At 36.6% G+C, this 72,089-nt stretch overlaps 2 protein-coding genes across 2 annotated transcripts in view; both read left to right on the top strand.

Moving 5' to 3' along the window:
• LOC128200783 (uncharacterized) overlaps positions 1-570 on the top strand; it is a 1,854-nt gene extending 1,284 nt beyond the window's left edge. Inside the window, exon 2 of the mRNA XM_052895311.1 lies at positions 1-570. This exon is cut by the window's left edge and continues 220 nt beyond it. Within this exon, the coding sequence (XP_052751271.1) occupies positions 1-376 (376 nt within the window). The 3' untranslated portion in view covers positions 377-570.
• Positions 571-31,536: 30,966 nt separating this feature from the next.
• On the top strand, positions 31,537-37,488 carry LOC113514333 (homeobox protein bagpipe). The gene is made up of 2 exons (XM_026898392.3): positions 31,537-31,953; positions 36,131-37,488. Exons 1-2 carry the CDS (start codon positions 31,608-31,610, stop codon positions 37,054-37,056), a joined length of 1,272 nt encoding a protein of 423 aa, XP_026754193.2. The 5' UTR covers positions 31,537-31,607; the 3' UTR covers positions 37,057-37,488.
• Positions 37,489-72,089: the final 34,601 nt, after the last annotated feature.

Raw genomic sequence — 72,089 nt, 5'->3', positions numbered from 1 at the left:
AATCAAGTCCCCTGAAGTTTCGACGTCGACGGATGCTAAACCAAGCAAAAATAGCGGCCGAAAACTTTATAAGCATGGACACACTGAAGTGAATGTAGCGAATTATGATACATATGATGCTGAACTTAATTTAGAGAAAAACTTTAATAGCAACGTTGAAATGACATCTAGTATATATTTTGATGATAGTATAAATTATGATGACAACATCGAAGATAAGTATTGTAGTAAATTAGGTATTAATGAAAGTGGAGAAAGTCCTGGTATACAATATGCACAAAATAAGAATATCTATACCTCAAACATTGATGGTACATTAAAAGAAATTTATAATGAAGAAAACAAGAAATATTTCCCTATAAACTACGTTTGTTGATAGGTTCTAGTTTAGTTTTCTACTGTCAGACTGATTACCAAAGAGTATTATAGTGTTACTTTGTTACTATTATTATTAATATTTGTAATTCGGGCATGACTATGCAATGCTAAAACTCTTAGATACCTATAGCTAAATGTGCCAAAGTATTATAAATTTTTATTATTGTTTTGTAAATAAATATAAATATATAACAGACGTATAATTTTATACACCACCTTTTTTAATATAATTAGCAATATAAGGGCAATACGTACTTTTTAGAATGGTAAACAAGCTGGAAGTGTTATCTGATGAATACTGTCAGTGATCACTTATAAACCTTTATATGTTGCCATTCTTGAGGACTAAGGGATTACGTTGCTCATCGGAAATACGAGTAGAACAGGGGTATCTATTTGATGAATAGGTTTTGATGATATACGCTGACGGGGCGACAGTAAATTATAATAGATGAGGTCTAAGTTAGGACAGTTAGTCCATTATGACGATTCCGTGATACTAACAATCACACCCGGTCTAGAGAAGAGGTTTTTTTTTATGTCTATATAATTTTTTCCTATTAATATAATGCCACATCGCCCATTTTATTTTTGTGGCATTTACAATTTTTATTTTTTTTTTTCCTCTGTACTGTACTCCTTTTATTCACCTACAAAAAAACTATACAGTCTTCCTTTGAACTGAATGTATGTATGTCTGTGGGACTTAGAAAGTATATATTCAACGTTATCATAGGGGTTTAATAAAAATAAATATCTACCTGCATAACTCTTGATTAACAATATATTTATAAAGTGTGTGGAACATGGAGGAAAAGGATTTAAATGTCACGTTCAAATAAATTCTATACTAACTGAGATAAAGATTAGTATAAATGGTACAAAGAAAAAGTTTTGAGAACTAAAACTCTAAAATAACAGATAGAAATAAAACAAGTAACTTGGACAGTGTCTATCAAGTTGTTCAGTACAAATTAAATATGACAAATAATATAAAATTGCTTTTATATATATTATTCAATTGTCATTTTTGTCACCTTCTTCGAAAACTTTTAATAATTTGCACAAACACTTGTATTTAGTTTTTAATATGATTGTTCATCTATAATACTTATGAATATAATTAATATAAATTAAATTACTTTATTGTGTACTTAATATATTACACTTCCTTCTGCGTGTTTTATTTTTTGTTCAATTTGTAAAGACAAGTATTATCTCAAATTGCTACCATACCGCGCAGCAAGTGAGACTGTAGAGAACAGTTCAGTGTTATGAAGTCGCGTTTTGGACGCAGCGTTTATTTCTGGCGTTTCAACGAATTATTTTAGTAGTTCATAGTACAATTAAGGAATATTTTTATGCTATACTAGAACCGGGAAATAATTAATGATTCACCTGACGAAAAGTTGTAAATATACATACCATTATGGATACCACAGAATACCTCCGAAAATACCTCTCATGCGTTTTCCTAAGAACTAATGCATAAGGCATTAGTTAGCCTCCTATTTTCGTAGATTTTTAAGAATTTCAGCTCTTATATGTTACCTTTCATCATTTCTTCTTTATTTAAACCTCAGAATAAGCATCACATTTGTCTCCTATCGACATCTATATTGATGTTATTGCACCAAAAAAGACTTGTAGCAAAACCAGTTATTTTAATTTAAAAACTTAACTACTTAACCGATTTTAATAAAACTTCTATGAGACAAATCTGTAACTATATTCTTTCAGATAAAAAAATAATTTTTCAAATCGGTTTTTCAAAACAACTGACGGAGTTATGAGGTAACAAACATAATAAAAATATACAACAGAATTGAGAACCTCCTTGTTGAAGTCGGTTAATAAAACGCCGGTCTGTGGCGGATCATCCCCTAGACGTCCCTTGCAGCCGCCGGCGCCAGCGAGATAAGATATTGATCCATGTAACACGTGTCCCATATATGGTACACGGTGTACATGGCCCCAGAACAGAGCTATGGGAACCGACCAACCACCTGTGGTTAAAAGCTTTTATGTTCTTTTATGAGCTAAGCGTGCCCGATTTATATGCTTTTTTTTTTCCTTCTCTAACAGCCATAAAATTATCTTTAAAATGTGTATTTTAAATGCGTTTTAAAAAAGTGCTCACCGGTTGGTTTTAATCAACATAACCACGTTGCTTAATCAAGCGACGGAGTAAGATCAGCGCTTGAATGGATTGTCTTTTTTAGTGCTTTATCTTACAATAAAGACCGTATTTAAGCACAGCGTAGTAATTCACTAGTTAAAGTTATAATTTTATTGTAATAAATCTCTTAAATATCAATATTTCTCGTAAAAATATTCAAAATTGAAAAAGTCAGTCTCTCTCTAATCAAGTCAAATTTATATATAATAAGTAGATAATAATCATTCTGCTTCAGACGGATTATTCCTACAAGTATGTTTAAATACCTATATTAATGTTATGTCTCAAGTGAAAGATTGGCCACACGTAGGTAAATACTATATAATACCCCTGTCTTTTCACATACATATGGGCCATTAACTGACCACTGCTGGTAATAAGCCTCTCCCTACGGGGAGCTTTGGAAATAGTTGCCACGCTTGGCAGGCGGGTTGGTAACTCCAGTCAGTACCTTAATATGTTTACTATCATTGATTACGTTAAATGTTGTTTTTTTAAGATTATGTTTATTTAATATACACGTAACTGCTGCAGTAACCACTTATCATCAGGTAGGTCGGAGGCTCATTTGCTACCTAAGTAGTTCAAAGTGATGGGATTTGTAACACTCTCTAATATTCCTTGCTTTGCAAGCGTCTGTAAATCGGCTTATACGATGATCGTTCACCATTTAGTGGGTCTTTTTTTTATGGGTGATAATGGAATGGTAACCCCACCCGCGCTATTGGTATACACCGGCGGGGCACCAGTGAGGGATGATAGATGAGGATGAAGCAGGTAAGTTAGCTCATCGTGACGAATTCAACGAGAATTGTTCACGATGGTTTCCAGGGGGAACAACGTGGAGGTCGACCTGATAGGGCATATTGCTAGCAATGTCGAACTCCATTGCTAACAATCCCTTCCCCCCCCCCCCATTTAGTGAGTCATATACTTATTTAATATCTCATTTCAGAAAAGATTTCTTTAGGGTCACATTATGTAAACTGTGGTAGCAGTAACCGCTACGATTAGAATGGAATCATCATGAAGCAATTTGCATAATAGTGTTTCATTTTGAAAGTTGAAATACGGCAGTGAAATTACAGGATACGGAGGTATACCACCGTATTCCTCAGAATTGGCAGCGCGTTAAGAGAACCGCGGGCGTTTTTTTTTTTTAATGGTTGATCCCGCCTGCGCTATCGGTATACACTGGCGGGGCACCAGTGAGGGATGATAGGTGAGAATGAATCAGGTATGCACATATTATCATTTCATTATCATCTATTAAAAACAAAGTCCTCAGGCGATAACACCTGAGTCCTCAGGAATGGCAACGCATGGGGGGTATCATGGACGAAACAGTATACTCTGTTATGTCCATGGTACTGCTCATGTCTATAGGCGACGGTTACCACTTTCCATCAGGTAGACCGTCAACTTGTTTGCCATTCTAAGTTGTATAAAAAAAAACCTATCAGATGGACCGTAAGCTGGTTTACTATAATAAGTTGCAAAAAATTCAGATGTGTGCTTAAATGTTTGGTACATTGTAATAGATAAATTTATATAGAAAAAAAATGTAGAATCTATATCAGAGAACAACTAATTTGCTATTCATAATAAGTACAGTAGGGTTTTCAATACAGTACGTGGTGTAGCACTATAGTTACTCTGGCGCGCGGTGGCCGGTGGCCAGTGATGTATGCGCGCGCACGTGGGTGTTTGATGTATTAATATTGGTGGTGCTTTTAAGGTTATCGCTGTGTGGAAGGTGATCTGGCCCGATAGTCCGATGCCACGCCACCCGACCGTACACCCGCAAGCTGGTGCCGCCGGCCGTTCATCTATTTTTAGTTTTTGCAACAGAACAAATTATAATTAAAGTATTACTTTGATGAACGCATCTCCATAGCCAGTCAGAGTGAAAATGAAGTAATTCTCTTAGGTACCCTACCAGTTGGTAGTGATCTCAAATATATTATTTTTATTTTTAAAAAAAATTTAAGTCTTGTTATTAATATTCATAGTACTTAGATGTAAGATGTGTATATAATAAACAGTCTTCCTTAGATACAATATATAATTTAATTTAATAATAATTAAAATCAAAGAAATTAACAATATCATACAACATAAAATGTTGTCCATAATACAAAATTTGAAAAATAATGTCCGCGATAAAGATACAATAATAAAATTGAGCCTAATACAAAACTTTCAAAACTTGACACGCGTAAACTACGTGACTACATAATTAAAAATTGTTCCACAAAAAAAAAACTACTTCAGTTGTGGCAAAATACATTATTTGATTTCAAAACTAAACTACTGAATCGGTTTCAATAAAATATCTATGGGATCAATCTGCAAGTATGTATAGCTTTTCAGCTAAAAAAAGAATATTCCAAATCGGTATGGAACTAACTGAATTATGAGCTAACAAACATAGAAAAAAATACAAAAAACTGAGAATCTCTATCTTTTTGAAGTTGGTTAAAAATCATTCTATCTGCGCTTTTAGTGCAGCTTAATTTGATCTATAAAACTGTCAGGTTTTCAGCGCTCATAATAGACCCCTGCTTTCTGACAGGATTGGCAAGATAAATAAAAGCGTTACAGGTAACTATAGACATTAGTATTTCTTTACTTAAAGTTTTCTTGTTTTGTTTTATAACACAAGGGGCAAACAAGCATGCAGCTCAGCTAATGGTAAAAGACTATCGTCGCCCATGAGCACCCGCAATACCAGAGGAACTGCAGGTGTACTACCGGCCTTTTGAAAAGAAATATGCTCTATTATTGAAGGTTGCGATAAGGGACGATTAGAACGTACACTTTAAAATAGTCAATGTTTGAATTACATTATACACACCTCATGTATTGCTTACTACTTGTATCACGAAGTAACCAATTATAATTTTTATGTTGACATTGATTTAAGCAATTGTCTTATGCTTCCAACAAAAACTCACTTACGTAGCCACTTTATTGATATGTTTGGTAGGGACATATTCAAAATTTCCTTAGTATATTTAAAGATGTATCCTGCAGGGTTCACTATTAAAAGAAATTTGCACGTTCAAGCGTGATTGACTAAAAAAGTCCTTGAAACATCTTTAAAAACACTCAACAATTTATTTACGTGTGCAATACAATGAGATTTAATATTTACCTAGAGATTACTTGCCAGCTTGTATGTTATTTCTAGTATTTAATTATAACAAACTTATTTTTTTTTTATTATAATCTACAAAGCTCGGTCGAGAACGTCCTGCGTGTGTACTCCATTACTAAGCCCCCGTGCAGTGCGCGCTGCTCGTTAGCTTTTATTTGGACGCTGGACTCCTGTTCCGACGTCACTGTACACTGCCGGCTAAAATAACTATACAGACATGGTAATTTAATTATTTTAATAATGTTTAATTATATAAAAAAAGGAATTTTTGTTACAAAAGCTGAAAAAGGTATTTTCAATCTTGACTATATATATTATTGAGTTATATTATGTACGTAGGACGTTGTATATAACACTCCAATAAGAATAACTTCGCGTGGGTTTTGATTTACAGTGAGGTATAAAAGGTGATAGATTAGCTACAGATATGTAACTAAGAACTTTATGCATTATATATTATTTATTTAACAGGTATGAAAATTTTAGCTCTACATTACCTACCATAGACGTAAAATACCATTAAATTATATGCAATGTGGCTCTTATTTTTCATTTAAAACTCATTAAACTTTTTAACTTTAGTACAAAATTACATGAAAATTTTAAATATTTTGCTTTACTTTTCACAGTCGTAAGATAACATAAAATTAGATATAAATATAATATTAGAGCAAAATAATATTTTTTTTTAATATGAAGTTTTTTTATTTCTCCATATTATACCCTAAATTTGACACATTTTCCAATAATAATAATAATAATAATTAGTACGGCACAATGCTTAATTCTCAAATTTTTCTCAATATGCAAAATAAATTTGATTCAACTGATAATTTAACTGAGACTTTTTTACATAAAAAAAAGCATCCATATAATTCTCGTAGGAGTGATTCACATCCCAGGTATAAATAAGAAAATGTTCATTTATATATCTTTAGTTTATAATATTACAATCTTTTTTCTTTAAATAGCAATACTAAATTAATATATATTAATCTTAGTCTTGAAATAGATAATAACATTTCATGTGTGTTCGCGACATTATTGTATATATAGTGATATTTATAGCAATGTTATAGTTAATTGTTAAGTTTCTAGTTTGATCGTTTTTTGTATTCTGTTGTTTTATATAGATTTACATAGATTTAAGATAGTGTAAGTTAAATAAAGTATTCCTTGTGTGTTGTCCTTATTACCTACGAATAGAAATAGAAATTGTAACAATAAATAGAATTAAGAGATTGTAAATTGTAATAAATAAATAGACTCTTTAGAGTACCGATCTGAAGAGACACGCGTCTCGCTCATTCCTCGCCCCGTCCCGCTCGCGCAGATTCGCTAACGCGAGTTGGAAACGTTATCGTGCGAGCGGGCGGGTATAAAGATAGGCCGCCTCCCGTCGAGCGGCATGCGGCTACACCAACTACCACCGTACCAGCTCCACCGTGTGCACCGCCGCACTAGCACCACCGAAGCGGTATCATCGAGTGTGCCCCGCCATCGCCTCAACGTCGCACCGCACGGATCCAGCAGACTCACCGTAGCCAGCGCCAAGGAGAGAAGACGTTGTCTGGTGCGTTTGTTGTTGCAAACGTACCAGGCAACGAACCGGCCGTCATCGGAGCGGACAGTTTTGACAAGATTGAAGTCCATCCGGGGATAGGCTTCCCCAGAATGAAAGGATCGCGGACGACTGCTTGAGAGGACGACCTGTGAAGCAGAAGGAAGGGAATCCGAAGGATTCGGAGAATGCCGAGCCCGGCCAGGCGGCCGGACGAAAAAGGCCCTTATCAGGGCCACAGTGTACCAGTGTACAGTGTACCATCATCGCAGGGGGGGGGACCTACCACCGCTGCTCCCCTCCCCGCGCGCGCCCGTGCGCAGCGCCCGCGATCAGCGATCTCCCCCCCGCGGGGGAGAGAGCGCTCCCACTCGCGCGCCGCGCATCGCACCATAGAGACGCCGGGCGTCTCCCGCGCCGAACCAGCCGCGCCGATCCGCGGCCACGCGAGTGCCACCACCTCTCGCGCCGGTTTGGGCGACGCCGATGCCCAGCGCGCCCCGCAGGCCGCGCCCGCCGCGAACCGCACGATAGCCGTCCCCCACCCTCTCGCCGCCGAAACCGCCGCACACACCGACACCGACGCCGTACCCATGTGCAGGGTACAACAAAGGACAACAGCAAGACCCGGAAGCGCTGCCGATGTCCCGATGTCTCCAGCATCACCACCGGACACCGACACCACCACCACCGCTCCGAGAAAGGGTGCAGGCGATTTGCCCGCCACTGGGCGGCTTCTACCTCCGTCCGGAGCCGCAGGCCCCTCCGTAATTTCGGGCGGGGGTCCGCGCGTCGGTTTGTCACCGAGATCAACATTAGAGTGCGACTCGTTGATCTTGGGACAAGTGCTGGCGACGGACCTTTTGTCCCAGGGGATGAAGGAGAGGATTGCGGCTCTGGTCGGGGACGAAGCGGCCCGGTTGGAGGGCCAGCCGACGCCACCCGTAGAAGAGATGGAGCTGGCACGAGACATGGGCAGATCGTTCATGATCTCGTCCACTAGACCGGTCAGGCGACCCCGAAGCCCAGAGACCGAGGAGGAGGGGTACAAGCGCCCCTGTCAAGGCCCTCCCCACCGCTACAGCCCACCCCCTCGCACAGAGGGACCCAAGACTGAGACCGAGGGACACGCAGTTTGCCGGTCCAAGAGAAAACGCTGTGCCAGCTCCCTCTTATGCAGAGGCAGCCAGAGCGCCTACTCCACCGCCTGGGACATCGGCAGGGACGCCCAGGAATCCAGGAGCGCTGTCGCAAGCTACCGCAGCGCCCCCTCCCCCCCGCGAGGCGAAGAAACAGAGAGTCCCGCCGCTCATAGTGGAACATCTGCCGGATTGGGTGCGTCACTTTCGCACTCTGAAGGGCAGACTGAACTACGCCCCTAACGCGCGCCCCTACGGAAAAGAGGTGCGCTACGCCCAAGTCGGAGGAAGAGTACCGCGTAATACAGCGGTACCTCTCCGACTTAGAAAAAGAAGAACACATCAGCTGGTTCTCCTACCAGCTGCCGGCGGAAAAGAGTGTGAAGGTGGCCATCCGCGGAATACCAGCGGACACACCCGTCGATATAAGCTTGGACATTGTCCAGAATATGTCCGCCAGATAAAAGCCCGCCAGGGCCGCCCGGGGTGCATTTTCTACGCACAACTGAAGCGCACCCCGGCGACCATCCCCGGCATCTATCAAACAACAGAACTGTTATGCATGCCGGGGATAAAAATCGAAGCCTGAGAGGAAAAAAAAAAAAAGGCCCGGCACAGTGCCATAGGTGCCAAAGCTTCCGGCACTCCTCGCACGGGTGCCACAGAAAACTTGCCTGCGTCCGCTGCGGCGAAGAGCACACGGCGCGCGACTGTCCGCGCCCCCGAGAAGAGCCTCCGACGTGTGCCAACTGTGGGGACAAGCACACGGCAAACAGCGTCTCCTGCCCGGTCTTCAAGAGGGAGATAAGAAACCGAAAGGCAGGAGCCACCGCCAGAACTCGCTCCAGATCAACGCACAAAGACCGCACAGTCCCCACAGCCGCGGACAGGGGCAACCTAATGGCCCCGGCCAATCCGGCAACAGAGCGGTCGCGGAAACCGCCTCAGAAGAGGAGAAAGAGGGGGAGGAAAAGCAGAGGCAACAGCGACAAAAAGAAAAATGCTTCCGGGTCCGCGGAGCAGGCACGCAGCATCTACACCACACGCCCGCCAGCGGTCGCCGCCCCCGATGCTGACGCGACAACTGATGCAGCAACTGCAGCCCCAAAAAACCGCCGCTGCCGTACCTACAACACAGGCAGTACAGACACAAGTCGCCAGCAAGGGGAAGATGGCGAAGCGTGCTAAAGAAACCAGCACCTCCACCACCACCACCACCACCACCACGTCAAGCACGGCAGACATGGTGAAAACTATGCTCACCATCCTGATGGAGGTGCTACTTGCGGTGCAAGCCGGATCGGACCCAGTACCGGCGATCACCGCAGGAATGGCGAGGCTGTCCAACACTAAATGGGACTAAGATTGCTGCACTGGAACGCGGACGGGGTCCGCAAGAAGACAACCCTGCTCCGGACGCTGCTTATGGAGTACCGTGTCGACGTGTGTCTCATTTCTGAGACACTACTGGGAGCTCTCGACACACTCCGCATTCCAGGATACCATGCATACCGACAGGACGAGATTACGGACGGCCAGAAGGCATATCGCGGGTTGGCTGTCCTGGTGAAAAGGAACGTAGTGCATCAACCGCTCCCTCGGGTGAATCTCACATCCATGTACGCACTCGGTGTCGAGCTATGCGTAGATAGAAGCCCCATCCGTGTGTTTGCAGTATACAAACCACCACAGAACAGGATTGCAGCTGCAGACGTCGCCGTCATCTTCGATTCGCAGCTGCCCACTGTCGCCGCAGGCGATTGGAACTGCAAACACACGGCCTGGAACTCCAACAACGACACGCCAGAAGGAAAAGCACTACTAGGGATAGCTGAGAGAATGGATATCACCGTGCTCGGCCCTGAGGTTCCAACTCACTATCCCTACATTTCAGCACATGCTCCAGACGTATTGGACTTCGCCTTATACAAAGGACTAGACAGCCAACCGACGCAGGAAATCCTCCTCGAGGACATCCAATCCGACCACCTGCCGGTGTGCATGGTTATTCCACAAACACCGACATTCCTGACGCCGCGCCTCCCACGCCGTCGGATCGACTGGGTGAAATTCAGGGACTCGATGGAGCACAACACGCCCATGATGGCAGTCTCAACCTCGAATGAAGTCGAAGAACTCGCTGCTAACCTGTCAGTCTCCATACAGCACGCCATGGACATCGCAGCGCAGCCGGGACCTGTAACAAGGACCCGCGAGTGGATCCCGGCTGCCACCAGGATGAAACTAGAAGCGAAGCGCCGATTGCGTAGGGACTGGCAGTCGACACGTTGCCCCACCCTCAAGACGAGGTTGAACAAACTCGCCGAAGACATCAGGCGAGACATTGAGTCCCACAGGAAGGAAAGCTGGGATCGATTACTGGAAGACGCCGGCGACGACTGGAATAGCATCCACCGCCTATGCCGCCGGCTGTCCCAATCCCAGCCCCCGGTCCGACCACTACTGGCGAGCGATGGGACGCCGAGATACCGTGCAGCAGACCGTGCGGAAATCCTAGCAGAACACCTAGAACGCCAGTTCCAGCCGAACCCGGTTACCGATACCGAACATGCTGCCATGGTAGTCAAATACGTTGAAAACTACCTGGCTCCGCCACTAGCGCCACACGAAGACCCGGTGGTGTTTACGCCGGGACAAGTGCAGCGTGAATTAAGAAAAACGAAGCCTCGGAAGGCCCCCGGCAGCGATAATATCACGAATACGGCATTGCACCACCTGCCGCCGCGCACTATAGCGGCAGTTACACGCCTGTACAATGGTATTATGCGCACAGGGCATTTCCCAAACACATGGAAGATAGGCAAAGTTATCACGCTGCCTAAGCCCGGTAAGAACGTATTGAAACCGGAATCGTACCGGCCAATCACGTTGTTACAGCATGTATCGAAGGTGTTTGAGAGACTACTTCTCAAACACATAAACACATACATCAAGCCCAGAGAAGAGCAATACGGGTTCAGAGCTGAGCACTCCACCACCCTGCAGCTGATCAGGATACTGCACGTGTTCACAACGGCCATCAACAAGAAGGAAGTCGCCGTAGCAGTATTCCTCGACATGGAGAAAGCCTTTGACAGGGTCTGGCACGACGGTCTGCTGTACAAGTTGGCCACCCAGACAGAAATGCCAAGAAGGCTCATCCAAGTGGTGGCCTCATTTCTCAGGAATCGTCGGTTCATGGTGGCGGTTGAACAAACCTGTTCGGGTGAGCGTCCCATCCGAGCGGGCGTCCCGCAAGGCAGCTGCTTATCGCCTGTGCTTTATGCGCAGTACACCGACGACATCCCAACCACGGAGCAGACTACACTGGCGCTCTACGCCGACGATGCAGCCTACGCCGCGACGTCGCTGAACAATAAGCACGCGGCGTCAAAACTTCAAACTCTACTAGATGCCCTGCCAGAATGGCTGGGAAAATGGCGCCTGTCGGTGAACGTGCGCAAGACACAGGCGATCACAGCCAACATGAAAAGGACGCCACCACAGCTACGCCTGCTCGGTTCCCCGATCGAGTGGTCCCGCACCGCCACCTACTTAGGGGTGGAAATCGACCGCCGGTTGACTTTCGGAACGCACGTCAAGAAGGTTCGCCAGAAGGCTAGAACAGCCAGGCACCTGCTGCGTCCGGTACTCGTCGGAAACCTCCCTCTCCAGATGAAGACGGGAATTTATAAAACGTACATCCGCCCGCGTCTAACTTATGCCGCGCCGGCGTGGTACGCATTCGTCAGCAAGACAAACAGAAGAGCACTAGAAGCACAACAGCACCTGACGTTGCGTACCCTGACCGGTGCGCATAGGTTCGTCAGAAACGCCACCCTGGAGAGGGACCTCAAAATCCAGCCACTGGACGCACACGTGAAAGAACTAGCGACTAGACTGTTCCAGCGCGCGGACGCATCAAAATGGGACCACCTCAGAGGCATAGCGCCTCTGCACGCTAGACCGCCGGAGATGAAGCCATACGCGCGCGAACTCACCCGCTCGCGCGAAGCAGAAGAAGAAGGCACGGTCCCATAGTGTAGAAGCGCGTGGCGCCGTCGTCATGGGCCGCTCTTGCGCTGGCAGTTTGCCGGGCCTCCCCCATGGGGTCTCACCTGGCAGGCGAAGACCGCGCCGACCGGCCCAGACGGCGCCAACAGTCTACAAGTGAACCTTAGTGCGTTCCTATGAAAACCACCGGCAAGTACCACCCCCAACTACCCTGCACATGGTAATGTGCGGCGAGAGACACCAGCAGAAGGGGGCAAACGCCCCGGGCTGCTATACCCCCCACGTCCCCTTTATACGGCTACGTGCGGAGAATACCTACGGATTCGAGCGGCATTCGCTTCCGGGCAGCGACACACTACACTCGAGAAGAAATAGGACAAGAAGAAAAATACTCTCTTCAGACGGTACCGGAGGCTTCAGTATAGTAATTCCTGTGTTTCACTCCAGCCTGAACCAACGCCCCTACAGTCCACGCTCACTGTACGGCAGTCCACACAGTACATCGTGGTCCTTCGAGAAGCCGGATTGCTGGAGGAACACCGTTGGTACATCGAGAAGCCGGATCGCTGGAGGAAGACCATTCTGAAGCCGGATCGCTGAAATGCCGACTACGAGAAACATGAAGTCGTCGCAACAGAAAATCGCCGTCACCGAAGCCACCACGTCCGCCGCCACCACGTCGACTACGACCGCCGGAACGCTGTCCGTCGCTGCCACGCTGTCCGTCGCTGCCACGCCGTCCGTTGCTGCCACCACGTCGTCTGCGGCTGTCAGAATGTCTTCTGTCGCTGCCACGTCGTCTACCGCCGCCACCACATCGACTACGAACACGTCCGGCGATACAACGACCACAGGAGCCACGGAGACTACCGAAGCCACAGGAACGACAGAGGAGACAGCAAGGAAAAAGGAACCGAAGCACGGCACGGCACGCACGGTTCGCACCACGGCCTCGCAGAAGAAGAAGGCTCTGGCCAAGGCACGGGAGGAGCTACTTCGAAAGGAGGTGGAATTGGCCGCCGCACGTGTCGCCGCCCTGGAAGCCGAATCGGAAGACGACGAAATAGAAGACGACGACGCTACCGTCAGAAGAGAACGAACGTCGGATTGGGTTCATCGAAGCACGCTGGCACTCACGATGGAGCCGCATGTACCAGAGATAGAAGAAGTCACCGGCAAGCGTCAGGGGTTCGTCCCATCGAGACCCGTTGAAGAGGATTCGAGAGCGCCGCCGCCACAGCCGAGCAGCGACGCACTTCACCGGGACCACGCACGCCACGTTGACCCACATGCCGCCATGCCTACGATAGCAGCAGCGATGCAGTCGATGAAGAAGGAAGAACCGGTACTGAAGGTGGGCATCGATTGTAATGAGTTTGCGATCGCCATGCAGATGGCCGCTCGCAACATACTGCCCTCCACAGCGTCAAGAGTCACCGAGTTGCCAGTCTTCAATGGATCGTCGAGCGAGTGGTTACCATGGAAGATGGCCTATGAAGAGAGCGCAAGTCAACTCACAGAACAAGAGAACCTAGCAAGACTGCGCAGAAGTTTGAAGGGGGCCGCAAAGGACGCGGCACGCTCCCTATTCGTCGGGTCTACGACCGCAGAAGAAGTAATGAAGATGTTAGCCGCGAGGTTCGGCCGCCCTGGAGCACTCGTCACAGCCGAACTGAACAAACTCCGCGCGCTACCACGACTCTCGGACAACGCAAGAGACGTCTGCCTCTTCGCAAGCAAGGTGCAGAACGTCGTCGCCACGATACGAGCGCTGAACAAGAGTCACTACCTCTACAACGAAGAAATAGTGAGAAACGTCACAGAGAAGATGCCGTCGGTACTACGCTTCAAGTACTACGATTTCGCCAACGACCAACCGGAGGGACAACCGGACCTCATAACACTCTCTCAGTTCCTGCAAAGGACCGCCGCACGATGTGGAAACTTCGCCCCCGCCGAGGAGATACCGTCCGAAGACCGGCGGGAGTCCGCTCCAAGGAAGACGGCGAAGACATACACGACGCAGGAGAAACCCGCTACACCACCGTGCCCGATGTGTCGACGAGAGGGACACGCTCCATCGGACTGCAAGACGATGAAGGAAGCAGACACATCGGCGAGATGGGAGCTAGCGAAGACTCATAGGCTGTGTTTCCGTTGCCTCAAAGTGAGAAGATTTCGCCACGCCTGCAAGAGCAAGAGATGTGGAGTAGATGAGTGCACGCAGACTCATCACCCTCTGCTGCACACCACGCGACAACAGCCGGAGAATGAAGTAACAACATACGTCGTCGAGGACAAGTCCGCCGCAGTCACCGCATCGGCAAGGGAAAACGACAAGATCGCGTTCCTGAAGATCCTGCCGATACGAGTCACCGGTCCCACGGGAACGTGCGACACCTACGCGCTACTGGACGACGGGTCGACTTGCACCATCATCGAGACGACGGTGGCGGAGCGAATCGGTGCTACGGGTCCCCCCGCACCATTCTACATGGAAGGTGTGGCCGGGGCACGGATCAACGCAGCTCAATCGACGCGTGTTCACTTCAAGATCCGCGGGCGGAATTCACAAGAATACGCAGTGGGGGCACGGACGATGGACAGACTGCAGTTATCACCGCAGTCGGTACCGCGCAGCGTCATCAAGGGCTGTCCACATCTGCGGGACATAGAGAGGGAATTGGTCTATGAAGAGGGCAAACCGACGGTACTGCTGGGGCAAGACAACTGGCACCTACTGCTGGCCCACGAAGTCAGAAGAGGATCCGACACGCAGCCGGTCGCATCACTCACCGACCTGGGATGGGTACTGCACGGTACGAGTCGCGGCAGGGCAAGACAGCAGGTGCACAGAATCAGCCACATAGTGACGACACACGAAGAGGAACAATCGATGGAAGAAATGATGAAGCAACATTTCGCGCTCGAATCGCTGGGAATCGCACCGAAGAGGTCTTACAATGAAGAGGAACGTCGCGCCCTGCGCATTTTAGAAGAGAAAACTCGTCCGTTACCGGCGGGAGGATACGAGACGGGGTTACTATGGAAGAAGGACGACCCTGTGCCGCCGGACAACTACGAATCGGCAATGCGACGTCTCCAACTGGTCGAAAGGAAACTCGACAAGAATGAAGAAATTAAGAAGAGGTATGAACAACAAATGGACACACTATTCAAGAACGGGTATGCTGAAGTCGCCCCGCCACGGAGTTCCCAACGGGTGTGGTACCTGCCACACTTCGCCGTCATCAACCCGCAGAAACCGGGGAAACTGCGGATCGTGCACGACGCAGCGGCCAAGACGAAGGGCATCAGTTTGAACGACATGCTGCTGCCGGGCCCCGACTTACTTCAATCGCTACCGGGGGTCCTCATGCGGTTCCGGCAACGACGGGTAGCAGTCACGGCGGACATAAAGGACATGTTCATGCGGGTCACCATACGGGAAGAAGATAGGGACATGCAACGGTTCCTGTGGCGAGGAGATCGACGAGAGGGTCCACCTGTGGAATATAGGATGAAGAGTGTCATATTCGGCGCAACATCGTCACCGTGTACAGCGATCTACGTCAAGAACAAGAACGCAGAACAGTACAAGGAAGAGTTCCCGGAGGCAGCAACGGCGGTGGTCATGAACCACTACGTCGACGACTACCTCGCCAGCTTCGACACGGAAGAGCAAGCCGTACGCGTCTCAAGACAGGTCGCACAGATCCACGGTCGAGCCAACTACTATCTCCAACGGTGGGCGTCGAACTCGCATCAAGTGCGCGCCGCGTTCTCCGACACCGGCGGGGACAGCGTGGTACAACTCGACGCGGAGAAGATACTGGGGATGGTATGGCGACCTTCTGAAGACACCTTAGGCTTCAACTTCAACGGACACAAGCTTCCGCCACAGATAGCCAGCGGGGAACAGACGCCGACGAAGAGAGAAGCGCTACGAGCGATCATGTCGCTGTTCGATCCACTGGGCCTCGCCACTCCCATCACCATACAGGCGAAGAAGATATTGCAGGAGACGTGGCGTACCGGTATCGACTGGGACACCGAGCTGCAACCACGGGAAGCGGACGCCTGGCGGAGCTGGATGGACCACGTGCGACGGCTGTCCGCGCTGGAGGTGCCGCGGTGCTACCCGGAGGTAGCCACGGCCGATACAGCGGAGCTGCATACATTCGTCGACGCCAGCTCGGACGCGTACGCCTGTGCGGTGTACTGGCGGGCCGTAAGCGCGACCGGCGAGGTCCACGTGTCGCTGATCGCGGCAAAGGGACGAGTGGCCCCACTCAGCAAGGTGACCACGATACCGAGACTGGAGCTGCAAGCGGCCGTCCTCGGGTGTCGCCTATCGCGCACGGCAGTCGAAGAACACGACCTGAAGCCCGCTCGCCGAGTATACTGGTCGGACTCACGCACCGTGCTCGCGTGGCTACGCACCGGTCCTCGCGCATACAAGCCGTTCGTCGCGCATAGAGTCGCCGAGATCGTCGAAGAAACGAAGACGAACGAGTGGAGATGGATACCGACGCGGCACAACGTAGCAGACGACGCCACACGCGACCCACCGACGGATTTCGGCTCGCAGCATAGATGGTTCCGTGGGCCGGACTTCCTGTACCTCCCCGAAGAGCAGTGGCCGCGTGAAGATAGTACGAGCGACGATAGTCAAGCGGAAACGGGAGAAGAACGCGTACACAAGCTACAGAACGCGACGCAGTTGTCTATAGCATTACCCGATCCGTCACGTTTTTCTAATTGGTTAAAACTTGTTCGCAGTTCAGCACGAGTGTTGCAGTTCATCGACCTCCTGCGACCGACCAGTCAACGCTGTACCGCCATCCGAAAGAGAAACAAGAAGAAAGAGAGCGCCGACCCCACTTGGACCCGCACGAAGAAAGTCGATAGAGAGAAGACGAAGATGAAAATCAAGAACAGCAATAGTCCATCTGTGTGTTTCATCCCCATAGACACACACTACCTAGATCGCGCGCGACGGCTATGGATTCGCGCGATGCAACAAGAGGCGTTCGGCGACGAAATCGCAGTATTGAAACAAGGAAAACAGCTGCCGTCATCCAGTCGACTCATACAGCTGTCAGTCGTCATAGACAACGACGACATTCTGCGACTTCGATCGAGGATAGCAGCCGCCGCCGATTTGTCAGCCGAGCAACGAGAGCCCCCCATCGTCGACGGAAACCACGCCTGGGTGCGCCTATACATCGCATGGGTGCATCGAAAACTTCACCACGGCGGCTTCGAGATCACCACGAACGAGGTGCGACAACACTTGTGGGTGTTGCGCCTACGACACGCCGTCCACAGTGAACTGAAGAGGTGTCAGCTGTGCCGCCTACGAAGAGCAAGACCGGCGCAGCCATCAACGGGCAACCATCCACAGAGCAGGCTGGCGCATCATCAGCGACCGTTCACGTTCACCGGCCTAGACTACTTCGGGCCTATGACCGTGACAGTGGGCCGCACTCACCAGAAGCGGTACGGAGTGCTCTTCACCTGCCTAACGACGCGCGCAGTCCACCTAGAAATCGCCGGCAGCCTCAGCACGGACTCCGCCATAATGGCCCTGCGGCGCTTCATAAGCCGCAGAGGGTGTCCCACGGAATTATGGTCCGACCAAGGCACCAACCTCAAAGGTGCTGACGTCGAGCTGAAGAAGGCAGCCGAGGAAGCCATCCAAGAAGAGTCATCAGTCCATTTCATCCGGTGGCGCTACATTCCCCCGAGCGCACCCTTCATGGGAGGTGCGTGGGAACGGTTGGTGCGTAGCGTGAAGACCGCACTAGCCGCTACGTTGAACGAGCGGGCCCCCAAGGAAGAGGTCCTCCACACTCTGCTGGTCGAGGTCGAGCACACCCTCAATAGTCGACCGCTAACCCACGTGTCAACATCGGCAGACGACGACAGCGCCCTAACCCCCAATCACTTCATATTGGGCGGTCCATCGCGCGTCCCACTGCCAGGCAGCTTCACAGAGAGCGACGCGGCGGGACACAAGGAGTGGCGTGCCAGCCAGAGGCTAGCTGACTGCTTCTGGAACCGGTGGGTGAAGGAGTACCTACCCGAGTTGCAACACCGGCGGGAGCCCCGAGCTACACACGGAGCCATCAAAATGGACGACCTGGTCCTAATAGCTGATGGGACCTTGCCTCGCAACACGTGGCCGCGAGGCGTGGTGGTGGCGACCTACCCTGGACCAGACGGCGAGGTTCGAGCGGTCGACGTGCGGACGAACAAGGGCATCCTACGGCGACCCACTAAGAAGCTGATCATACTGCCCACATCGACATCGAGCGACGCGAACACGAGTTAACTCCAGCTACGAGAGCTGCGGCGGGAGATTATGTTCGCGACATTATTGTATATATAGTGATATTTATAGCAATGTTATAGTTAATTGTTAAGTTTCTAGTTTGATCGTTTTTTGTATTCTGTTGTTTTATATAGATTTACATAGATTTAAGATAGTGTAAGTTAAATAAAGTATTCCTTTGTGTGTTGTCCTTATTACCTACGAATAGAAATAGAAATTGTAACAATAAATAGAATTAAGAGATTGTAAATTGTAATAAATAAATAGACTCTTTAGAGTACCGATCTGAAGAGACACGCGTCTCGCTCATTCCTCGCCCCGTCCCGCTCGCGCAGATTCGCTAACGCGAGTTGGAAACGTTATCGTGCGAGCGGGCGGGTATAAAGATAGGCCGCCTCCCGTCGAGCGGCATTCGCTTCCGGGCAGCGACACACTACACTCGAGAAGAAATAGGACAAGAAGAAAAATACTCTCTTCAGACGGTACCGGAGGCTTCAGTATAGTAATTCCTGTGTTTCACTCCAGCCTGAACCAACGCCCCTACAGTCCACGCTCACTGTACGGCAGTCCACACAGTACAATGTGCAATACACTCTTTGTTAGTAATGGACACTATTACAATATTTTTTCAATGATTACACTTTTTTAAGTTTAAAAACCCACGACGACGACGACTGACGACCCACCTGATGGAAAGTGGTAAACATCGCCTATAAACATGAATATGTACCATAACAGAATATACTATGTCACCCATGATATCTCTCATACGTAGCTATTCCTCTATTCCTGATTGTACTCACATGATTCTGAAAGATTTTAAAAATAAGTAAGAAATATTTTCTGTCCAATTAATTTGTCCTGCAGTGTACTGAGCAATGTTTCTCAGCGTTATCAGTGTTCAATACATGTGCATGGTTTAATGTTCCCATTTTGTTGGCTCCGATTAATTGCCGAGCGGCGCGATGATGCCGCACAGAAATCATTGCTTGATCTTACTCACGCGCTATACTAATAGATCCACGAAATTATAATACTAAGAATGTCTATTACCTATTCAATTTTATTATAATATGTATCCACCTTACTTACAGAAGTTTATACATTTCGTGAACAAGATATTTACTGTAATTATAATGCGTATAAGCTGATATATATTAGCTAGAGGAAATAAATTGTTAGTACTGAATTCTAACGGCCCCATTGCTAGCAATATACCATATCAGGTTCCTCTTCGTGTGCTGCCCTCTGCTTGTAGTTAATTGCTGGTGAATTTATCACGACGGCCCTACAGCGTATACCTATAACGCAGGCAAACTTATAATTCTATCCTCATCCCATTAAAAAAATTGAAAAATGTGTAGTTTCCTTATGTCTCTTTCCCGTGATTTTCACATTCTGTCCTTTACTTCGTTGGTTGAATATTACTTAATTTTCTTTTTGGTCTTGTATTAGTTCTCATTCCCGTAGTTTCTGAAAACAGTTAATCGTTTTCAGTGGCGGACTAAGCCCATCAGGGCGACAAAGCTATCGTATATAAGGCTCCCAGTTTAAGAAATTGCTGTAATTTTACAAGCTTTTTATTCAGTTCACGTTTATATGTAAAAGTTATTTGTATGTACAAATAATTTTAAACGTAATATACAAAGGCGAGTTTAACTTAAATAAGAGATTTCTTCCAGAAAACCATTATTTAATTAAAAATTTGCAAGTGAAATTTAAATCAGATTTATGTAAACATACATAGAATATAGATAAGGGAAATGGTGGCGTTTGAAAGCTTCTAAGAACCAAAGATCCAGGCCGGGCTGCCCTTTTCGCTCCCCTGTTAGTCTGCTACAAGCCATTCATGTCCCGTGAGAAGAATTTTAAAATAATTCAGGTAGTCAATTAATGAATAAAAAATATAACACCAAAACCAAATTTACTGAAAAACAGGTAGACCACTTTAAACTTTTTTTCTTGCATATATGGTGTGTGGTGCCGCAGAGGGCGGGAGGAGGCGTCGTATTGACAAAATGCCAATGTAATTTATTGGTGACGCGGCGCCGAGACCCGAGGGTTTTTATATTTTTTGCCGATCCCTAAGCGCCGATGGATTTGAGCTGTTGTCAGTGAACTGATAACCCAACTTTCATGTTTCGGTTTGACTTCAAACATTTTGGAGGTTGAGAAAATGTTTTTTTTTCTTTGGTTGCCTGTTTCACAATTTTTGTATTTTTTTATATAGATAACGATGTATATCAATATTTTAGCAATTTTAAAATGGAGGTTTTTAATTCGTCTAGATTCTGTTGTTTTGTTACATCTAAATATTTATATATTACGCACTTATGACACCAATTTCGAACAAATTTTAAATAATATTAGATACATTTACATTACTTACAACACATAAATAATAACAGATATTGGTGCATATTCAAAAAATAAATAAAAGAATACATATACAAAAAAAAAATCAAAAGGAAATACTTAAAAGAAGTAATATCATTTTTCGTGAGTGTGCCACAGTAATACAAAATGGTCACAGTTTTTCTGCGGACTCAAAAATAGACGCATAATATATTGTAAGGCATACAATTTTCAGGGAGATGGGGGGAGAGAAATATCCTCATCTGAAAATGTAATTTTAAAAGTTACGGTTTAAGTAAGTTTAATTTAAAATGGACGATCTTATTCTGAACCAATTTTGATAATTTTTATTACAGTTTTTGTAATCAAAAGGGTTTATTCTTGTTCTGTTGGTTTCACATAACTTTCGTGTTAAACACTTAAAATTGAAAAGAAAATTCGTAAGTTCGTGAAACAATACCGTAAAAGTATGTTTTAATATTTTGATTCTAAATATACGAAATTTGAATAAAAAGAAAAAAGTGTATGGGTCAAAACGTCAAACGGAAAAAAAAGAGGTCGCTTCGGCCGGTGACGTGACGGGTGTTGCGTAAAATTTGCACTTGAATTATGGCTTCCATAAGGCGTCAGGGACAAGTTGGCGCCACCATGAAAATACTGAAAAAATGTGTCGAATTATGCGGTTGAGAACGACTTGTTTTTATGATGTAATATGAGAGTGGTTCATATAAAAACGATAAACGTAATACGTCACAGTCGCTCTAAAATAAACTATATCTACTTCCGTTCGTACAGCATTCACCTATGTACGTATGACTACAATATCTATTGTAGTAGTTTACAACGCATTCTATTCACTACTTTTTCAGAAGTTACAGTCATATTTTATGAAAACTGAAACTGAAATATGCAAAAAAACTGCTTACTAACTTCAAGAAGATTTTTTATGTAATTTTGAACTTATTTAAAAGAAAATATTACCCCACTGATTGCATACTGAATTTAAAAAATAAAAAAAAAATAGAAAAAAAGATATTAAAAAAAAATCAAAGATAAATCTTCAGTACAATAAATAATGTTACAGAAACTAAACAGTTCTGTGATGCGGATGCCGTTTAAAATTTTACAAAATACTCCAAAAATGTAAAATTTTGTAAAAAGTTTAGATGCCCATATGTTTGGAGGATTATTCTTTGTTACTCAATCAAAGTTGAATGAAATTTCGTATACAAATGGAACATAACCTGAATTCAAAAAAGTACCTACTTTAATCCAAATTTACATAGGCAACGCCGTGAATGCGATTTAAAAGTATAATTTAAAAGTTTAGGGCACAATTATCCGCCATACATACTAGAAAGCTTACGTATATTGTTTGCATGATTGAATAAACATTGATTACCACCGTACTGAATCGTTTAACATAAACTCAAATCACGGTGTTAAACAGAGGGGCGATTATCGTATCAATTACACAGGGTACGAGCCACGGTTCGGACTTGACACGAGCACATGTGGCTTGTGTCAGTCCAGGGTCAGGGTGTGAGGGAGGATTTACTGGTTGTAAGTGATAGTAGTAAACTTTTTTAAACATGAATCATATCCATTGTATAATGGATAGAAATATAAATACTTTTCTAACTTTCTAAATATATGGAATTGCGAAAAGGTTTGAAATTAGTATTTGTTTTTAATATCATAACTTACAATATAAAAACATTATGCAAGCATTAGTAATAATTTTAGTCTATGGTAATATTTAGTAATCCTATGATTATACATATGTACATGGATATTTTAAGCCACAATAATGTTTATATTAATTATTAACTAATAAAAAGGAGTAAGGAATATAAATATTAAATCGATATTTGAATGATTACCTCATTAAGAATATAGAGCCTTGGTCTTTTTTATAATTTATTAGAAAACAAAGCATCACCGTCTATTGTAAATGCGACATCTATGAAACAGTAGCTACAGTATTATTATGTAGCTCCGCCATCTAGCAGTTATTAGTAAAACTAAAATATAAAAGCTTGCTCGTATCAATAGAGGGCTCTGTCTATCGTATCTGCAAGCATGTTACAAATTTTTAACATACAATTATCACCGATAGATGGTAGTTAGTGTGCAGAAATCGTTTAAATACTATGAGACGATGGTAGTCAAACCCACAGTAAATCGGAACTTCAAAATTTACCTTTATATAAAATTACTGTAGTTTTAACTATCAATTTCTCAATATTTAGCGTTAGATCGGTTATCTACATATAAGATCATTTAATACTAATCACATTAATTACTTATGCCAACTTTATGTAATTAGAGTTTTTATAAACGACATCGATATAGTTTATTATTTTGTCCAAGATATTGTCACAATAGTAAAAAAAGATATTTATTATTTATCGACTTAGGTAAATTATTATTTATTTCATAACAACTTAATAAAAATGTAACCAAATGAATAATTGACCCGACCATGAGATAATCTACTGATGTCCAATAGTACCTAGTACAAATAAACAAACTGACAGATCAAATTTTTTTATTAATTTCTATCGAAACATACTAGATTAACTTATAATATTAAATTAAGAAACAACTAGAAATTATAATAAAAAAAAAGACCGGTGTTCCGTTCGTGTTATTAATTTCTTCATTCCATTAGGCTCATCAAGTGATCCATTGTTCTCCGAAAACTGATCGTCCGGAAGCTTAAACCTCTTTGTTAGCTCGTCGTCGTTTCTCTGCGGCAATCTAAAAGCTCAATCTGAGTGTTTCCTTCCCTTGTTTACAGTCTGACGCCGAAATTATCAAAGCTCTTATTATTAGATTATTGAGTTTTGTATTGTTTAAGCTAATTAGGTAAGTAGATAATACGGGTAAGGAGATTATAAATAAAACATCTTTTTAATAATCACTTTATTTATTATTATTTATGTAAATATTTATTTTAACTTCTGTTTAGCACTACTACTGTCCACTCACTTCTTCCTAGGTCACTGTGTTAGGTTGACTGGAAGAGATCTCTTTTAGAGATAAGTTCGCTTTTACTAACATTGTTATTAACTTATTGTTGTTACTGTATGTTTTAGTGCAATAAAGAATATATATTGTTTTAATCGAACACTTTTTTTTAATGGTGATAATGAAATGGTAACCCGGGTTGAGCTAACGGTATATGCTGGCGGGGCATCAGTGAGGCGAGGATGAAAAGGCAAGTAAGTTAGCCCATCGTGTTTAACTCCAAATGAATTCATTTGAAGTTGAACACGAAGGTTTCCAGGGGGAATTCGACCTGACAGAGTATATTGCTAGTAATAGAGCTATTAATCTCCACTCATAATCCTATTTTCTGATATTGCTCACAACTTAGGTTACATGTTTATTTTTGTTATTTACTTAATTTTCTTACACTGTATAATTATGTTAAAGTGAATGCTGTGAATACCTATAATAGGCATGTGCATTAATATTGTATTATATTTAATGTTTGTTAAACCTATATATTATAATGCAATATGCTGTTGGTGTTCCTTAAATAAATAAATAAATAAATAAAATTATTTACAATCCCTTCTCCCCCTAATCAAATAATTAAACAGGAAATATACCTTCCTTATATCTACAATTCGTCATAAATGGAAATATACATAATATAATGAACACTCTATAGTTGAGTCAACAAGCTACATATTCAAATGATCTTAGTATTAAACCACCATAAACAACATGGTGATAAATAGCTAGCGAAAATCGATAGCGCACAGCTTTTTACTCGAATACCATAAGCGAAATTAAAATAATTCCAGTAAAAAGGAACTAAAATATAATTAAAACAAAAGATAGTGAAAGAATACAGGTACCAGGCCGGCAGCACACCTGCAATGCCGCTGGTGTTGTGGGTAATCATGGGCGGCGGTAGTCATTTACCATCAGATGCGCCGCATGCTCGTTTGCCCCTGTGTGGTAAAAAAAAACCAGACTGTCTTAAAAATCAGGTAGATCGTATGTTATCTGATAGAAGCCAAGACTCTCCAGACCGTCGTGTATCTATGCGTGAGATGTGTTATTAAATCTATAAAGCAAAAAATGTATACAAACCTATGGTACTGTGACCTCTTTACTAACCCCACAAGGTGTTGGGCGTAATGATAGATAGATTGTAGATAGATACATAACTATTACCTAGATAGTAGTTTGTTATATCTAGGTAATATTTATGTAATGAGCATTCACAAAGCAAGACGAATTCAAATACAAAAAAATAGTAAACTATTTTTTAGTAGTTGAGAACAGATGAACTGACGCCTACGACTTATCAATTTAAAGAATTGCTTATATATAATGTTAAAAATTGTGTGTAATCAAGTTTGCTGGTCCCATTTCTAGCAAAATACTTTATCAGGTAGATCTGTACGTGGTTTCCAGAGTGAAATTTATCAGGAAACCATCATGGTTATTTTTTGATAAATTTGTTACGATGAACTAAATGACTTGTCTGTATACCTATTCACCAATCATCTTTCTCTGTCCGCTACCGTGGTACCCCGTCAGCGTATAATTACCGACTACGCAGACGGGGATACCACTCCATTATTGGGGGAAAGGAGTTCTTAGTAATAAGAAGGTTAACTCCCAATGCTAGCAACATATCCTACAAGGCCGACGTTCACGTGGTTTTCTCGGGAAACCATCGTGATTAATCTTGTTGATCTTGTTGAATCCGTCACAACGAGCTAACTGACCTGGTTTCATCCTCGCCTATCACCACTCACTGGCGCCCCGCCAACGTATACCAATAGTGCAGGCGGGATTACCATTACATTATAATCCACTAAGGACCATTCCATTATCATCGATGAAAAAATACTAATATTGTATCGTGCCTATATTTTTTTAATTTCTTGATTATTAATACAATATATTGGAGAGGGGAGGGGGGGGGGGGGACCACTCAGCAAAAAAATACAATATATTATATCATAGAATCTACTAATGATAATACCTAAGTATATAACTGCCTACATTGACGGTTGCAAAATAAGGGAGCCCACCATAAAATGTTTTCCGAAATTTCGGGGACGAACACAAATTTCATATTAAAATTATACAGTACGTACCTTTTAAAAATACTAAATAATCGTTCCTTTGAACTTTTACGGTAGGATTTATGTTTAACGAAATCTTAAACTGCATTGATTTAGGCATGAACAAAAACACTTAAAAAAGTTCGATTGAATGAACGACATGAATTTCATTTCATGGTAGACCCCAAGGAGCCAAAAATAAGATGTTTTTATCTAAACCCATTTTAGGCTTTGTAATCGGCTAAGTAATAAAAATTCTGAACGTGATCAACGATTGATTATATTGAATCGACATTATACTTATGTTCAATCGATATACTCGTAGGTACAGTTAACAAACGCCACTTACTAACACTTCGAACGATCACTTATTGAGTTTATAGAGAATAGTAGAAATAGACATGGCTTTTAATATTTTTTTTTTTTTAATATCTTACATTATAATGGGTAATACTTTTATATCAGCCAATAACTGTTCACTGCTGAACCTAGGCCTCCCTCATAAGGGGTGGATTTGCCAGTAACTATCACGCTTGGCAGTAAGCATAATATATCTAATATGGATACTGATTATACGATGAATACGATATCTACATACTGGGTCCCTCTGGACATTGATAAGAGTCTGTTATCCAATATTATTTTTTTCTCAAACATGCTTGGAAATGTGAGCATTATTTTGACAATCTTCTTCGAGATAAATCAAAATTGCCGTACTGGCCAGATACATGCGGGCAGCGGCATATTATAAACAAATATATAATTATAAACAAATCCTTGTAGAAGCAAAAAAAATGTACAAAAAAGGAAATTAATTTCTATGTCTCTGTCTGTGGATAATAAACTCTATGGTTTGACCACTTGATGGCATCCGATACCCACTTATCTCAGCGGACAACATCTATGTTGTCTATACTAATAAAATATTAAACTTGAAGTATATATATCTATATTTAATAAACATACTATTATAATTTTTCGTTCGTGTTTCAACCGTGAAGCAGTTGTGTTTGCATGGCTGTGTTTCGGTTTAAAGGGTGGGATATGGCGTGAATTTACTATTATTCATATTTATTGCATAATATTGGATAGGTGTAGGCCCTATGTAGACATATTATTATTAGTTGCATCGTACTATTTAAAATACTTACTTGTTTTATATAGATAGACAGATACTCTTTATTGTTTCCACCAAAAGATTACAATAGCAAACTCTTTATAGATACGAACAATTACAAGAAATGTTCACAGTGAGACTACAATGGGCGACCTGATCGCTAAAAACGATCTCTTCCAGGCAACCTTTGGATGGAGAGGAGTGATTAAAAATAGTTTGATCGGCGAAACGATGAAATTTCTGTTTTTAAATGCGTATGGAGATGATGAAACAATATATATTAAGTTAGTATGCCTATTCGTGTATTGTTATAGTATTTCATTCAACTCCGTTCTGTTTCCTTTACGTGATAGAATAACAAACATTCACCCATCCTCACAAACTTTCGTGTTTGTAATATATTAAAAGGTTGTGGAACCAATTAATGAAGACTTAAGCAACATTAGTCGCTTTAAGTGACTTTTTCGTAGATTTTGGCTGTTTCTACGGTTGGTCTTGACTCGTATCAATAAAAACTTAACCGCTCCGCATAAAAAAAAGAATTTCTAAAAATAGTGCGATTTTGCCTTATAGATGAATAGTGTGCCCTTAAGTCCCATTGTTAAACGAACATTCTAATCAAGGAACTAACAAATCTGAACTGTAAACTTTCAAGAACTTCATGATAATTCACATATCTAAATATTTACAATTTCATTTAAAACCTTTTACAAGTGTTACATAAGTATATTTACATATTATAAATAATTTTGGAGCAAAAAATTTAACTAATAATGTAAATTTGAATAAAAAATAATTAATTTAAATAATAATGAACTAACATTTTTGTTTTTTATCTTACTTATAACTTTGTACAAAACAATAAAGCCACATTTATAATTATTAGTTCATATTTCTTCTCATAACTATAAAACTAAATAAAGTTTACCACTTAGCCCATTTTTGAACAGAGGCACCTAAAACAGAACCTATAAAACTACTCCAGTGTTCAACTTTAGGACTTTTGCTTTAGAATTTAGATTACCCAAAAGTTGAACAAACATTTTTCATAGTTAAACTTCTAAATCTTACCTATTCAATGTCTAAAAGTTGAACTAAGAAAAATTTATCAAACAACCAAAAAGTCTGATAAATAATCGAAATGAGGTACAATTATAATTAAAAGATAAAATGTTTATTAGTACATTTTTATTAGCGTAGAGGTATATACTTAAAAGATAGTTATGCCTGTAATAAAATTATCTTTATCCATTATTTGAACGCTGTTCATCTTTTGAGTTAAGTATTTTAATTAAATCTTCTATAATTATATTAGTTTTGAGTGTCCATGCTCGAATCGCAGAAACTTGTTGTAAACAGGTTAGAGGCCTATTTGTATTTTTATTATACCAAAGGGGTAAAGAAAATGTTGCTGCTTAAGGGAAACAGATACTCGCTTAAGTAGAATGTATTTCTTATTATTTTGAAATAAGAATTACAATCTACCTATTTAAGAGACTCTGTTTCCATAAGTATTGTTTATTTTATTAATTTAAATGAAAAATAATTATTACTCTAAGTACTTTTTTCAATCCTATTACCTACTTATTTTTTATTATTTACAGATACCCATTTTCGTAATAATTGTTAATCAATTATTTAATTTGGAATTAATTATGTAAGCACCAAGCTACGATCTCAACTATGTATCAATGTTATAATTAAACACTGAGAAATACACAAATATGTAGTTAATTATAATAACTAATTATTTTATAAATAATTATTCCTTTAAAAATATAATTAAGGAAAATTAACACAAAATAATACGATACTGACAGAAAAATAAGGCCTAAGTCTAAAACTGCTCAAGACGAAAATTAAAAGAAAATTTATGTTGACACTTCCACTCACCCACTTCTTTTATTGGTCAACCACAAACGATAATGCGTTCTGATTGGTAGATTTAAATGAGCTCTAGTGAGTAAAAGGGACGCGACGTTTAGGGAATAGAATATTGTCGCTGCGCTAAAGAGAGATAGATAGACACTTCTCGGGTACTTACTGATAAAGCAACGCGTCAACGGTGGGTTAAGGAAGTTGGAAGCTACAGTACGGTGCGAAAGATTAATAGGGTTATTACACATTGGTACAGTACAAAAAAGTACATAACTCAAAGGGATGGAAGTAGGCATGGGTTACATGAATACCGATCCGATATCTATATATTAGATTCCTCTGGACAATAATGGCAGAAAAATGGTTATCACCCATTCAATATCGTCCATATCGGTCAGATATCTATTTTCGTATACCTATGTTAAAAATGGAATCTAATATAAACTAGAATTTAATGTATTTTTGGACAACTTTTAAAATATTCGTTATTGGACTAGTATATAGATATTGTAACAAAACTATATAGATATTATTACTTAGCCCAAGACTTCACGACACAGGGAATCCTAGTGTGAAGTCCTGGGAACAAATGTAAAATTGTATCATGTATTTTTGGATTTAATAAATATTATTATTATAAATACGGGAAATAATGTAATTGAAGTATTATATAAATATTTTTTTTCTTAATTACTATAGGTATATTATCCATCCCGGATACATTATGGATGGAGTACCCTCAGAATTTCCATGTTCTGTCATGAAAAATTAAATATATCTATCTATGTACATTGACATACATATACACAAGTACGCAGTGTGTACAATATTTCATACATCATCTTCATCATCATCGTATCAGCCATCAACTGTCTACTGCTGAACATAGGTTTCTCCCTTTTAGGAATTTTACCAGTAGTTAGTACGCTTGGCAGACAGGTTGGCAAGCACAGTTAGGCTTTAATATCATTTAAAGAGGGACTCTGATGCCAATCCCTTGACTATTAAGTTCCCTTAGTTGCCTCTTACGACTTCCACGGGAAAGGAAGAGGTAATTTTTATATATTTATTGCAAAACATGCAACACACTTGTATTAATACATTGGGATGAATATACCTAATAAAATAATATATTATTTTAAACACTGTTCTATATCTGTACATAATTTACTAAATCGTGGTTGTAAAAGCTAGTAAGCAACATGCACCGTTTCGAACCATCTATTACTGGCCAAGGATTGTAGGCACTTTTTTAATACAATGCATAGTTGAATATTTTTTTTATGCTACCTAGAATGGCAAACAATCTGACCGCCCACCTGATGGATAATGGTAACCGTCACCTATAGACATGAGCAGTACCATGGGCATAACAGAGTATAGGTACTGTTTCGCCCATGATACTCGCCCATGATACCCTCCATACGTTGCCATCCTGAGGCAATCAGGATCAGGTGTTATTCCTCTGTACCCTATAAATTAACTGCCATATGCCCTTCAAACCGAAACAGAGCCATGCAAACACAACTGCTTTACGGTAGAAACATGAATGGGACAGATGTGCCCAAGGAAACGACTTTTGTACATAATCTCCCTCTGGTTGACACACATGCCTCAATATCACCACATGTTTGATTAAAAATCTCCACCGTAAATACTACGAAAATATGAGTGTACTGTAAAACACGTTTGTAAAAAAAAGGTGAAGTGGGTTTATTAGCTTGAGTTTGAGGAATTATAGAAATGTCTACTCAGAAATGATATTTTTCTATTATCTGAAATTCTAAGATTCTTAATTGCCAGGGTCATGTCGATATATTTCAATATTTCATGAATCTGCCCCTATCCCATGTTTTTATTTTTACTACTATTTTACTATTATTTTATCACTTTCAATAACTCCTAGTTGATAAACTCTGGGTATTCTTATCCTGTTTGTAAATATTAATTTTGTTAAGTTTTCTAATATACATATGTATGTATCATGGATACATTAACTAAATACGACATTATGATGTTACAGATCCACAAGTATATTAGAAAATAGTAAGAAACAACCAATTCTCATTAGCAGTATAACAAACACAGTGACCTAAGCGATCAAATCGCATTCACATAAACATCTTCAAGAAAAACTCAACGATCCCCACTACTTACGCTACTTCTCGAGCTTTTTTAAAAAACGTCCGCCCTAAAGTATTGCTGTCTCACTTTACCGCCCTACAATTCGCTCATCTACTTCTATTCCTGTCCCTCTCTAAGGCTTATAGCACGTCAAACAGGCGGGCAATCTATCACACAAAGTTTATTCGTTTGAGGAACGCTTTTGCGGTAAGGCGAGCTCGGAACGCGCGTTAAGTGATAAAACGATTCATGTGACTTAATTTTCGAAAATGGAATCAAAATTGAAAACCTTCAAGGATTCGTTGACATTGCAAGACTGTGAAAAAACTAATTTGACGACTCCCTTTTCGATAAACGATATACTTACAAAAGAGAATGAAGCGAGGTGCGATTTTGAAAATGGAATGTATTGTCAGGAAGCAGATTTTGGCGGGAAGATGAATTTTTTGGGGAAAACACCAAGTTGCTACAGTAAAGATGATGGTTACTCGAAAAAGGAGGTTTCAGAGAAAAGATTAAAATATTATGATGATTGTAATGGCTACAGGGATTATAGTGATGATGGTGCTTTGGACATGTCCAGAAAAAATAATTATGCAGTCACAGAACTATCAGGTGGGTTTATTTAGACAATTTATATATTTGATAAAGTTTATTTATTTTTAAAATTTTATTCCGCCTTGAAAATGTAAATGGCGGACTTAACACCATATGGGTTTATCTACAAATCGACCGTAGACAGGAATAACAGAAAATAATTGACGGTACAACGTAATATTAAATTAAAACAGTAATTTAAAAATAACAATCATAATATGTACACTATTTACATTATACATATATATGTTATTTTATGATTTAATTATTGTTTTAGGAAAATTATATGTATATCTGTAAATTTATTTAGGTATTTATTATAAATCATTGCACTAACATTTAATTTTTTTAAGCTTTTGATATCTTAAAACGTTATTTTTTATATTTCATTTTAAAATACTTATAAAAAGTTTATTTTAAAAACTTTACTTTATAAATTTTAACTTTATAAATTTTTACTTTGAAATAGTACCTACTTTATCACAAATAATTTATTTTAATATATTCAAGTTACGTAGTGTATGAATTAATTAGATAATTATATATGAAAATTGCCAAAAACTAGTGATTAATTTCACAAAAGTCTTTTGAGATATGATAGACTTTTGAGTCTACCTACCTACATAATATAAACCATTAATTAATTAACCAATAATTAATTTGTGATTGAATGCAGATTTTAATTTACAATTTATCCCTGTGATAGTATATTGTAATATTAAATCAAATTAAAAGAAAACATGACGATAAATAGATACATAACACCATTAGGTATTAACAATAATATTTCCACTTTTCCTCGTCAGCGATAATCGAGAAATCTACCTCTGACTACCCTGAAGAGGAAATAATAGCACGTACAACTAATTACTTGTATAGCATATAAATAAATTACTATACAGATTTTGTTTAGACTCGTCACTATAAATATATTTTTTTATTCTTCAATTAGATATCTATAAAAAAAAAAACTGGTCTTTTTAAATTTAAATCTAATCTTCATATCTCAAGATCCAATGATTTTCTGAAGCATGTCAATACATTTTCAAATATAGAACACGACAAAAAGTTGTTTTTAATTCATCGCCGAGTCACTCCAACCATCGGTCGTTGATGACTAACCGCGATCTAAATTTAAATTAGGATCATCAATTATAAGACTGCCGAATAGTATCATTCTTTCTTAATACGTGTTTGATTCATAATACGCGGTGTAATGGTTTAGAGCTAATAATTATTCATTTTTTTTTATTAATTAATAAAAAAAAAACCTATGTATTCGTAATATAAACACGATATTGACCTATTAAATACGAGTATATGAATATTATATATAGTATATGAAATGATGATATCCGCAAAAGAACCGAAGTGGCCGACATAGCCCGAAGGATAAGCAAGCTAAAAAGTGGCAATGTACTGGTCACATAGCTCGAAGAATCGATAACCGATAGGACAGAAAGATTCTTGAGTGGCGATCCTCTATGGATAAACGCAATGTAAAATGACCCTATTAAATGGAGTGACGACTTCAAAAATATTATAGAGAATCGGTGAATGCAGGCAGGTGGCTCAGATAGTACCTTATGACAGTCCATGGAGGACAGATAATGGCTAAGATGATAATGATATTAATATTTTTAATTTACTTCCAGGTAGGTAGGTATATAAACAAGTGAAATACATAAACATATTACTATGTAATTAGGTTATGTACATTGGGTACGTAATTGGGTTCTTTATTTCATTTATTCATAAAAAAAAAACTTTTATTTTATGTATAAAGTTTTAATCCAATAATTTTAAAATTTGTCTTACATCATTTTATAATTCAACTTCAATAATAAAAAAAGTAAAAGTACCTAAACCAAAGGTGGGTAGGTAGTACCTACTTGAGTATAGTGAATCGATATTAAATTCTAAATTCAAATTAGCCTCCAGCCATAATTACCGCGACGACAATGGCAGTGTAATGGCGCGTTCACACTGGCCGTGCCACCGCGCGACGTCGCCACTTAGCCGTCACTTCGTGCGATTACACGACACCCTCATTACTATAAGTAATGACGCTTAAAAGCACTATTGAAGCATTCAATTTAGTAATTACTAGTTACGTTGTTCGCAGCACGTGCCGAGTTGAATTATGCGCGGTTTTTGTTACTGTAATTTTTTATTGTATTATGACTTTTTTTTCTTTTAATAAATATTTTTAATTTGACATTTACTTAGCATATGAATAACATCATAATCATTCGCGAAATCAAAGTTATTCTAACCCAACTAAGTAGATAAAATATTATAACACTATAGAATACAAGCAATATAATTTGAAAAAAAATCTCTGTATTATAAAATTGTTTTACTTAAAAGCGTTATTATGCGTCATAGAAAGCAAAATCAGAATGCTTGAAGATGAACGATATACTGATATAACCTGAAGAGGTCGAAGGAATGAGTGACATCATCGCTTTACCAAAATAACAGTAAATGATGGGAAAGAAAAATCTCAAGTGGCAATCTCATAAGGCTAACATGTTCTAAAACTACCCCTCACCAAATCAAGTAACGAGATTAAATTTTTGCACGAAACCGATTGTATGGTGGGTGGAGAAGCTATGTTCAACAAAAGACTGTATACGATTAAAATGTATAATAAAAATTAACATGACGATCATATGATGTTATTTTATCAATATAAAAAAATAATTTAGATTGTGATTTACAAAAAATACGACTTCAATTGTTTAAATATACATTTATACAGTTATAATAACATATACAGTTATTTTGATATATTTATTTTGATATAATATATTATATTTTGATATGGGCATAAACAGTTATTTTGATTTACAAAGTATACTTATGAACCGATTATAATAAACTTTTTATGAGACTAAACTGTATATAATATAAAGTATATAAGTATATAATTTCAGATAAAAAACAAATTTTCTAAGTCGATTCATTACTGACTGAGTTATGAGGTAACAAGTATAAGAAAAATATACAACCGATTTGACAACCTCCTTCTTTTTGAAGCCGATTGAAAAACACTTGAACTTTACCTACAATTTAGATATCACATAGAAGGTGTCATTATATTGACTTATATTATTTGATCATATAAGATTTAACAAATGTATTTTCTGCACTTTTGCTTTATACTTACAGCTGTTATTAATTTTATTTATTAATGTTATATATACCGAATATTAAGAATGCACTCTGAGACCGTTGTAGTCGCTATCTAGATATCGACAATTATTATTGAAAAAATATTATCATTTGCTCCTATAAATAGCCACATTAGTGTCTTACAGACATCGCCAAAAGGCAATCATAAGTTATACCAAATTCTAAGGATGTTCAAAATTACATGCGCCCAAAACAACAATAGTGGAAGTAACAACACGCAAAAATACTGTTAACCGTCGTCGCTCGTCCTTTCACGGTGTCTAATGACCGGCGACAATCTGCGTAATGGATCCATTGTGTTGACTTTATACGCAAATAGCGTGATACGATAACCGATTTAATTGATTCCGGGCTCGGGGTGATATGAACACGCCTTACAGCTTTTGCGTTTATACTTATTATCAAGTTTCTTTTGGTAATTTATCATTTTATTTATAGTACATATATATACATAAATAATCTATTGTGATAATAAATCTTATTTAGGTACAACGGTTTTACGGAAGGATTGCATTTCGGAAATATTATCTAATGATATTTATTAACGATTTAATCTTTTAATAGATAAATGTTCACAAATTGATCAGTTATACTTAATAACGTAACACAAGGGAACATCGTTAGTAATGGGGAGTAATAACCCCATTGCCAGCAATATACCATATTAGGTCGACCTTCACGCGGTTCCCCCTGAAAATCATTGTGGTTTAATTCTTGTGGAACTCGTCACAATGGGCCAACTGGCCTGACTTCATCCTCACTTATCATCTCTCACTGGTCCCCGCTCGTGTATATCGATAGCGTGGACGGGGTTATCATTCCATTTTCACCCACAAAAAAATAATCTAACACAGTTATAATACCCACCAGACGAAAATAAATGTGAAACGTATCACGTAGTAACATAGTTTTGACATAAATACCACTTTATATAAGATACATAAAGATATAATAAACATAAAATAAATCGACTTTAATCCTATTTCAATTGTTACAGATGACTACGACTCTCGTTCATCCAACACTGGTTCACCAACCCGTCGCAATTCACCAAGCTCAGATATCGGCTACAAACCATTCAGTCTTCACTACGAACCTCGAAAATGTTCTACACCACCCCCCTCGACCGATTCAAGGATCTCCAACTCACCAAACTTCACCATAAACGAGTATACACAAAATGGCGGCCGCAAAAAACGATCCAGGGCTGCCTTCTCTCACGCTCAAGTGTACGAATTGGAAAGAAGATTCAGCCAACAAAGGTATCTATCAGGTCCCGAACGAGCTGACCTGGCCGTAAGCTTAAAACTTACAGAGACGCAAGTCAAGATATGGTTCCAGAATCGCAGATACAAAACGAAGAGAAAGCAGCTGCAAATGCAAGAAAATGGGATGTTAGCGGCCGCAGCGGCGGCTGCAAACCACGCAAGGAAAGTGGCCGTGAAAGTGCTAGTTAATAACAACGGACAGCCAACCCTACCTGATATTAAGTCTTATCAAACACCAATTTTAGGCAAAACATTAAATCCAGCATTATTCGCCCCGCCTTTACTAGAAGGATCTCCAATTTTAAAGCATTTTGCAGGAGTTTACGGGGTCGATTTCGCTAAAAACCCAGAATATAAGGCCTTGTTACAGGAATCATACAATCAAGCTGTTCTACAATCTTTGTATGGACCTCATCTTGGCGTTAACTACCCCAATTTACCACTGTCATATATGTACTACCCTGGACATCCAGCTTTTGGTATGCCGATGCCGTGTGATTTAGATAGAAGTCACGGAGATTCTAGAACAGATGGTGGGAAAGACATGGGAGAACATTCAGATAAAGAAAAGCTGTCCGAGAAAATTAAAAACACAATCGATGTAAATGAGAATAGTAATGAAAGCATGGCTAGTAACATTGAAGTAGAAAACTAAAAAGTAATAAATATAGGTACTACAGATAAAAGTATGTCTATTTCAAATTTATGAAATGCAGCATTAAATCAATATTAGAAAACATTTCACAGAAAATAAAATAACACACAATATAAAAGCTTTTAATATCGAATAAATTGATTTGCAATAAAATTAGTACCTACTTAATTACAAATTTAGAATGTTCTCGAAACATTAAAGGCGTTTTGTTTTTAAACGATTGCAATAAAAACCAAAGATATTAAGTTGTAGAGTCAAAAGTATAATTTAGTTACATTTTAGCTAGTAGAATTGTTACTGTTTAGTTTTTAATCTGTTGTAAATAATGTTTAAGAGGTTGAATAAATGTTTTACGTAAGTAGTTAATGCAAAGTGCACGTTTGTAAATAGTACAAAATTGATGAGACGTTTAATAAAGGTGCAATACAGTTTCTTTTTTATTTTAATTTTCCCCCAAGAATAATTAAATTTAGTAATTCCATATAATGAATAATATACCAATTTTTAATGAAATAGTGTAAACGATCTATCAGTATAAAACAGTCCAATGCAATGCGTTACAAGAACCAAACGCTTTCTTACCAATTGTTCTGTTCAGTTATCTTTCGAAGAACCAAGGTTTTGCCTTAAACCATACTTAACAATATTATTATCCTTGACACCATTAGCTTGCCCGTCAATATAAATACAGCAATAGGTAAGACTTATTCAGAAGTGACACAAAATAATACTATGACTATTAAATACTTTTTAGCATGTATTTCGATGGTCTACCATTTTAGAAATATCTACTTCAAAATAATTGTATAAATTGAATTGAATATAAATTGAATTGAATTAATTGGCTAGTCCACAAACTAACCAATTAGTTAAAGCCAATTAGCAACTTTTGGATTGGATTTGGATTTTTTTGAATTTACTAGGTACAGAGGAATAACACCTGAGTCCTCAGGAATGGCAACGCATGAGGGGTATCATGGGCGAAACAGTACACTCTGTTATGTCCATGGTACTCCTCATGTCTATAGGCGACGATTACCACTTTCCATCAGGTGGGCCGTCAGCTTGTTTACCATTTTAAGTAGTATAAAAAAAAAAACTAGATAATTAGTCGTATTATTTTCCTAAATTTAATTTAAACCAATTATGAAATCGGGGATCATGTTTTTTCCAAAGGTGCAACTTCCATAATAATAGTCATAATTTTTTATATGGTTCAGATCTAATCTATAATTTATTTATATAAAGGGATACAGCTAGCATGTTCAGTTTCGTCCGCATGATTTGTAGGTACTTTACCGTAAGAGTTAAAGAAATAAAAAGTAATATTCCTTATGTTCTTAGTGGATGATAGTGGAAAGGTAACTCCGCATGCGTTATTTGTATAGGTATACGCTGGCGGGGCTCCAGTGAGTATTGAAAGGTGAGAATGAAATTAGGTATGTTAGCCCATTGTGATGAATTCAAGAAGAATTAATCACGATATAAATACGATTGTTAGCAATGGAAATTAACGCCCTAATTACTAACATTTCCTCCCTAACCCTTCTATATTACTAATATGTAATATTGAAGGTTGAGGAATTACGATTTATTACGCCATTGGTAAATACTTTCAAGCTTTAATAATATCTACCTGTAACCTGCAGCTTTACTTATGTTAATTGGACTAAAAGTATTTATATATCTTAGATAATCCAGAATAAATCCATCAGTATCCCAAATTTTGTCCAAATTCCTTCAATCGTGCAACTATGATTGAGAAGATAACAACCATCTAGTAGATAGTTTTTTAAACTCATTTTTTACAATAAAGGAAAATGTAAGTGTTCCTGGCAAAATCTGTATATGTCTGCAGACTTAAGCTGAAAACAATATATTTTATTTATGCATCTTAGAATAGTAAACAAGCTGACAGTCTACCTGATGGATAGTGGTAGTCGCCTAGATGCCGTAGACATGACCAGTACCATGGACATAACAGAGTATACTGTTTGACACATGATACTCCATGCTTTACTATTCTTGAGGACTCAGGTGTTATTCCTTTGTAAATTTACTGCCTTATCCCACCTTATTATTAAAGAGAAAGTGTAAACTGTAGGTATATATAAGATCGATGATCTAATGCATGATCAAGTGGTCTACAAGTTAACAATTACCTGTAATTAACATAGTTTGGATTTTATCAACGTCTGTTAGTTAAATAAAAAAACGAGTCCTTTCTTTTAAGCATTATTACTTATCTATGTTGTCGTAAAAGAATATAGAATAATTTCAACCCTCAATATCATTAAGAACCGCCAAGACTTGTTGAAGTGAGTTGAAGACGCTGTTCAAGTGCGCCGGGGACTGAAGAATGCCCGCGAAATCACCGCTAGAAATTGCACACGGAGTGATCTCTAATATGAAAAGAGCTTTTTTAATAAAACATTTATTTGTCTTTTTATACGACTGCTCAAATAAATACGATATTTAGGGTTCATGTGTGTATGTATGTGATTTTATTTATTTTGTTTGAATGTATGGTGTAATATTAAAAAACTTACATTATCCTGAGTAACTATACTTTTTATGTCTGTTTGACAAGGCGATCGTGTTTTTTTTTTTTTTTAATTTGCGAGTAAGAACTTGTTTAATTACAGTTCTCCATGGATCTTCCTTCCTTTATACCGATTTAATACTTCGTTTTTGATATATTCATAAACAAAAAATATTTGTTCGTACCTTAATCCAATAATTCCTCGAACCTAGATAAATGTGGTTTTTGGCCTGCAATGGTGTTCCAATATACCAGTTACATTATTTACTTTTTATAAAATGAACGCTACAATTTAAATAGGTTCTTTCAGTACTGGATATTTTACTCAAGATTATCAAAGATGTAGTTCTGAGTTATTTAAACTCATTCCACATCTCTTACTATTCATTTATAATGTTAAGGATCTTTGTAAACTTTAAGAGTAGAATATGATGACTCTCATTAAAAATAACTATATATTTTTTTATAAGTTCACATGTTAATTACATTGATGTATAAATAACCTAGATATATAATTAGAGAATTAGAATATTTTATGTGTATAATATTAAAATTTTTTAAACGGTTAATATGCAACTTGTTCAATTTATTGCATTTTAAATTTATTTTTGAAATTCGACATAAAAATGCGAATCTTATAATTTGAATATTTTTTAATATATATTAAATATATTTGAATATTCCCTTCAGTTTAAATATTTAAACTGTGTCTTTTTAAATGAATTTTTATAATATTGTTATTATAGTCCGTTTTAATTAAAATTAATACAAAGTTAAACAAGTTCAGTCGAAATTATCGTAGTACACTACACAGAACATCCTAAATGAAATTAGTAAGAAATCAAAAGTTTTAATATATTAATCATTTTTTATTCATCAACGTAATGTCTTATGGTCGGTTCAATTTTTCATTTATTCACATTTTAATTTGATTTAATGAAACAAACAGAACTATAACGTAGATTTAACCCATTAAGTGACATTATTGATAAATATTTGTGTATCACTCCACACTACCCGAACTTCCTCAATGAAATAAAATTACCATATGAATACAGTGTCGGGAGGGGGCGGGGTACGTAGAACGAGGGTCTGGAGGCAGGAGGCAACATTATGAAAATACCAAGTTACAACTTCCGGACCAAGAATTTTCTAAGACTCGTCGGCTCACAGTACCGCTTCGCGCTAGTAGCCACGCTTTTGAACTGTAGTCACTTTGCACATTGGCATCATAATAAAAATAGAGAAGTAAGTCTACTTCTATAAAAAAAATATTAAGGTATTTTTCTACAAAAGATAGATAGATAGACACTCATTATTATTTTCTCCAAAAGATTACAATAGTAAACTTATTATAGATACCTACAAACAATTACAAGAAATAGTGACAGTGAAAAACAACAGGCCTTATCGCTAAAAGCGATCTCTTCCAAGTAACTTTTGGATGGAGAGGAGTGATTACAGTTTGATCGGAGATATGAATCCATGCAATGCAAAAAATGTAAATATATATCCCTATATATATATTATAATATATATACATATATAACAACATATAAATATTTACCTACTCTCATATATACATAAAAGATAAAACACAAGTAAAGATATGCACAATATATCCTAATTAAACATTTGCGTAGTAGATATACATGAATTTATATATAAATGAAAATAATAAAAGTAATATTGAAATAAATTGCAGCCGGGGCAGTCACGTTTAAAAAAGTGAACAGTTTTAAATGCAATTCGATAGATATCCCGAATTAATACACAATTAATAATTTTTCTTTAGGTTATAAGATCACAATACTCTTGACATCTTGCCTATCGGTGATCTTTACTTAAACGTAATGCATACAAAATAATTATTGATTACACAAATATATTTTAGTGTAACAGAATGTGAAAAGCTTAACACCATTTTGAAGTAATATTATACGGTCATCATTTGAGCAATATTTAGTGATGGGCTGTAATTAACAGATTGTCCTATACACGTAGACGCCTAAACACCGCATTACCGCTCATCCTCTCGCTAGGATATGCATAAGGATGAGATATTTGTCGATGTAATCGAAGTTATTAATTAATTTCTTGTATAATTTTAAATTGTACTATATTTTTTTTTTATAATTATAAAAAAACGTTCTAGTAAATTGAGAACCAGCCAGCTTCTTTTGAAAAGATTGAAAAATATATACGGAGTGAAAGTCGTTTTTCTTTTTAAGTCGAGAGAACGCAAAGAAATTAATAACCTCAAATAAAAATCAGCATCGTTTAATTTATTGGATTTGTTTTTTCTCCAAAAAAAAGCAAGTGAAAGTTAAAGTTCTTTAGTTATCAAACATGCAAGTAAATGCATTTTTTACAATATATTTATTTCTGTGTTTCAACTTTAGTACTGGAAGGTCGGAATGTGGACGTCTTAAAGATAAAAATACGAAGATAAATTTTTAGTCGTAAATTGTGTCTGTCTTCCTGCATTTGGCATTATAACCAAGGTAGAGATCAGACAGAGTCTCGTCAAAAATTTTATCTTAGTCTATCAAATGTCTTAGCGATCAGCGAGAAAACCAGACAAAAAGGATGCAACAAGTATGTTACCCAAGAACTTTTAAGACAGTTCTAATATAATTACGGTCGCTTTTTCTTCTAAGTAATATACATTTTCTATCGATATCCATAGCGTAAAGCAGAATAGTTTAAATGCACTTTCCTGCATTAGCATCAGTACTCTGTACGGCTCGTGTTACACAGTTCGCACGTGCGCCGGGCGCCGGAAATGTCGTCGAGTAAACAAATACGCCGTCACTCGGCGCATCACTACGTTGGTCATAGACTAATTTGAAATTAGTCAAAGAGTTATATTAAACGCATAAATTTTTATTTACGCTAATACACACTAATCTAATATCAATCATGAACGTTTTATTTCTCCTCAGTCGTGACCATCGATTATCATCGCTCCGCGATATGTTCTAACCCGAAGATTTTAGGAAAAAGTGAGGTGAAGTAGATGAGGTGAGAGAATCAACAGCCCCATCACTAGCAATATACTATCAGCTCGACCACGACGCAGTTCCCTCTGGAAACCACTGTAATTAATTCTTTTCAAAAACATCATAATGTGCTAACTGCCTGCATTCATTATCATCTCTTACTGATACCCCACCAGGCTATAGTGACGGCGCAGGCGAGGTTACCATTCCATCTTCCTCCATTTAAAAAACCCTTGGGTATCAGAGGGGAAAGAGATTGTAAATAATGGGGAACGCTAATCTGTATTACTGGCAAAATACTCCGTCAACTCGATGTCCCTTTAACAATCATTGTAGGTTTTTTTAATGAGTAAAAAAATAGAATAGTCACTATTGCCTCGCCATCACCCTTCACTGGTGCTCCGCCAGCGTATTCTGTTAGCGCAGGCGGGGTTACCATTCCATTTTCACCCATCAAAAAAAAATGGTAGCGGAATTAAACAAAATAATTCTAATCAAATAACTAGAATCGTGGTTGACAATTTAGTACATTCAGTTATCGAGTATCCATATAACTCTACATCTGTGTCGTCAACAATTACGATATGGCAATAACAATCATTGCATGTAAGTTACGATGAATTTGATTACGGCAATAATTGCTCACATTCCCATAATTGTTTACATATCGCCGGCGCCCACGCATTTGGTACCAATCGAGTTCTCATGTCGAGTTCGCGATGTACTTATTTATGACGAGGAGACATTATCATTTTTATTAGAGCATTTATCATCATTATCCTTATATCAGGCGTTAATTGTATACCACAGATTCCTAATATAGCTTGTATGAGAAAACTATAGGACAGTTTGTATTAGAGGAGTTAAATGGCGTTTTGTTTTTGCCTATCTCGATTGGTAAAAAAGATAATGTTTTCGTATTATGTTGAACCCCATAGATATCATCAATAGGAGTAGGTAATATATAGCAATATCTATATATTGGTTCAATAAAAGTCGATTGCTTGTGTACCTCTTTCCCATTCGTGTTTCAACCGTGAAGCAGTTGTTTTTGCATAGCTGTGTTTCGGTTTGGAGTCCTCAGGAGTTGCAACGCATGGGGGGTATCATGGGCGAAACAGTATACTCTGTTATGTCCATGGTACTGCTCATGTCTATAGGCGACGGTTACCACTTTTCATCAGGTGGACCGTCAGCTTGTTTTCCATTCTAAGTTGTATAAAAAAAAGTCTGTTATCCAAAAATAATATTGGGTAACAGACTTTTAACATATACTTTTTAAAATAGATATCAGACCGATATGGGTGATATCGAAATGAGTGATAATCTTATTTCCGCCATCAATGTCCAGAGAAACCCAATATATAAATATCGGATGAGTATCCAGATTACCTATGTCTAATCATAAGGAACGTTCCTGTACTGCTTGCATCTACCGACTCTTTTTAGCAACACATTTGAGAGCTTCGCTCTATTTGGGTATTGCTTTGCACTGACAATTGCTAAAAAAATAATCTGTTAAGATTTTACTCTTTATTCCATCTGCCTGATGTCAGTAAAAGGGACGTTGTCTAGGTACTTGTAGTCAACCGTGAAGAAACATTCTCACCAACGCCTTCATTAATGAACCTCAAACTAGAACACCTTATACAAAAAATGCCAGTCATTTTAATATCAGAAATACTGATTGATCAAAAATATAAATAGTATTTCTAAACGAAATTAACGATAAATGCAATACCGTAGGTATATTAGATAGCAAGTACAACTATAGCTTTATTACGATGAGTTAAATACACTACAAAAAGTATTGAATATCTTAAAAGCTAATAAGTGAAACCAGGACGAAGCTTTTAACTCATAATCCTTTAACCCGTTTAAAAAAAAGATGGTAATACGAAAAAGCAAATTAGTAGATGTTTGCCACGCCACTTAACTAATAGCCAAAACAGTCTTTAAAAGGAGTCGCGACAACAAAAAAATTGTACCACATTTACGCAAACGCAACCCACTACCATAGGAATTCGAAAATTACACTATACAGAAGAGGCGAGTATTGTTCGAGTTTATAGAAATCCAAACAGTGATTATTTTTGATTGTGTTGATTCTTGAGACTAGATAGAGTTTTTATATTAGGTTTTGTGGCAATCTCGGTTCTGGCCAATTCTGATTAGTGTCCAATATGTGAGCTGTTTATTTCGCGGTAGATGTACTCTATTAATAATGTTCAAATTATTATAGTTAGTAAAGGAAATTCACATATACAGACATTATAATGGAATTCAATTATAATCAATTTGAAATGACAAAAGAATTCATACTAAAAAACCACATCCCCTTCGAAAGCTCTTACGTAGCAGCGGATAACAAACAGATGGCCTACATTGTGATAAGTGAGAAGAAAATGAGAAAAAAGTGGGAATATTCTAATTTGAGTATTTTTTATGCGCGTGGAACTCACAAAGTAGGGGTCGCCAATTGTCTAGACAACAGACGCTGCACGTCGACCACCCCGGTCACTTCAGCACACTTGAATCGCACTCGGCTCACTTGACTATATCTTATGCCGTGCTTTGTGGCACTGTCTTGACTGTAGGTGGTCCTGTGACAATTGCGACAAAATACACAGAGAGGATGTGAATTTAAAAAAATAAATATTTAGATAGATAAATTACTCCTATTTATTTATGTCATCTAAGACTCACTGACTGAAAGTAGTTTAGAAGGAGCAAAATAATAAATTGTGAAATGTGAGATAATGGAAAAAAAAATATTAAGATTCTTTCACAAACTAACTTCAATGGTGACATAACCAGTTATTTTGATTTCAAAACTAAACCACTAAATCGATTTTGATAAATTTTCTATGGAGCCAATCTATAGTATATTTTATTAGATAATTTTTTTTTATATCGATTACTGATAGAATTATGAGGTAAACATAAAAAAAAACACCCAAGTCGAGGATCTTCTTCTTTTTGAAGTCGGTTGAATATGGTGAATGTACTTACATAATTTTGATGCCATTAAATTTTAATATTTTTCACGAGAATGCTTATACAATTTGCTTGTAAATAATTTAGGGAGCTTTTTTTTTATTATTTTTTACCTCATAGTGTTTTAACTCATAGTGTTTAATTCGATTTCTGCAAAACAAAATACAACAAACTTTTTAATACATTCTTCTCGGAGTAGCATATAAACTATCTGATATTTCTTAAACTAAAAAATGCTAATTCTTGCCTATAACATTATAAAAACCTCTGCCTGTAAATTTTATAAGCATGTAGGTTTTACTGTAGTTGACCCTTAAATAGAATTTATGCATAATCGCACATAAAAAGAACAGACCAAAAAGAAATAAGGCAGTTTACAACATTACATTAACCCCTATACACACGCGCTCACTTCACATTACAGACAAATTAGCCGTCCCCCTTTTACGAACATTAAAATAACGTAATTATGCTTATAAAACCTCTTTTCACATAAAACAGCCAGATTAAAAGGTCGTGTAGACACTTCCTCTGTACATTCTCCCATAAAATGGTTCCGTAAATCCATTAACACTATTTTTATTTTACTTTTTCAAACTCATTGAACACAACGTTCTCAATGATGCTCATTTATATTTTAAAAACTACGAAAATATCGCGTTCATTGTTTATATTAATTTTTAGTGTGAGGCGTAAAGTTGTGTGCTGAATTTTTCTAATCTTAAAGCAATTTGGGCCGTCGGTAGAGTCGTTAATTGCTTGCCAGGATGTCGATCGTGCCGAAGATGATGAACGATGGTAATAATTTATAAGACAAGCGATTGACGTCTTTAACGTATTTCTAATTAATTTATTGGCGCTTTTAAAGCGGAAGCTAAAAGCAATAGAGACGCGGTCACGTAAATAAAATTTTGTTACACATTTAGGCTATGTATTTTTCCAGAACATACTTCTGGCGCAGATTACTATGGTATACGAGTATGTAGAGATAAGGCAATTTTAATTTTTAACGCGAATCTCACGCATTTTCTATGTACCGATGCCATCTTTGCTGATAGTAACGACTACACTACAATTAGTTTAACCTACCTTTTTAAAATGACTTCTTAAGAGTTAGATATAAACTACAGCCATTTACAGCAAATAAAAAAAGTTTATTTATTTACATTGTTGACTGCAAATTAAATGAAAAGGTAAGTTATATATATACTTTTAATAACTAAGTACAGCCATCCTTTGATTTGCCGACATATCGATTCTGTATTAATTTTATGATGATTATAAAGCTGCCAATTTTTTTTTATGGAGAAAAAAAACTGCAAATTCAATATATTACATGCAAATACGCTTCCACGTTCTAAATTCAAATATACTAATCAAACTCCTGGCTATTTCTCTGTTGGGGTAAGCCTACTTAATACTTTTAGGCCATTGTTGACATTTTAGGCTCATTACAGGTGTTAAGCTCATTGTTAGTAGATACTGTTGGATCGTTCGAGACCAGATGGTCGGTGGACGTCCTCTACTTTTTTTGCCTTTGACAATAGCCATCACTTATTACATGAGTTTTATTTCAAATACTTCGATTATTCGAAATTCAAATATTCGAATGTGTCAACAAAATATCCCGTCGTTTGTTGTCATCGTCGTCGTCATTATGTTACTACATGTATGTTTGTTACAATTAAAGCAGCTCATTTATTGCGAAGTACATGTTACTACATGTTTGGAAGTTGATTCAAAATAAATTTATTATTGTCTACTCCACAGCCGTGCATTGCGGTACCGGGCCGGGAGCGAACGCTCGGCGATATTTACAAGTCGCATCCGGGACGAAACTATTACTTAATAGCTGCTCCCTCGCGTGGCCAGCTCTAATGCTGGACAGTGATTGTCAAACTATTGACACAATTCAAGAAATAAAAATAAACTGTTGTTGCAAATTAGTATAAGATACTAAACATTTTCAATTATAAAAAGTCATCAAAATAGCTTAAGAATTTTATTGAGAAAGATCACAATTTAAAGTATTAGGTATTCGTAGTTACTTATATTACGATTTCAATCTGAAAGATAACAACACCACCTTTAGCGATACCTATAAGTAAAAATCAGAAATTATTAAAAATGGAAACATTTATCGATTTTTATTCCTATTTGAAGAAAGTAATTAAAAAATTACCAAATCGATTACCAAGAGTCGTCTATCTAAGTATTTTTTTAATAATTATGATAATGACGGCACCGCATAGCTTTCAGTATTTTAATCATATAGACATTGAGAAAAGTACCTGAATAAAGTTTGAGCATCACTGTGCTCGCGGCAACGACGCAGATTTTTTCTTAAAGTCAGTAACGTGACACCAAAATTGAGTTATTAAAATACACACGCTGGCACTGACACCCAAAAAGGTTTATAAAACTAAACAACAATATCATATAACGTCCATAAAAAGTTACCTACTTAATGTAAAATAAAAAAGTACCAATTTCAATTCCAAATTTAAAGTTTTTTTATTACATCGCGACCTCATTATAAGTCAGTATGCTAATTATTATGTTAACACTGATAATTATTTGTGTATTGCGGAAAATTATATTTTTTCACGATATAATATTAATATTTTATTCGTGGGCCGCGAGGCCCATCTTAAATCACATCATCGCTTTTCATTAGGTGAGATCGTGACAAATTGCAGGACTCTTCAATTGTAAAAAAAAAAAAACTAGTTGGTAAATTTTCTAATAACAATATTTTTTTATTATTTCAGCCGTTAACTGTTCACTGCTAAACATAAGCCTTCCCCATAAGGGGAGTTTTGCCAGTAGTAAAAAAAAATATACCTAGAAAAAAAGAAACATTATGAAAATTGTCTCTAAATACGTGTAGACTCTATTTTTTTCACAGTATACTGACTATCCCTTGAGGGATTAATTATATACAATAAATTTATAATAATGGAGCTATTCTTAAAATTTAATATTTTAAATAACATTCTACTATTATCTTTATAAAAAAATATGAATTGAACAGTAATTTATAGAATTAATATTTTTTTATAGAAATGAAGAAATAATCATTTCTTCATTTCTATTATAGTTCCATAAAATCTGTAGCTATCATATTATGCTCAACAAATAAATAGCACCATTAAAGTGTAGTATTGCAAAACTGAGAGCAAGGGACCCACCGTGCTCCAGCACCGAATCAAATATAGTCAAAGAGACAAACACCATAAAATTTAATGGTAAACTAAGATTCAGATATTGTTATCAAACCAATATAAGGTAAACATGATGTACCTACTGATATATATGAAACCAATATCGAGTCTGTGAGGTTGCAGCCAATCAGGGATAATATTTCGAAACTTGACTTTCTTGCATAAGAAGCAGGTAAGTTACAATTTTTTTAAAGATAAAAACCAAACATAAAAATCTTTGCCAAAATAATACTTTGTATTGGATCCTCAAAAGTATTACTTATACACTACATAAAGTTGTTTTCTTTTTTTTTATGGATGATAATGGAACGGTATCCCGGCCGGCCGGTATACGTTAGCGGGGCCCTAGTCAGGATGAAAGGTGAGAATAAAAAGACAGCCGTGATGAATACCATCCATCCATGGGACCACGTGGAGGTCGGCCTGACTGGGTATATTGCTAGCAATGGGATTGCTAGTCCGTATTACTAACAATCCCTTCCCCCCCCCCCCATAAGTTACGTTTTACGTACATATAAACACTGAAAATAAGTTCTCGTTTCGGGTTCTCAAATAGAAATTCTTTTAAGTGATGAGGCCAACTACATTTTTATAATTTTTTCTTTTTAAACCCTTTATTTTTATACAACTTAGAATGTCAAACAAGCTGACGGCCCACTTAATGGAAAGTGGTAACCGTTGCCTATAGACATGAACAGTACAATGGACATAACAGAGTATACTGTTTCGCCCATGATACGTTGCCATTCCTGAGGACTCAGATGTTATTCCTCTATACCCTGTAAATTCACGCCATATCCTACCCTCCAAACCGAAACACAGCCATGCAAACACAACTGCTTCACGGTTGAAACACGAATAGGACAGAGATACCCAAGTAAACGACTTTTGTACAAAGTCTCCCTCTGGTGTCCTCTGTCCCTGTTTTCTAAACAATGTTATGAACAATAAAATTTACAGAAACAAACAAAAAAATAACTGTTAAGAAAAATGCAACCTATCCACTAGACTATGGCAAACCATGTGATGGATTATACTGTGCACACAGATTTGCCTGCGAGTCATCGCTAAACAATCACTTGACTCCGTTTTAGCTTTTAAGAGGGGGCGCGTTAAATCAACCACAAAATTTTGGCTAAACATGGTGTCGCTTACATTTTCTTATGAAATAATTACAGCATTAAGTTTACTGCATTCTAATCCTGTTAATATGGAGAGAGAGGGGATTGGTAGTAATAGGAATAAATATTCTCATTGCTAGCAATGTACCCTGTCAGGTCGACCTCCACGCGGTTCCTCCTGGAAACTATTGTAATTGGTTTATTGTTAGTCATGATAGGCCAACTGACCTGCATCATCCTCACATATCATTCACTGGTGCCCCGCCAGTATAAACTGTTAGCGCAGGCGGGGTGGGGTTATCATTACATTAACATCCTTAAAAAAAACAGTTTTTTACTCTTTCCTGTAAAAAGTACTGAATGGATTTAAATAAAATTTGGTATATGAGTATGTAGGTAGTCCCAACTTAGACCATTGGCTACTTAAAAGATTGAATCACGTCGACGAAACTGTAGAATACAGCAATTTTTTTTCACTTAGTGATAATGGAATAGTAACCTCGTTTACGCTATCGGTATACCTCTACAGGACACCAGTAAGAGAAGATAGGTGAGGATAAAAGTAGATCGATTAGCCCATCGTAACGAATTCTACAAGAATTAACCACGATGGATTCCAAGGGGAACCGCGTGGAGTTCGACCTGATAGGGCGCATTGTTATACAATAGAGCTGTTAGGCTACATTCCACTTACCCTGGGATCAATATTTACATATTTAACTGTACTTCAACTTGTTACCTTGTTCTACCTTTTGTGAAGAGAAAATAAACCATTCATTTATACATCAATATATTAAGGTATTAATTATTTACGCGTAACACACCATGTGCAGCAAGCCATTTTTTTTTATTTTTTGTACAACTTTGAACAGCAAACATGCTTACAACTGATGGAAGTATTCAGCGGTTTAACTGTGACTGAATAACACACTTTCACATTTGAACTAATATTACAAAGAAGATTTGATTTATTGTTTGTAATGGATAAACATATAAAATACTTGTCCCGATTTAAAAAATTCTTTCATCTACAGAAAGCTACTTTATAAGTGAATAACATGGGTTGTATTTTATTTAAAATAATAATAGAGGTCCCTGCAACACCAACCCGTGCAAAGTCGAGGCGGATCACTAGTTCATAGCATTATTAGAATTAGACAGAAGCTTATGATTATAAATTATCACAACACAACACCCACCATAATACATAATGAACCATCAATTTAAGAGAGTCGAGGAGACAGTCTATCTTGTACAGATTTAAAAATTAACCTGTGTTTAATCAATACAAGATGCTATTGTAAACTTTTACGTAATAGAAATAAAGACTAAATTTCTTGTTGTTATTTACTCAAGTGCTTGGACAAATAACATAAGATTGAGATGGTCATGCTCCCACGATGTTTGACATGTTGTAGACTTTAGAAGGGAACAGAACTTCCTTTAGTTTTCTGACTGTATAATAATTCATCTAAGAAACATATCTTATCATTTCTAACCGTGTTTATCATTTGTTGTTCTATCTATTAGTTTATTTTTTATAATAGACTGTTATAATTCAATATTAATTAATTTACCAAACATTATATGGTATTTAGTCAGAAATACATAGCCCAAAGCAGGTAAGCTTGGAGAGCATTAATTTGAAAGTGCCAATCTAATGGTCATTAATCGCCAGTCTTGACAAATCGTCTGAAAAGGAAAAAAGAGTGCCGGTATTACATTATATTTAGATAATGTTTATAGTATATTAGCTTTTACCCGCGACTTCAATTGCGAGACTGGAATATATTTATTGACCGCGATAAAAAATAGCTTATCTTTCTGCATCCCGTATAAGATATGTATACCAAATTTTATAGTAATTGGTTAAGTCGGAGGCGTTGCAAGGTAATAAACAAGTATACTCCTTTTCCCGTTTATAATATTAGTAAGTTATTATATATAATTCTGTCTGTTCCGTGAGAACTCCCAAATAGACATAATTAGAGTCTTCATCAACATTCAAAAATTTATAATTTTCGAATATTCACTTCACTATGATCAGCCTTTTTTGCATTTAAGAATTATTGAAAAGAAAAAGAATATCAGTAAGTTTTTTTATAGCAATAAAAAAAAATTAAATACAAATTTGTACAAAATCGAATAAATAACATTATTTCTTGCCAGTTCTATTTAATTTTCACTACTTCACAACCCTCACATAATCTGGAAGCAGCTAATGCGTTCTAAGGACTCGTTTCATGATGACCTCTGTTATTTATCAGTGTAATTAATACTACCATTCAATTTGAACTTGAAACAACAGTGACTATTGAGTGGAAAGTCAAGATCGCGACCCAAGTATGTCATAGTAAACAATCCTCATTAATATTATAAATATGAAAGTGAGATTATTCATATTTCAACCAACTTAAAAAATAATGAGCTTGTTTGTTACCTCATAATTTCGTTAGTTTTAAACTGATTTGGAAAATTCTTTTTTATCTTTTTTTTTTATATAACTTAGAATGGCAAACAAGCTGACGGCCCACCTGATGGAAAGTGGTAACCGTTACCTATAAGGGGGAAAGGGATTGTTAGTAATGGAGACTAAGAATCCTATTGCTAGCAATATACCCAACCAGGTCGACCTCCTCGCGGTTTCCCCTGGAAACTATCATGGTTAATTCCTGATTAATTCATCATGATGGGCTAACTAGCCTGTTTTCATTCTCATCCATCACCCTTCACTGGTGCTCCGCCAGCGTATCCCGTTAGCGTAGGCGGGGTTACCATATCATTTTCACCCATATAAAACAATAAACCGTCGCCTATAGACATGAGCAGTACCATGGACATAACAGAGTATACTATTTCGCTCATGATACTCCCCATACATACAGATTGGTTCCATAGAAATTTTACCAAAAACAGTTCACTAGTTTAATTTTTAAAACGATTTGAAAGTTACGTTTGCCTTACATGTAGTGTTTGGAATAAAAAAAGAACTGCTATTTATCTTGTTATTTATCTTCTGTATTTTTATAGTATTACGATTTTTCGTCGTGTGTGCCCCGTCATAGAATAGGTCACCCCTTCCTTTCCCATGGGTGTCATAAGAGGCGCCTAAGAGAAGGCGAGGAATGGGCAGCAGCGTCCCTCTTAAAACATCTCGAAAAGCCTAACTACGGTGCGAACCCGCCTGCCAAGCGTGGCAACTACTGGTGAAACTCCCCTTATGGAGAAGGCTTATTTCCAGGACTGGCAGTATACGTCTGAAATAATAATAATGGGAAAGAAAGATTCTTGAAGGGCGACCCTGTACAGGCAAGTGCAGTGTAGAACGACCTCTCACTACATGGAGTGACGACCTCAAATGCATCGCAGGGAGTCAGTGGATGCAGGTGACTCAGGACCGTTCCTTATAGCAGTCTATGTCCAACAGTGGACGAATAATGGCTGAAATGGTGTTGATGATAAGGATATTTCAACTGAAATCTCATTTAGATACTTACTTCTTTACGACTTTATTATAATAGAGTATATTGAACTAAACAGATGCCTCTCTAGAAAGACTTGCAATTGAAATGCGAGCTATAATTCTGCTATAATCTAGATTGCATATTAGAACTATTTTTAAGTCTAGACCAATCGACCAAGCACTCATACCTACATCGAATACACAATTATTCCGGGGTTGCGTAAGATGCGTTCATACAGCACTTCAACAGCAATGAATCGACTTCAAAACACTCGTATGTTATAAACGATTATATTGCAATATGTAATAGAATCAACTAGTTGATGATAAATATAGGATTTTAGGAAACTCTTCTAAAAGCAACTAAAACAATTAGAGTAATGGCTGGATTATCTTATCTGAAAATGAATTCATCTGAACTGTTAAAATTTTATTAAAATTATATAATATTATTAAATACTGTAAAACAGAAGAAAAATATAAAAATACATACCGACACCAAAATATGCTAACATATGTACAAAATTAATGTGGAAATGAGCCGAATATTTTTAAAGACAGTCTGATAAAAAGGAAAAAAAAACAGTAACAAAATGGAGACCTAGTGATGTTTGGGCTGTTTTCTTAGTATTTATAAACATTTTATATTTTTTTTAAACTAATGCTACTGAATAATATAATGATGGTGAAATAAAACATTTAAGCTCTCTGTTTCTTTCTTATCTTTCTAGGAATCGTATCTTTAAACGCGCAACGTGCAATGATCAGGAACAGAATTATCAAGGGCTTATCCTCGTAAGATGTAAACATGGACTGGTAGCTGATAAAGCAATGGGTTACTCTCCACTTAAGAGTTGCGACGTTTAACCAAATTTATGTTAATGATGTATGTTGTTGGATGTCGATAATTTATTTATTTTTATTTTGGTAATAATGTATCTAATACTTATTCATAATAATGTAAAGTAGGATCGTATGAACTAATGTAGGATAGGATGTACCTTTATGAAGCAACAAAAAATACAAAATGCTGGCTACTAAATGTGCTTATAATTATGTATACATCAATATTTATATATTAAAGAGATATTCAGTGCAGTCTCTGATATAAAAATTAATATACTTTTCGCACTGAGAAGTCTAAACTCATAAGTTCTAATGTTGAATGGCAAATACTACTTAATGGTAATTATCATCAGTTTCCTATAAAATTAAATACTATTAAATACTACTAATACTAATATATTGTGTAGATTGGGTCAACCGATGGGAAATAGCAACCGATGTGGAAGGACGGTTCTTGAGTAGCGACCCCGTATGTGCAAACGCAGTATAGGACGACTTCCCACTAGATGGAGTGACAACTTCAAATGCATTGTAGGAAGTCAGTAGATGCAGGCGGTTCAGGATCGTTCCTTATGTCAGTCTATGTGGGAGGCCTATGTTCAGCAGTAGACAGATAATGGTTGATATAATGAATGATGATTGATCTTTATATTTTAAAGACATCACAGTCATATCTCTTTGTAACTAAAGAATTAATCTAGAATAAAATTCGCATGTAATAGTACTTATTTTGTTCTTTTTTGATTTAAAATAATTTCTTCCATTATAGATTAGTACACACTAGCTTAAACACTAGAGTTAGGGAGTAAATAAAAATTATAAAAAAAAAATATTATTATTATATTATTGTACATTATTTCATCGATAGCGATGGTTGTTCACTAGTTTTCAACCCTACTACAGGTTTAGGATTACGCACACTGGCAAAAGGAGTATTTTGTTAAGTACTTCAATACAAGTTGTGTGAGTACCACTTCACCTGATATATTTACGTTCGGAGACGTTATCAGCACTGTGACGTTACACAGAAGCACTAGTGCCGAAATAAATATAACAGTGGATTATTTTTGAGTGAATTTACCTTCTTTGGCTTGTTTAAGCTGTATATTATGTTGACAAATACATGAGTAGCCCATAGGATAGTATTTACACAATTTATCAGGTCACTTTCCATCAGGAGAACCATCAAATTATTTTTTATTCTAAAATGTACAGAAATAAAAACTTCAAGTACTATTCAGAAACGCTTATTGCCAACGCACTAAATTCATATAATTATTAATTTAATTACTTGTAAATAAATTGAATTTTAATTATTCATATTATAGGAGTTCCGAATTGGCTGCGGTCCACTTCAGATTGATTTACGATAACGACACAGTAAGTGCGCCGGAAAAACTTCGGCTACGAACAATCTAACTGCCAAAAGAATCAGCAAGGTAGCAAAATAGTCAAAAGTGTTTGACTATTTATTAACTATGTTATCAATGTGCAAATATATAAAGATATTCTGATATTTGTTATTTAATCATGCATAACCGGTTGAATGGAATTTAATAAAATTTGGTACGCAGTACACATAATAGGCCTAAAGAATAGATCATATCCAAATTTGACAAACAGGACAGTTTCATTCTAATCTATAAGCAAAATATGGGAAAGAGCTATTATCACATGAATTGAAATTTAATACATACTTTACTAGATCCAATCTGATTGCAAACCTTTATACAGGGGGGAAAGGGATTGTTAGTAATGAAGACTCCCATTGCTAGCAATATACCCAACCAGGTCAACCTCCTCGCCGTTCCCCCTGGAAACTATCATGGTTAATTCCTGATGAATCCATCATGATGGGCTAACTGGCCTGTTTTCATTCTCATCAATCACCCTTCACTGGTCCTCCGCCAGCGTATCCCGTTAGCCCAGGCGGGGTTGCCATTCCATTTTCACCCATAAAAAAAGAAACCTTTATACCAACTAATTCATTTTCTAATTGTAAATTCTTGACTTAGGTAGATTAGGTACTATAATTTTCTGCTATATCCTATTATATTCATGGGTACCTAATAGTTATACTGAGTTAAATCATTAGCATTAGTGAAACGGAACATGACTTCTAAAAAAGTGTAGGTCGAAAAATATCAGAGATTAGTGTGCCTCCCATTATAAGTTGACAGCTGGATACGCATTTTAATTTAATAAGTAAGAATCAATGTCGTTTTATGATCAATATTTGAAAAAAAATCTGTTTCAATTTCACTTCCTTGAAAGGATGTCGGTTTTACTCGACATAAAGCTCCTCCATTTCATTAGATTATTTGTTAAAACTATATTTAAAAAAATATAAACCGAGAAAATGCTTAAACACTTCACAGCACGATAGTACCGTAAAGAAGTGGCTCTGAATTGGGCAAGCAAAACTCAAGTGGTCTATTAGGGCCACATTTAGACCACACTTGTGCATTCGGGTTAATGGCTCAGTATTCCTCTAGTAGTCGCCAGTAGATATCGATGTACGATAACTATGGTGAAAGGTTATTGAGGTATGAAATAGGAACCGTTTTTGTATATTTCATAGTAATTCCAGCAATCGTCCGCAATATTTTTCATATGGTATAAAAATGAGCGGGAACGGGAAATGAGGAGATTTTTATTCGTTTACTTTTCACTACTTTTCAAAGGTTGCCGACCTTTGCTTTGACTCCTGTGATGTCGTCAGTGTCCATGGGTTGCTATGATCACTTATCATCAGGTGAATCGCATGCTCGTTTGTCATCCTTTCACATAAAAATAAAACTATTTTTTTGTGAGCATGTGTATTTTTTATGATAATGTTGCGTGATATTTTCACTAATTCAGAACCGATTTCGATGATTATTTTTATCGTTTTGGAAAACTTATGCGGGGCGATTTTTTCTTGTGAGTCAGATTTGAGTCATCATATTTAATCATCTAGTAATAGCAATCATTGTTATATTCTACGTACCTTGGTATCTGCATTTCGGATTTTGTCACGCAAAGAAACTCCGTGCATTGCCCTCTCCATAGCTCGCTGAGTAATTGAAGCTTCTGCATACGGGCAAACGTATAAGACCAAGTTTCAGTTCCATAGGTCATCGCCATAGGGCAACACGCACTGGTTAAAGTCCATCATATACTTACTTTACTCATCATACTTTGAAGTATTTTAGATGAGAATATGTGGCGTAATTTTTCGAACGCTATCCAGCCGAGTTGAGTTTGTCGGTTGACCTCTCGGTCAAAGTTGAACTTGCCTAGTCATACAAGTTGCTCCAGGTATACATACTCGTATACAAAAATCCTTACAAATTACTATTTAAACTTCACAAAGGTTTTTCTTTATAGACCGGTGCAATTTTTTATCTAGAAATAGTGACCTTTTAATAAAGATACTAAAATCTACGATTTATTATATATTTTATTAACTAATAGTTTAATAATAAAGTTATAATAAGGATTTATAAAATTTTAAGTACTTACTAATTTCATCGTTTTATTAATTTACTTATAGAATAAATCTTGAAGAAACCAGAGAACTGCCCAATTTTCCACCTAAAACTCGAAGCAATTCCAATAGAAAGAACTCTTTATAAGTACAAAATGCTCAATACATCGCCGATTGCCTGGACGTGACGGCGCGAACCAATTTAGCTTCAAACGGGAAAGAACGCTAATCAAAAGAGATTCAATAGGCGGAAACCGCCTCGAGGAATTACCAAGGAGTAAGAGGGGGTGCGATGGGCGCGGGAACGGGCAGTGGGAGGGGTCGGAGAAGGAAAAAAGTGGAAATAATTCGTTAATCTCGTAATTGGAACGCGCTACCGAACCGGAAAACAAATTTCCTATTATTTGCTATGTAGGGTTGGTAACTATTGAAAATAGTGTGAATTTTAAAAATTTGCACGTTTTTGTGGTTCAATACCTTGTTTAATTTATTATGAATATTTCAATGAGATTTGTATGATATTGATAGATATAACCTCATCACGTCAGCCGTTATCTGTTCGCTGCTGAACATCGGCCTCCCTCATAGACTATCATAAGGAACGGTCCTGAACCACCTGCATTCACTGATTCCCTGGAATGCAATTGACATCTAGCGAGGGGTCGTCCTACACTGTGTTTGCCTATACGGAGCCGACACTCCAAAACTTTTCTTCCCCTTCGGTTGTCAGTTCTTCAAGCTGTGACTAGCCCATTGCCACTTTAGCTTGCTTATACTTCGGACTATGTTTTGTTTCACTTTGGTTCTTTCGCGGATTTCCTCATTTCGGATTCTATCACGTAAAAAAACTCCGAGCATAGATAACGCTCTCCATAGCTCGCTGAGTAACTTGATGCTTTTGCATTGCCCGTATGGACAACAGTGTAGGACCATTTTTCGGTTCCATAGGTCATTATTAATAGATATAGATATAATATCAATAAAATAAAACTACTTATTATCATATTTTATGGCATATTTAGTTTCCCTACTATTAAGTACAAGTTCACTACAATTTTTTTTTTCTGATGAGCGAAAATGGTATGGTAACCCCGCCTGCGCTAATGGGATACGCTGACGGAGCACCAGTGAAAGGTGATAGATGAGTATGAAAACAGGTCAGTTAGCCCATCATGATAAATTCATCAGGAATTAACCATGATAGTGTCCAGGGAGAACCGCGAGGAGGTCGACCTGGTTGGGTATATCGCTAGCAATGGTATTCTCAGTCTCCATTACTAACAATCCCTTTCCCCCCAGTTCACTACAATTATAATAAATAAAATTAAACAACATATTAATGTACTGATACTCGTATAACTATCGTGCATTTTGCGATATGACATCTAGCGGAGTGGGTTTTCATTCTATTTTCGTTTAAAAAAAAATGTATTTGAAGAAATAATCAAGATGTTAAAAGTCACATTAGCGTAAATACATGAACGAAGCAAAAAAAGCAAGAATAGAGACTGATAGTACCTACTCAGTTCTTTACTGAGTCCTATGAATACTATGATATGAATATATTGTTTGACTTCGTAAACCTAGAGAAATTAAGAAGACCTATTATAGAATATATTAATATAAATAAGTTAAATAATTAAATATTTTTTAATAAAATACTCAACCCTATAGAAGAACAGGCACAAAGTTAACAGAAAGTGTAGGTAGATAATTGTTATTAGAGCGACTCATTAGGGCACGATTGTCGTTCGCCCCACCCTGACCGATTCACCCTCACCTCTCGCCCCTCACTCCGGACCGCGTCACACCTGACCGCGGACAGTTTATTGGCTATCGGTGAGGCACTTTCTGTTTATGGGGTGTTATTGTTTCCTCTGCTAGATAATTTATCAGTAAAGTTTTTTCATGAGCGCGGTTTATATAAAGGCTCGTACCATGTTCGGAAATAGTCGGGCATTCTCGAATTTAAAACGCGAGTAAAATCAATATAAATAATTGCAATACTTTATTCAACAATCTATTTATTATTAAAGTGATAAACCTAGTTTGGATATTACTAATTTATTCATATGATGATGACGACGAGCAATTTAGCAACTAAATAACTTTATAACCGATTTTAGTAGGGTACAGTATTTCCTTTTTCTTTTTTATTAAATTACATACTTGCCTTTTATAAATGAGTTATTTGTAGAGTCTGATCAGACTGTAAGTAGAGGGCCGGCGTATCCATAGATACGATCTTAAATAAACGCTACAATATCATATAGGTACTTTGTGTATCAGTTTTTGGTTATAAATTAAATGAAACTTTTGTATTAAAGGCATTTGTACAAGCTTATATGGATGGATGATCTTATGTGTTTTTCGAGACACGAAACGATGACAATAATTATTAAATTAATTAATAATTATTAAACAAAAATTTAAAAAAAAAGGAGATTTAAATTTAATCCTACTTTAAGGGACCATTGAAACACGGAGCTAGTAAAACCGTTATTCGTTATTAAGATCCTCTAAATTTTTTAATTCTTGTTTCAATATTATTGGTCAGAAAAATGCTGTAATTTTATCTTGGGATCCCAGGATCACAATTTAAATCCCAAGCCATTTTGAACCAAGTAAAGAACTTATTTATTTTTAGAACATTCTGTATGTCTTAGTTGAGTGCTGAGATGCCATTGGCGGATACTGGATCAGCTTTTTATTTGTCGGTGCTCAACTACGAGTACTTTACGTGACCGCATTGCTAACTTCTCAACACTCGTTCGTCCCTATTGTAAAATGTAGTTAATTTTGTAAAATTTCACATAGCCAGCGAAGAAAATTATTCATTGTAGAAATTCTTATATTCTTTAAAATCTTTTAGTTCTAGATAAATATTACAATTATGGTTGAACTAATTAATAAAAATATTAATTGAATAAGATTTTGATTTACATATTTCTAAATTCTTTTTGGTACTCTCAAGGTTTTCTGAACGGTTCGTGTACGATGAAATAGAAACAAGTAATTAAGGAGTCTGCATCTGCACACTTCGCAAATCTAATTTGAAGCGATCATTTACGAAACATAGCTGTTTTTGGCAAAATTAAGTCTAAAAATTAGGAGAAAACATTCTTCCTTACGAATAGGAGTAGAAGTACGAAGAGGTACGCTATATCAAATATATATAAATCTTTATAAACTTAAAAATCTTTACAATTTTAAATCTATTAGAACAGATTAAAAATCTATTGCATAACAAAAACAAATATTTCTAAAATTTTAAATATAAACCGGCCATTGAACTGCAAGTGTATAAAGAAACAATCGACCTATCAATCACAATTAAAAGGTGGGCGGTTGCGCTAATGCACTCACTATTTGTAAATGATCCCTTCGGTTGGCAAAACAATCAAATATTTTGAATACTACGCGTAACCACTAGCTATTTTGACGTACTAACTGACTGTTAAGTAAACGATGCTCACAAATGAACTATGTTTTCGAAGTATTTTCAAGTTACATGGAGCAGGTAATAAAATAATATCTCAAATTGAGGGTAGGTCCTTGTTTTAGTGGTGGTCTGACCATCGGCCATATGTTGCCTAAGTATATAATAATGCAGTGGATAGGTACTTAGCAAATTGTCGTCAATCTGCCTTCAAGGAGGTTCTCAATTCTATTGTATATTTTTATGTTTGATACCGCATAATTCCGTAAGTTGTAAATCGATTTGGAAAATTATTTATTTATATGAAAAAATATACATGCAAATTAGTCCAATAGAATTTTTATTAAAATCGGTCTAGTTGTTTAGTTTTTAAATCACAATTTATTTTGTCACAATAGAAGTTTTTTTTTTTTTTTTGTGGAATACTTAATTATATCTTTGATTATATATATTTTTTTAAATGTACAAACCAAATTACATGAAGGATCATATAATTAAGGGATCAAATAAATGTTCTTTTATTTCATTCACATATTTATTGTAACTATTATAATAAATATTTATGAAATATTAAATCTTCTCCAAAAATTCCAACCTCCATGTTACATATACTGATTGACACTGATATCCAAAAGTTTAATACACTGTCAGGGTTTTTAATTGCTCACGAGCTACATAAATAATCAAAATAAGGCAGAAGATTTTCTATTAAAGTCGAAAATAGATATAGAATTTTGAATGATATCGTATGAAATGAATTTACAAAAATTATATTGGGGAAATTTGAAGCAAAGATATTTAAATATAATTAGGAGTCTATAATGTCTCGTAATTCATTTTGTGTATGGATATAGCATAATTCTGGAAGAGGTATAAAAATCCTAAAGAGAAAATAGGACAGAAAACTCAAGATCAAGATAGATAATTTATTTGCATTACTTACAGCACACAAACAACAACAGACATAGATGCACAGTGAAAAAAGATAAAAAAAATACATATACAAATACAAGAAGACTACAAAAAAGAAGGAGACGAATTCGCCACAAGGTTTTAAAATTTTTTTTGTGTATATGTTACAAGATAAGTATCTCCGATAATTCTGAATCGATTTCAGTTATTCTTTTTATGTTCCATGTAGGGTTTACATTCTCATGTAAGAGTGGATGTACCCAAGAGTTAATTCCATAGGTATACCTATATTATTATAACCAAATTCGTAGTGTTTTTCTTGAAGAGTATAATTATTGTATTATAGTTGTTCATTTTTGGAAAATCTTAAATTGTGAATAATTATCTTAAGTTTTCGATACGAATAGAGTAATTTATATATACCGATATATTTATTAGTTACAAACAATATTTTTAATTATGAAATTACTTACTACAAGTTACATTGTCAATTAATTCATAGCACTGTTACAATTAAAAATAATGTATCGACACATTTCACACGAATTTCGGTGTCTCCGAAACTTTCATAATCTATATAAATAATGAAGATTGCCCTTCTAATAACTCCCTTTCATTCCTTACGCCACTTTACAAATTTGGCATTATGTTTTTCTTTTTCCAAGCTTCACGACTCTGAAATGCACTGCCTGAAGGTATCCGAAAGCTTCCAAGTAAATCCATATTCAAAAGAAAAGTCCGTGCTTACCTTATGTATTCATTACAACATATATAGTATTTATATATTATTTACATTTCAAATAAATATTCCTTTATATTTATATAAAATAAATAAATAAAAAATATATGTGTATAATAATCATCATTTTATGTTATTTATATATACATGATTTATTGTGTATAAGTATACATTATTAGCTGTTATTTTCTTTACTTATTCTAATAATAATAGCCGCGATCGTGATTTACTGTTCATCCCCAAGGTTGACTAGTAGTGAATTCAATAAAATCTATTAGCTAATTATGTGCAAAAATCCCATACATACATAATACAGCCGAAAAACATTCCCCGCCTTCCTTTGGTAATCGGCTAAAAGAAAAGTGTAAATATTTGTGTAGTCGTCGGGAACGAGGTATGTAGGCTGCGTGTGCCATTAGTAAGCTAATTAACCTGGAGCATTCCTAAAATCTAAAATTATAACAGTGCCCTAATGGTTTTGGATTGTTTATGAATAACCAGCGTCAGTAATTACGTGTAAATTGTTCGCAGCAGATGTGATAACATCAATGTTTAAACGAGTTTAAAAAGGAGGTACTAATCTCGATGATTTTTATATGCATTTGTAGATATACCGAGGAATAACTACATGGGTCAGATAAAGTAAACACTAGGTACTATATCGTATAGATAGGTCAAAGATATGACCTGGGATAAAACTGGCTGGAAAAAAATGCATAAATTAATTGTATCGACAAGAGAAAACCCTTAAATAAAAAGAGAGCTGTAGTATTTTCGCGAATTTTGAAACGATTTTGATATATATATTTTTATTAATAAGGTTTATTCCCGTTTTAGTCTATAAAACTGGTCGCAATTGAAGTAGCTATTTTTTGATAAATAAAAGTAACAGACGAAAGATGACTGTTGAGATACGAATATTGAGATGGAGATATGGAGTGACAAGATTGAGAATGACTATATCAGAGTAGGTTTGATAGTGATACTAATGACAGAAAAGTTAGTAACCTTTTTAAGAAAATCATATTAAAAATGATAAGGCCAGAAAGAAAGTAAATACTAAAATTAATACAAATAAAGATGAACAAAAAAGTAAAACATTACGCTGATCACAAATAATAATTTAGAATAATAAATATATCCAATTATAATTGAAATGTCGAGAGAAGGATGTCGAGTAATGAAAGGCATACATTAAAAGTACCCAAAAACATTATAGAGAACCGATTGGCGTAATGTAGGTACGTAGCAATCACGTAGCCACAGTGTGTAGATTAAATAAACGCAAGTTTTATTATTGTCATAAAACAATAAACGGCGACACGAACACTTGAACACAAACAAACGTACACACGTGTGAACGCTCCTAATTTTGTATGTTCACAGGTTTATACGGGCGCGCCTCGTAAAATGTTTGAAAATGGAACATTATTTTTATATGTTGTATGGCCAGTAATATGGTTAGTAGCAAAGTTACAAGTTTGATGAGAAATTCGACTGACCTATTATCATAAGTAAAATGTTATTAAATGACTTAACTTTTTAGTCTAGTGCTTACAACAAGGTTCTTAATTGCCCTATATTTTTTTATTTATGTGTTTCGCTTTACATATTATTATTAATTACAGTAGAGAATCCTTTTAAATATGTTTTTTATTTAAATATAAGTATTACTATATTAGAGTCAATGAAGAATATAGATGCCTATTTAAATGTAAATTTAAGATTTGGCCTCATAAAATAAATATTTTAATGATACGGCAATAAATCCTATTCATTTAAAAAGTAATGTTTAAAATTAGTTTAGGTGAATACGAGTATTACATGATACTTCGTCGCGTAATACCTACATACACACAATGAAATACAAGCAAATTATTTTTCTTTTTAATACGCTTAGTAGTTTAAAAATATTTTCTCACGACGATAATTCTCCAAAATTTCAAATCTAAAAATTTATATTCAAAAATAAATGGACCTTCATACATTATTTAAAGGTGCAATATTGAAAAAGGAAATACGTACGATATCAAGTTTAAACGATCACACATCGCCTGGATGTGCCAGGCATAAAATAGGCCACTCCTTCCTTTCCCGTGGGTGTCGTAAGAGACGACTGAAGAGTGGAGGGATGGGCAGTAGCGTCCCTCTTAAAACATCACTAAAAGCCTACCTGTGGTTGCCAAACCCAAGCATGGCAACTTCTGGAAAAACTTTGCTTATGGGGAAAGCTTATGTTTAGCGGTGGATAGTAAATGGCTAATATGATGATGAAGGTATAATGACCACTACATCACACCTTTAGACTATCACTCTAAATAATTATTGAAACAAAACGCAAACATTATTTCATCAATTCTAAAACAAAAGCTACTAATCTCAGCAAAATACACACAAACCATTTCTGTTTTATAACACACAAATTATATTTTAATGTCACATCAACCATCAATGGAAATTAAACAGTGAGAACACAATTGTAAACAAATGATATTTTGTTGGGCCGATGTTTTGTTTGGCCAATATTTCAACGGGCAATGTGAATAAATTTAAATTAGTCGTAAACTAAACAAGACTTCCTACGCCGTGATTACACTATATAAACCTACGCGCGTTGAAAAATAGTAATTATGGGTAATTAATTATATTTAAAACAAAAAGTAAGCAAGTATTATGGATATTGGACTGTATATAGTTGTTTATCTAGTAATTTAGCAGAGTAAAACTTTTTAAGCACTTTATTTAAAAAAAAAAACTACTAATGAATATCTTTGTTATTAATTTACATTAACCTTAATTTATATTAAAGTATTAATTAGTACAACATTATATATAGTTAGTCGTAAAAAAATGCTCATTATGTAATTTCCTGTAGGTAATAATTTAATTTTTCTGAACTTCTTGGCCCCGTTATTCAAATCCACTTTTGTTTTTTTTATTCTACATTCATTTTCAAAATGAAACATTTTGTAACGTTGCATTTTTTTTTTTTTTATTTTCTTCAATAGCAAGCAGTCGCTATTTGTATGGCTATTTCTGTCGGGGTTAATAGAATTCGAGGGTTAATAGAAATCTAATCTAATTGGTTACGGTCTTTTATAACGTTTGTTTGTCTAATTTGTTAGTAGTAATTTTTAGAGAGAAATTTCTGTAGCTGCTATTTCCCTTGATAATCAATTCAATCTAGAAAGAATAATAAACACAATATAACATATTATATCACATACATACATATCATATTTTTTTTATATAAACATACATAACTTACGCTTTAAATATATATATATATATATACTAAATAAGTAGAAATGACCATAGTTTCACCCCTGAATTACCATACCAAAACCTTATGTTATAGGCTTTTTTAATACATTGTGCACTAATTTTATTCATATTAGGAAACGGTTGCCACATACTATTAGCATATAGCAACCGTAATTTAAATTAATATTATTTTATATCTTATATATTTTATTAAAAATCGTCAACTATTTTGTTCATTTTCAAAAGAACAATATAATATTTCTTCAATAAATACTTATTAAATTATATTATGTCTAATATAATCACTTTACTTAAATCACTAACTTCATACAATAACTCAATCATTAACTAGCTTTCAACTAAACTCAACCGTTTAGGAATCAATTAGCTGTGGAGACTGAAGACCACAAAGCGTTGGCGGACAGAATTAACCCCATACAAACAATTCGAGCCACACGTGCGCGCATTTGATTAAAAATAAAACCGACATAGACTACTCGCCCGTCTGTTTGGTACGAGGTCTGTTTACATAGAAGATAGTATGAAATAAATTATCAAGGGAAATAGCAGCTAGAGAAATTTCTCTCTAAAAATTACTGCTAACAAACTAGACAAACAAACGTTATAAAAGACCGCAACCAAATGGGTTTACTTATATAGCGTTGTATTTGCATATAAAGTAGATATTGGATCAAGCAAACACTCAGGATTAGTAAAGCACTTTCGTTTACAGATGTATTTAAAAATACAGTTTACATAAATTACATATTTTGTTTAATCCCACAAGAACCTATAATATACCACCTATCATACAATTCATTTGCCGTGTGGTCCCGGTATGAATTCAGAATAGGCCATTCTTTCTTAGTCTCATAAAAGGCGATTAAGGGAAATTAATTGTTGAGGAATGGGTAGTAGCATTTCTTTTAAATCATCGCCAAACGCCTAACTGCGATTGCCGATCCGTCTACTAAACGAGACAACTACTGGCAAATTCTCCCTTATGGGGATGGCCTATGCTCAGCAGTAGACATTTAACGGCTTATACGAGGATGATTTTACAAGTCATTCATTCGAGTTAAAGAGAATATTATAGTGATACCTATTACATTAAATATATCTCTTTGCATAATTATTCTTATGAAACAATATAGACTCAACCATTATCAGAATCGGCTTGACTTGCCTCAATTATTATGATCAAATAGCTTATGGCTTACATAACGATTTATAAAGGCCATATATTTAATGTAAACATACCCCGATTAATTTATTGAAAAATGAATGTATTAAAATTAATTAACAGAGATATACTTCCATTACTTGTGCAACGTACGCTGTCTACACTAACTACGTATTTATTTCCATAAACAGAATGTTGTAATAATATAAACGCAAAAGATGTACTTACTAAATCAAGTAATCAAGTGGCAAGTCAAGTAATTGGCCAGTTACTAACACGATTAGTCGCAGGCGGTGTGAACGAGCGCTCAGTACTTCCGACCGCAGTAAACAGGTAGGAGAAACATATGAAAAGTTTACGCTACTGAAAGATAAACGTACATGGCACATAGATGAAACGAATGTTCATTCAGTTCACTTTGTAATGTCCATCTATAATAGCCTCTAATATCACTCTATACCATGAGGCATTGAATAAACAATTTAAAGGTGTGTTTAAGAATAAATATGTATTATAGGTGTTGATACCAAAAGCCTAACTGCGGTTGTCAACTATTTTCAAATTTAAATAAGTCGTAGATGATTACAAATATTTATAGATTGTAAATAATTTATTTAATTTATCAAAGGAAAATAAGACTGACTGATTGTTTGCCTTACTGACATAATATTATCAACACATAGACCTAAATACTAAACCTAGAAACATGTAATACTACAAACGCTGTACGTGATCGTATATTCTTCAAAGAAATATCATTAAAGAACATATATGATAATTAAAGAATGTGTGCCACAAAAAAATCTACATAAATTGTGATAAAACTGCTGAACTGATTTTAATAAAATTCCTATAGCACCAATCTGTAACTTCCAGATAAAAAAAGAATTTTCCAAATCGGTTGATGGACTGATGGAGTTATAAGGTAACAAACGTAAAAAATATACAACCGAATTAAAAACTTCCTTCTTTTTGAAGCAGTTGAAAACACTACTTTTACATAAATTATTATACTAGCAATGAAATTATTGATGATCAGCGCCTTACTATCCGACTCGATATACTGAAACTGCAGAGATGTTGCATCTCGGTGCACCTTTAGCGAATTTATCATGGGACGTGTTCTGAGGAATTGTTCGGATTTATACCTGCTGCTGATTTTCACCACCGTACAACCCGCCACAAACTAAAGTTCCATCCCAATTATCTGGATGAGCGGCGGTCCTAAACCGTGCGTTTTTGATGACAGTTTCTTCCACACACAGCCACTCTTTAGAATCAACTTCCAACAGCAATATTTCCGAATCGATACGACATCATGACCTTCAAGAAAAGAGTATATTCCTTTTTAAAAGGCCGGCAGCACACCTGCAATGCCTCTGGTGTTGTGGGTGATCATGGGCGGCGGTAGTCACTTACTATCTTAGGTGAGCTGCATGCTCGTTTGCCTCCTGTGTTATATAAAAGATATAGAATAAATCAAAATATAGGCTATTTTGATTTCCCGCCATTTTTTCTTGAAAAATATAATCAATTAATTTGTCCATTCTTATATTAATTACGTAATAATAGAACCATCAAAATAATGTATTCTTGTGGTAGAACCAAAGTTGGTTTCCTCCGTTTAAAATGCCATATATCCGATATTATATTAGAAAAATATTTTTCATGGACAAAAATAATAAAGTATCTACTTATTGGAACCTGTATATAATATTTCAAACTCTTACATTTAATAATAATAAGTCTTTACCATATAGTTATCTATGGTCTTTTGTTCATACACAGTATAATATATATATATATATATATATATATATATATATATATATATATATATATATATATATATATATATATAAATTAATACTCTACATTCGGTAATATAAATATAAAAAGAAGGTGGTTCGTCGATAGATTAATCGCATTGTCTTTACCATATAGTTATTTAAATATATGGTCTTTACATTGATATCTATACCTATACACAGACCATATTATTATTATTTCATTCTATTAATAGTTTTAAATTAAAGATAGATCAAACTTAACATTAAATATAAAAAGAGGTGCTGAAAAGTTTTATAACAATTTACAATAAAAAACACAAGTTAACCCCTAACGTTTTACACCATAACATATTCTACGTTATATTACCTACCTTTTATTAGTTTATGAGGGATAATTAACTAGTTTCCGAGAAGACACTGCACATGACGTACCTATTAATATTTTTTTGTCGTTCGTGTTAAGACAATGTTTACGTTCTGCCTTGACTGAAAGAGGCGGGTTACTTTAATAGGTGTCTAAGATTTTTTTAACACACATGTAATTTCAACGTCGTGTTTAAATGTATATTGGTGTATTATTACTTTACCGAGTATTTTAGGGATGTAAAAGCGGTGTTCTTACATTATAGAGACTATTTTACCCATTAGATACTTGTGAACAACTCAGTATTAAACACATTCTGCTTTCGTGTGTAATAATTTCAGAATTTTTTATAAAAATTGAAAAAATGTACTAAGATATTAACTATTAAAATACGAATCAAACCTTACTGCTGTCATTCACTATACTATTATAAAGAAACTTGTCCGGCTAGTGGCTAGCTTTGTTTAATTTATGGTCTTTTTGCGAAGATATGAATATGCGAAGATTAACCAGAGGGAAACTTTGTACAAAAGCTTTAAGCTTTTTTGAGAGTATTCTGGTTTCTAAATTTAGCTAATAGCGAGTCCATTATAAAAGATATTTCGTTAAAATAAATATGTACTACAACCATAAATTCTTTAACTATTTTTTTTTATTTTGTTTTTGACCTTCTTCAATGTAAGATAGAGAGAATTCTGGGTCTCTGACATTTTGAAAACAATTTAAATCATAAGATCTTATTAGTATAATTAACTATATTCTGATTTATTGTTTACAAAAACGGAACGTATATTTTGCGGAAGTTCATAAATGTATTATTTCTAGATTATTCCTCATTGACTGAACTTATAATATGCCAAGATTGACGACTAATAGTAAAAATCTTTGGAAGGACATAAAGCTTCTACTAATAGTATTTAGTCGACCGTTAGTAAATATTGTTATTCGACCACATACTAATTCTAATACAACAAATTAATTCTAATTATTCAGACATACTTATCAAGCAATAAATTGGTAAATTCCTACTTCACACGGTGATATATTTTATTTTTAATACATTTGAATGAAGAGTAATAAAACAGCTCATGATTATGAAGAAAACTCCCCTTCGCCCAGTTTCAGTTCCGCCCTAATAACTACACGAGCTGCGATATAGCGGTCGTTTTAAACACTTCTGTAGCACTTCGAGAGTACAGCACAGTTAGTTCGCAATAGTCTACAGACCATCTACAACTGCTAATAAACCTAAATCCGCATTTTCTCTATAACCGTATAGCAGTTCGTATAATAATAGGTCGGTATTTTTGTCATGTGGTCCCGGCATAGAATTGGTCAGCCCTTTCTTTCCCGAGAGATTCGTAAGAGGCAACTAAGGGAACTTAATGTTCGAAGGATAAATAATATCTCTTAAAATATTTCCAAAAGCCTAACTGCGGTTACCAATTCGCCTGCCAAGGGTGGCAACTACTAATAAAGTACCCCCATTAGAGGGAGACCTATTTTCAGCAGTGAACAGTTAACGGCTGATATCATGATGATGATAACTATATTAGTTTATCTACAATCATTTAGTAATCTGACCTTTTTCGGACATATTATATGTTTATCTACCAAAGCACAGTTTAGAAAAGCTGCTTATTTTGGGGCAATTACAAAGTAGACGACCTAGTAGACGTACCTCTCCGAAATGATGTGATGCTATTAACAAGGCAGTGATGGTAACAATGTGCTGAATGGGAGAAAATTGTTTATAATCGTAATTCTCAGATATGGGGGGAAAGGAATTGTTAGTAATCTAATAGCCTCATTACTAGCAATATTCCCTTTCAGGTCGACCTCCGCGCGGTTCCCCATGGAAACCATCATGTTTAATTCTTGTCGAATTCATCATGGTGGGCCAACTGACCTGCATTCATTCTCACCTATCATCTTCCACTGGTGCCTCGTCGGTGTATACCGATAGCGCGGGCGTGGTTACCACTGCATTTTCACCCTTTAATAAAAATTCTCAGATATGAGGAATATAATACGAAGAAAATACTATACTCTATTTCCACAGAACTTAAAGAATGCCATTTTGTTGGAATTATTATTGAAACACTCTCTAATTAACATTAGCAACAAATCGAATAATTTAATCGATTTTTTATTTGTATCTATTACTATTGGACATCAGCAGACTATTTTATAGTGGGAATAATTATTCATTTATTTACATTTTTATCAATTTATAAAAAAATATTTCTATTGAAATAAACTATAATTTAGTAGTAAACTTTTAAATGACGATCTTCATGGTATTGTGGTTAACCACACTACTTGACCTGATATTTGTGTTTTCTCTTTATTTCTCATTACTAAAGTTAAGTACATTTCTTAACCTATACAGATATCCTTCAAACGGTTAATGCGTATTTATTAGGTAAGTAGCTATATTTAGCTGATCGATTCTTGCACAATACTAACGTTCTATCTATTTATCTTATTGTGAAATACCTTGCGTAATAGGTAGAGAATATAATGTCTAATGCCTTTATACTATCATATTCATGAGCATGCCTTATTGGTCTGAATTTATTCTTCTATTGTGTATGTATACACAAATTCCCTTAGGAATTTAATATTGGAAGGATAAGCAACAGCGCCCCTCTGAAAACATCACCAAAGTTTAACTG

The sequence above is a fragment of the Galleria mellonella genome, unplaced genomic scaffold (assembly GCF_026898425.1).
Source record: "Galleria mellonella isolate WM207_F2 unplaced genomic scaffold, CSIRO_AGI_GalMel_v1 utg270, whole genome shotgun sequence".
NCBI lineage: Eukaryota > Metazoa > Arthropoda > Insecta > Lepidoptera > Pyralidae > Galleria > Galleria mellonella.
The sequence above is the reverse complement of the archived record's forward strand: the minus strand, read 5'-3'. Positions and strand labels throughout refer to the sequence as shown.

Coding starts and splice junctions, on each gene's coding strand:
- LOC113514333 (XM_026898392.3), top strand. CDS start 31,608: ATGGAATCAAAATTGAAAACCTTCAAGGATTCGTTGACATTGCAAGAC. Junction 31,954..36,130: donor TGCAGTCACAGAACTATCAG/GTGGGTTTATTT, acceptor CAATTGTTACAG/ATGACTACGACTCTCGTTCA.